Source organism: Eschrichtius robustus, chromosome 15 (assembly GCF_028021215.1).
Source record: "Eschrichtius robustus isolate mEscRob2 chromosome 15, mEscRob2.pri, whole genome shotgun sequence".
Classification (NCBI taxonomy): Eukaryota; Metazoa; Chordata; class Mammalia; order Artiodactyla; family Eschrichtiidae; genus Eschrichtius; species Eschrichtius robustus.
Window position 1 is genome coordinate 82,445,427 of NC_090838.1, and position 71,667 is coordinate 82,517,093.

The 71,667-nt window shown below is 45.2% G+C and overlaps 1 protein-coding gene across 2 annotated transcripts; it reads left to right on the forward strand.

Moving 5' to 3' along the window:
• The first annotated feature begins 633 nt into the window (after window positions 1-633).
• THNSL2 (threonine synthase like 2) lies at window positions 634-18,433 on the forward strand. Of its 2 annotated transcripts, XM_068564063.1 has the most exons (10): window positions 634-702; window positions 1,056-1,261; window positions 3,593-3,827; window positions 5,171-5,365; window positions 6,090-6,242; window positions 9,474-9,704; window positions 12,636-12,784; window positions 12,891-13,016; window positions 15,218-15,369; window positions 15,873-18,433. In XM_068564063.1, the coding sequence occupies exons 3-10, from the start codon at window positions 3,605-3,607 to the stop codon at window positions 16,096-16,098; spliced, it is 1,455 nt and encodes a 484-aa protein (XP_068420164.1). In that variant the 5' UTR covers window positions 634-702; window positions 1,056-1,261; window positions 3,593-3,604; the 3' UTR covers window positions 16,099-18,433. The 2 variants fall into 2 exon arrangements, with proteins under 2 accessions (XP_068420164.1, XP_068420165.1); XM_068564064.1 differs by lacking the exon at window positions 1,056-1,261.
• The last annotated feature ends 53,234 nt before the right edge of the window (window positions 18,434-71,667 follow it).

Below are 71,667 nucleotides of genomic sequence, written 5' to 3' on the forward strand. Positions count from 1 at the left end.
GCAAGTCTAAACCTTATCCGGCATCTGTCACATCCAGTTCCACAAATTTTGCCGTCTAAGTGGGTCGGGTCCCAGGAGCAGGGACGTGAATCCAAGGGCATTTGGCTATATCTGGAAGACATTTTTTCACGTCTTGCTTTTTTTCTTTAAAATAAATTGGGGAGGCATTTTACCCTAGAATATATCTGTGCTTAATAAAAAGTGTTTTCCTACAATACGATGTCATGTATCCCTGTGGATTCTGAATTCCTGACTCACTAGCCCTAGTTTGAGAAACAGTTTGTCAGCCTTCCAGTTTTTGTAGGTGGGAAGCATGAAGCCCAGAGACGATAAGGGCCTTTCTTCTTTCCATCTTGCTCTCAGTTTTCTACCCTGAAACGTGCGACGATGTGGTGCTTCCGGGGCTGCAAGGAAGACTTAAGAGACTGTGAATAAAGCGCTTAGCAAAGTGTCAGAAAAGCATACTAAGTGAGGAATAAATGGTTTCCCTCTCGTTATCATTCCCTGCAGCTCCCTCCGCCACCTCTTCCCGCGCCGCTTTCTTCCGCCCTTAGCCTCGCTGCCGGGCGGCCCGGCTCATCCTCCGACCGGAAGCCTGGCCGCTGCCCCCGCGTCCCGCGCGCACTTCCGGAACCGGGCACTCCCGCCGCGCCCGATCCGCCTCCCGGGCCGCGCCCCGCCACTCCCAGAGCCTGGCACCAGGTAAACGCGCCCGGCCCGGGCCCCCCAGCCCTCCCACCCTCCCGCCCAACCAGCCGATTCCGGGGCGGGAATTGGGATTCCGCCCCCACGCGAGCGGGCGCCCCAGCGGCCGAGCCTCCAGCACGCGCGCGCCGGCCCCGGGTCCCCTCTCCGGGTCCTCTTCCGGCGATCGCGGTGCCCTCTCCGGGGTAATCGGTAGCGAGACTTTTGAGCTCTGGAACTTTCGCTCAACCCGGATTTCAGCGTGGCTGGATCGGCCTCCCTAACCCCTTTCTTCAACCTCTAGTTCGGGCGCTGCGACTTGCAGGAACCTGGGAGGGTTGAAGGTTCACGATGCTTTGCCCCTTTGGCAGGATTTCTGCAGTTCTTGGAGAGTCCCGACACTGAGAAGTCTGCGGGGTTTTCAGAGGCTGGGAGTGGAGCCTTATCCCGAAGACCTTATCAAAACCGTCCTGGCCCAAGACCAGGCCAGCTGGAGGACTGGTGCCCAGTGACCTTGGAGAGGCCGGCGCCTGCCGTGGGCCTGCCGGGGCCTCCACCCCAGGGGCCGCAGTCTGAGGTCAGCGATCGGCTGCCAAGGGTTCGGCCGCAGGGGTTTAAGTCTTCCCCATGGCCTCACCCCTGCTCAGAAATCTCTTCGCCTCCCGGAGGAGCCCTTCTTGAAACGTTTCCTTGTCTTGCGGCGCTCTCTTGTTTCCCTTGCTTTTCATCCAGATTATTGGTCAGTTTTTCTGACCTGTCTCCACTCTGGAATAGGGCCCAGCTGAGTCACAGGGGCAAATTATAAAATCATGTGTCAGAGGTCACTTAGTTCAGTCCCCGTCGGATGCTTGGAGCCCCCATACAGCAGTCCAACCAGAGTGCCTGATTTTTTTTCATCAGCTTCTCCACATCCTGTGGCAGCGGCTTCTACTTCTGGGCTTCTCTATCCAGTTTACCTTACACTGAACCCAGTGGTGTATAGCGCATGTAGCTTTGCCGTGTTGGCCTCAGAAGGCTGCCCCTTGGGGTCTTTGGCTAGAACAGCGGCGGCGGCCCTTCCCGTGCGCTTATCAGTTCACTTCTTCGCACTGACATGTGCAGAGCCCGGCCTCAGGCCCTCTCCTTTGTTCCTGGGCCAGGTGGAGCCGGGAACAGAGACTGGCGCCCCAGGAAAGTGCATTCCGCAGATATTTTCTTTCGCGCTTCTCTGTAGCTCTGACTGCCCTCATGCTTGCCGCAGCTTCTTTGGCAGCCCAGTTGTCTTCTTTCCTTTAATCTGACCCCGGGAAGTGGCCAGGCACGATCGCCCTCCCGTTACTCCAGGGTCTTGGGTAGTATGCATTGGCTTTTACCCTTGCCACAGAGTTACAGAAATTACTCTTTTGCTTGAAGGCACTGCTAGCCCTGTGCCCTCCCACCCTGTTCTGGTTTGTGAGACACTGGGCCTTCTTTGCTTACTCCCTGCAGTTGGCTTTTGGAGTTGCCTGATTTCATTTCTGTGCGGTGCACCCCTATACAAGGTGATATGTCCCAGTTTGCCTGAGACGGTTCTGGCTTACCCCATTGTCCCAGCATAATTATTAATAATGTCCACTTTCACTTTCAAAAGATTCATGATTTGGACAATTCAGCTTGTCTCTGCCTCTCAAAGTTGGATGCATTCGTGTTTGTAGGCTTGGGAGTGGCACAGGGCAGCCCATGTAGGACTTGCTCTGGGCTCAGGTGTGTCAGAGTCACAGTCTAGGGAACCAGAATTCCTCCAGGTCAATGCTAGCTCATTCCCTTTCTCATAGGTGGAAGGCTTCAGGTGGCTTTGTCCCCAGAGGGCAGGGGTTCCCCTCTGGCCCTGGCACAGAAATAAGTCCAAGCTGGTACTGAGAGTTATGTCTAGTCAAATTCATCCCCAGAGGTATTGTGGGGATTTATAATCAGAATCCACAGCCATGATCCAGAGAAAGGTGTTCAGAGCTCAAGCCCAGCTCCTTGACATGGTGCTTGGCTCCTGGGAACCTAACTGATGTGAAGTGTGACCAGAGTTAGGCCTGGGGTGCCCTTGGACCCTATCCCCTTCCATGCTAATCAGAGTTCTGCATGCAGACAGGACCAGTTAGCCGGGCCAGATGATAGTAAGAGTAGCATATCAGCACTTCTAACTATTTTAGGATCAGGCTGAGAGGTAGGGCACTGGCTTTCACCTGGGATGACTAACCGTACTAGTTTGCCTGGGACTGAGGGGTTTCCTGGGACTTGGGACTTTCAGTTTTAAAACTAGGAAAGTCCCGGGCAAACTGGGCTGGGTTGGCCACCCTATTCTTCATCCTTGCTGTATATTAGACCCACCCAAGGAGCCTCATGTAGAGATTTCAATTTAATTGATCCAGGTAGAGTCCCAAGTAGGGGTATTTTTTTTAAACACTCCCAAGCTGATTGCAACAAACTACCAGAGTGGAGAACCATTAGGTTATAGGCAGCATTACTAAAAATCCATTGAAGGTGATTGTTTTTTTAGCAGAAGTAGATACAGCTCTCAAAAGGGCATATAATCAAGTGTGTCATCCTCTCCTTATCAAGAGGGGTATCAAAATGGCACTTGCCTTATTATTGTTATTGCTTTTCCCCACCCCAAGGACTTCTTCCTCATCAGTGAGGACCAGGTGTTCTCCTTTCCCAGCATGCTCCAGCACCCCCTCTCCGGTGGTAGTAGGTCAGTAGAATCACCTCATTTTGATTGGAGAGGTCAGGATTTGCGCAGTCTCAGGTGAAGCTGGCCTGAGATTTCACAGAGCTCCAGCCTCCCAGTCTGGATGATGGCCCAGGGGCCAGCCGAAGGGGCTGGGTGTACTTCAGCGTCGTCCCATGGGGTACTGAGCTTGGAGATCAAGTGTCTCTGGGACTGTTCCCTCTGCAGGCCTCCAGGATCATGTGGTACGTCAGTACTCGGGGGATGGCCCCACGGGTTGACTTTGAAGGGGCCCTTTTCTCTGGCTATGCTCCGGATGGGGGCCTCTACATGCCCGAGGAGCTCCCTCAGCTGGACAGAGAGACCCTGCGTCAGTGGAGTGTGGTCTCCTACCCCAGCCTGGTGAAGGAGCTGTGTAGCCTCTTCATTGGGCCCGAGCTCATTCCAAGAGATGACTTAAATGGTGAGCAGACCCTGCCTTTCTACTCTCCCATCTCACACTTCTGCCAGCCCAGCCCACCATGGAGTTGCAAATCCATCATTTAACCCCTAGGAGGTCCCTAGCCACATTTCTGAAACTTTGGAGTTTTTTCCAGACTCTGGAATCCCAGAATTGGAAATATCCCCAAAGGGTTAATTCATTCCAGCTCCCACCTCCAGTGAGATGAATGCCAAAGTGATCTGCGGAGAATTTTTTTTTTTTTTTTTAGTTTTTTTTTTTTTTTAATTCAAACAGAAAGTCACAAAAATTATAATCATCCTCATCAGTTCACTCAGTCCCAGGAGAATTTTTTTTTTTTTGGCTTATTTTTTAAAAACCCTTTCAAGGTATTTCGCTATTACCCTGAGATGCTTGAATGTAGGGTATTTCCTTCCTGCGTATAAAACACCCAGACCCTCAGATTGCTGTTTTATCTCCTTTAATGGTAATTCCAGAAGGGACTTTGAGAGTGTTCTGGACCAGCTCATTTCAGACTGTTATGTGCCTACAGATTCTCTGGGGGAATATCTTTAAAATGCAGATTCTGATTCAGTAGGTCTAGGGTGGGCCTGAGAATTCTACATTCCTATCAAATGTCCAGATGGTACTAGTGCTGCTGGTCTGTGGACCACATGTAATGGTGAGAGTTTGGGCCTGAGAAGAAGAGGACTCAAAATGTAGTTCGATGACCAGCACTGATGGTGTTGCCTGGGTACATATTAGAATTCTCAGACTTCTCGGACCTACCGATCCAAAACCTGCATTTTAAGATCCCAGGTGATTGGTTTGCTAATTAAAGTTTGAGAAACACTACTCTAGATGACCTTAGCCTTAGGTAGGATTCTAAGTATCCTTGAGTAACCATCTCAAGGTTCTGGCATCACAGGTGTGAGATTAAGTAATGCAAAAACAAACAAATAAGTCTGTCTTTAGGAAGGAAAATTAGAAGAGATGAGACATTTGATTCGTTTCTTACACAGCTGTTTAATTGAATCTCATTGGCATACATGCACACAAGAAATCCAAATAATGAAGAAATTTATAAAGTAAAAAATGAAAGTCTTACAGCACCAGTTCTGGTCTCTGGGGCCATCACTATGAGGAATCCATGAACAGTTTAGTTCATGCCTTTTCAGACATTTTTCCTAGGATTAAACAATTATATTCATACACAGTATCCTTTATGATAAAAACTTCTGGTCTTTTTATTTGGTAGCAAGAGATAGAAACTTCAAATGTAAAAGTGTAAAGAGACTGAGAGTGAACTTGAGGGACAAGAGAATAGCCTTTAATCACCGTCCAACCTCCCCTCTCTCCCCTCGCAGATCTGATCGACCGAGCCTTCAGCAGATTCCGACACAAAGAGGTGGTCCATCTATCCAGGTTGAGGAATGGGCTGAACGTGCTGGAGCTGTGGCATGGGGTCACCTATGCGTTTAAGGACCTGTCCCTGTGCTGTGCTGCACGGTTCCTGCAGTACTTCCTGGAGAAGAGGAAGAAGCACATCACCGTGGTTGTAGGTGTGCATCGTGGGCGTGCGCCCTGGAGCCCTGCAGTGCCCCAGCTTGCCAGTGTCCACCCACAGGATGCCCTCCACTGATGTCTCTCGGGGACTGTGTTACCGGTCCTTCTAGAGCAGGGTTCTTTTTCTTTTTTTTTGTAAATTGAAGTACGGTTGATTTACAGTACCGTGTGTGTGTATGTGTGTGTGTGTGTGTGTGTGTGTGTGTGTGTGTGTACAGCACAGTGATTCAGTTATACATTATCTATCTATCTATCTACCTATCTATCTATCTATCTATCTATTCTTTTTCAGATTCTTTTCCCTTATAGGTTATTACAAAATACTGAGTACAGGTCCCTGTGCTCTACAGTAGGTCCTTGTTGGTTATCTATTTTATGTATAATAATGTGTATATGATAATCCCAACCTCGTAATTTATAGAGCACGGTTCTTAAACTTTTCTTGTGCCACAGACCCTTTTGACAGTCTGGTGGAGGCTGTGGAACCTTCTTAGAATAATATTTTAAATACATAAAACACACAGAAGATATGGCGCCAAGCTCACAGATGCCCTGATTTCTATCCGTGGATCCCTTGGAGGTTCAAGGACCCCAGATTAAGTACTGGGTTCCTACCCTCCAGGATATTGCCTCACTTGGCGACAGTGCTTTAGGGGCCATTTCTTTCCTTTTGCATCTCCCTCGTCCTAAAGAGGAGGGTTCCTCCTTCTTCCCATCCAGGAACTTCTGGGGACACAGGAAGTGCTGCCATCGAGAGTGTTCAGGGGGCAGAGAACGTGGACCTCATTGTTCTGCTGCCCAAAGGTCGCTGCACAAAGATTCAGGAGCTCCAGATGATGACAGTGCTGAGAGAGAATGTCCACGTGTTTGGAGGTGAGTGTTGGGACAGAGGCTCCGGGGACAGCATGGCTTTGCCTCAAGTGGTCTGTTTTGGGAGATGGGCTGGAACAAAACTAGGCAATTGACTAGCTGACCATCCTTCCTCCTCCCCTTTCTCTCTCCTTCCCTTCCTTCATCAGTCATGTTTAGAGGTTGGTGTATGCCTTGGCTTAGCTCTGAGCAGGCTTGTGGCTACACAGTCTCAGAAAGTACTGGAGGTGACAGGTGCATAAACCAATACTGACAGTACAACCGAGGAAGCACAGGTTTAAAACCATACCCCAAAGAATGCCACTTCCCTGCACGTTCACCCTGCTGGTGCCATATCTACAGGCAGCTACCCAGAGTCATAGCCTGAGCCAAGTGACTTGGGTTCTGTCCCAGGGCCCTGAAGTTCAGATGGCAAAAACACATTTAATAATTATTTTAAGAGAATGTGCCATTGCATGTTGGCAGCTCATGCCCTCCCTTGCCGTGTTGAATCAACTAAGCTATGCACTTGGTTAGCAGGTCTAAGTATTTAAAATAAGAAGCTACTCAGTGGGACCCATCGCTAGTGACCCCTCTTCCTGAGCCACATCATGAATCGTAGCGTTTTGTGTTTGCAGAAAGGCAAAAAGCCATCTCCTTAATGTCTGGCCATCTATTCTGAGTGCATTTAATCATTACGGAGCTCACGAGTGTAGGAAGGTGGGATGAGTTTGAGTGGAGCCATACTTTTTATTTTTTATTTCTACCTCTGACACCCTACTACACCCCAGGTAGCCCCAAGGAAGGGGTTAGAATATGAGCAATAGGGGTCTTGCTGAGGTTTTGTGCACTGTGGCCTTGGGCAAGCTGTCCAGGTGGCCTGGCTTGGTTTGGTCACTCACCTGGCAGGACAGCAGATGTGGTGACAGAAAACCTTCCTTCTATAACTGGCCTGGCCTCCTGTTATAATCCCATAGATGATGTTTTTATATGACACCAATTTTGTCAAGGACCAAAAGAACAGTGAAAACGAACCTTACCCATGGGAGTAACATGAATATTCTTTGTCCATTTGTTCAAGAGCAAACAAAAAGCCCCTTCTACTCTTTTCTTTAGCAAGCACATACGCATTCCACTGAAAAGTTTATGGTTTAGCTAAGGTGGGTGTTGGCAAAAATCTTACACATTAGCCTTGGTAATGAATTACCCATATCTGGCTGCATTTTCCTGCAGTCATGGCAAGATTTTAATGTACAATATTCAGGTTCCTGAGTGTCCCTGTTACACCCTAAGCACCAAAATTGCTATTTATGAATCTAGGACTGTCTTTGCCTAGAATCAAAGCAGAGAATAGCTTTTTGTACCTCTATTCTGCACCTACGCCCTTCTCTCCTTGTACACAGATATTGGAAGGCTTTGACCTAAGGGCATGTATAGAAGCACCATTCCTGACCATGGGGTGGAGAATGGTGCACCTTTGAAAAATAGTGGCGGGGACTTCCCTGGTGGTCCAGTGGTTAAGACTCCACGCTTCCAGCACAGGTGGCATGGGTTCGACCCTTGTTGGGGAACTAAGATCCTGCATGCTCTGTGGCATGGCCAAAAAATTTTAAAAAGAAGAAAGAAAGAAAAGAAATATAGTGGCAGACATGTGGATGGTGATGAATGCAGTATGTCATAAATGTGCTATTGCCTGAGCCAAAGGGCATTTCTGTTTCATACACGTTCTGAGCTTCAAGAAAATAAGGCAGGAACCTTTAAAGGAATCAGTTTTTGTTTCTAAAACAGGACTGTTCAAATTCTTCCTTTCCTTTCTGGAATCTTCTGATTTGGTTTCCAGGAGGACGTGTGTTAGTTCGGGAGCTAACGGTGGGTGTTTTCCGTTTGGCTGTTGAGCTCAGGGAGTAGAGATGGGCCACCTGGATTGTTGTGTGTTGGACACTGATATTTTCTAAAGTCATGAATTTCCATATACATTGTATACTTGGTTCTTCTTAAGCACAGAATAATCAGCAAGTGCCAGTTATATATTATTTGGGATGTTTTTGGTTGGAAGTAACAGAAAATCTAACTCAGACTGGCTTGAACAGGGATATTTTTCAGCTCATGTACCTGGAAGTCTAGAGGCGGGATAGGCTCCCGATTGGCCGGTTCACTGCCTTCAGGGAGCCAGGTTCTCTGCTCCATCTTCCCTTCAGCCTCATTCCTCTTGTGGCATATGATGGTTACTGAAGGTAACCAAGTCTCTCTTCCTGTGGCTCTCTCTTAAAAACAGTGAATCTTTTCCTAGCACCCCAGCAAATATCCCCCTTGTACATGGATCTGGAGTCAGTCCTGCAGCCTCATTACTGCTACACGATGAAGGGTGGAATGAATAGTAACCTCAGTGCCGGGCTTCCCTGGTGGCGCAGTGGTTAAGAATCCGCCTGCCAGTGCAGGGAACACGGGTTCGAGCCCTGGTCCCGGAAGATCCCACATGCTGTAGAGCAACTAAGCCCGTGCACCACAACCACTGAGCCTGCGCTCTAGAGCCCGCAAGCCACAACTACTGAGCCCACATGCCACAACTGCTGAAGCCCGAGCACCTAGAGCCCGTGCTCCACAGCAAGAGAAGCCACCATAATGAGAAGCCTGCACGCCGCAACGAAGAGTAGCCCCCTACTCGCCGCAACTAGAGAAAGCCCGCGCACAGCAACAAAGACCCAACTCAGCCATAAATAAGTAAATAAATAACCTCAGTGCCTACTCTGGCATTTCCCCTGATAATCTTCCCCTGCTGTCCTCCCACTTTGGACCCAGTGGAGACACAGACCCAGGTTTCAGATAAGAGAACAATATTGCCTCGGTTGCTGGTTGGGCTGGGTTGACGAGTACAACTTGGAGTAGGAACCCACGTGGGAAGAGCGACTCTTTCCCTCCAGCCCCTGATGGAGGACGGTGAAGTAAAGCTCAGCCTCTCACCATCTCACAACATGATAAACCATCCCTCCTTGTTCCCAGAGACTGGGGAAGTGGGCATGGAATACAGAGAGGAATTCTTCCCCCAATATCCCAGAAAGCTGACATTTTATATCTAGTTTTAGATAATGGTAGAAACATTGGAAATGTGACCACAAGGATATGAGACATGGTTTGAGGGAAGGTCCCAGCAGGATGGGCTCAGCCTAGGAGCACGTGCTGACCTTATGGGCACATGCTGGCCCCCTGAGGGTTCTTCGTGCTCCCGATAACTCCCTCTCCTCTCTCCTCTGACAGTGGAGGGGAACAGCGATGAGCTGGACGAGCCCATCAAGGCCGTGTTTGCCGATGTGGCCTTTGTCAAGGAGCACAACCTGATGAGTCTGAATTCAGTCAACTGGTCCCGCGTCCTCGTGCAAATGGCCCACCACTTCTTCGCTTATTTCCGGTGTGCACCAGCCTTAGACTTGCACCCACTGCCCCCCGTGGAGGTGGTTGTACCATCGGGGGCTGCCGGTAACCTTGCAGGTAAGGAGACCCCTGGGCTTTCCAGAAAAACGCCTGTGGTCCCCGTCCTCCCAGCTGCACTTTGGTGTAACCATGAGGAGAAAGGTTGGGTCCTAAGTGATGGGAAACTACACACAATAAGCTTCCAGAAAACTTCCCCCAACTCCCTGGGGGGACATCCTGGCCTCTTGCCGCAGGGGAAGAATGATGGGTTAAGCCCGAGGTGCTCCGGCTGCCTGATCTGATGTGTTTGCTCAGCAGAGTGTGGGGAGACTGGGTCAAGGTTCAGCCGCTGGCCCGGCTGGCAGTGCCCTCTGCCAGGAACGTGGACTTTCCTCCCAGCTCCTGCCAGCTGCCCGCTCTGAAGATAAGGGCTCGCCTGGCACAGCGTGTTTTCCCTGGAGACCGTGTGATGTGGAAAGAGTCCTGGACTTAGGCTTCTGGGCCCAGTTCTGTCCTTTACCAGCTAAACGTCTTGTCCCTTAGACTCAGCAACTCAACTATCAAAGGGAGATTGGAACACTTATCATATCTCTCAGGATGACCACGAGGCGCAAATAAGATTCTTTATGCGTGTATGTGAACTTTGTGAGGGTCAAGAGCTATAGAGCTACGCGGCATTAAAATCATTTCCTATAATAATACTTAACATTTATCAAGCACTGACTATGCATCGGGCACTGCTCTAAATGCTTCTCTCGTATTCACTCCTTAAATCCTCACACGCGCCTATGAGGGGGACGATACTATTATTTCCATTTTATAACAAGGAAGCTGAGGCACAGAGAAGTCGGTCAGCCTGCCCCTGGTTACACAGCAGTCAGTCCCAGAGCCAGGATGGCAGCCCAGGCAGGCTGGCTCCAGAGCCTGCATCCTCACAAGCATGCAAGGCTGCCTCCTGATTGGCATAACTTTTTTCTGATGGTTCTGTTAGTGGCATCGCTTCTGATGGGCGTCCAGGATGGCTGGAGGTGAGACCATGAAAGTATCTTAGCGGTCAGGAGTCTTCCTGACTGCAGCTAACACAGGGATGGAAAGAATGGCAAGCTGGCTGTTAGACAAGGATGGCTCAGCCTTCTTCCCCATCCATGGGGTGAAGCCCACCACACTGCGCATTTCCATCACCCTCCAGGGAGTGATGCCACCTGCACATGTCCCAGTGTCTGCCACAGTGCCTGGCACAAAAGCAATGTTTGCAGAGGGAACTCCGATCTAGCCCTGCTCCATCAGGAACTAGCTGCTTGACCTTAAGCCCCTGGACCTCTTCAGCCTCCGTTGCTCCTCTGTCATACAAGGATATCATGATGCTTACTGAGGACCACGTGAAATAAGACTGTGAATGTGCTTTGCAAAATTAAGAGTGATATTGGGTGGTGCGGTTATCCTTAACTCCTTTTACCTACTCATCAGAGATAAACCATTCATGGCAGTAGGAACCTTCCCAAAAACTACGTTGCCTTTCTGGGCTTTCCATCTTTCAGGGTGAGGAATTCCTTGTTTGTTCCATGCAAACAGACACTGCTATTAGGGTAGACTGAGGCTGCTACTCTGTCCCCCCTCAGTCCCTTTGCAGGGGATGCAGTCTGAGGGCGCTGGTTCTAGGAGACTGAGTCACGGGACTCAGCATGTGCTCTAGACTTAGACAGACCTAGTTCAAGTCCTTAGTCTGCCACTTAGCAGGCTTTGGATGGGTCATTTCAGCTTCTCAGAATCTCCATTTTCTCTTCTGCAAATGGTGGCAAGTACATGTCAGTACCTGCTTGGGGGCAGGGCTTGGCACGGGAACAGTGTCAGGGCGCAGTAAACTTCTCCTCCTACTCTTTCCTTCTTTTTTTCGTAACAGCTTCATTGCTCTGTGATTCCCATATCATACACTTCACCCACTTAAAGTATACAACTTAATAGTTTTTAGTGTACACAGATTTGTGCAGCCATCACCATAATCAGTTTTAGAACATTTTCATCACCCTAAAAGGAAGTCCTGTTCCTTTAGCAGTCATTCCCCATTTCCCCTCATCCCTCCCAGCTTTAGGCAGCCACTAATCTATTTCGTCTCTATAGATTTTCCTATTCTGGACATTTTATATAAATAGAATCATCCAATATGCGGCCTTCTTTCACTTAGTGTAATGTTTTCAAGGCTCATCTGTGTTGTAGCATATATCAGTACTTTATTCCTTTTTATGGCTGAATACTATTCTATTGTATAGATATACCACATTTTGTTTATCCATTTATCAGTTAATGCACATTTGGATTGTTTCAGTTTTTTAGTTGTTATGAATAATGCTGCTATGAACATTCGTGCGTAGGTTTTTTGTGTGGACCTGCTCTCAGTTATCTTGAGTATATATAAACTAGGAGTGGATTTCTGGGTCATACTGGAACTCTGTGCTTAACTTTTTGAGAAACTGCTGGACTGTTTTCTGAAGTGGCTGTATCATTTTACATTCCAACCAACAGTGTATGGGGGGGTTCCAGTTTCTCCACATCCTGACTAAGACTTGTTATTATCTATCATTTTGATTCTAGCCATCCTAGTGGGTATGAAGTGGTATGTCATTGTGATTTTGGTTTGTGTTTTCCTGATGACTAATGATGTTGAGTATCTTTTCATGTGTTCATTGGCTATTTGTATATCTTCTTTGGAGAAATATGTACTCAAGTCCTTTGCCTATTTTTTAATTGGGTTATTTGTATTTTTATTGTTGAGTTGTAAGAAATCTTTATATATTCTGGCTTCAAGTCCTATATCAGACATATGATTTGCAAATAGTTTTTCCTATTCTGTGGGTTGTCTTTTCATTTTCTTGATAGTCTCCTTTGAAGCACAAAAGCTTCAAAAAGCACAAAATCTTCTTAATTTTGATGAAGTCCAATTTATCTACTTTTTTTGTTGTTGTTTGTGCTTTTGGTGTTGTGTCTAAGAAACCATTGTTCTCCTCTCTTAAGCTGGGTTCATCGCTCAGAAGATGGGCCTGCCCATCCACCTGGTCGTGGCAGTGAACTACAATGACATCATCCACAGGACCGTCCAGCGGGGAGACTTCTCTCTGTCTGAGGCCGTCAAACCAACCTTGGCATCAGCTATGGACATTCAGGTGGGGCCTGTGAGGCGATGTGCAGGTCTGACCCAGGTTTTGGTCGGGTGGAGGTGGACAAGGGCTGAGGTCAGCGTGACCCTCGGGACCCTGCCTTTCTGCCCAGGTGCCGTACAACATGGAGAGGATCTTCTGGCTGCTAGCTGGCTCTGACAGCCAGGTGACAAGAGCCCTCATGGAGCAGTTTGAAAGGACCGGAAGTGTGAGTCTACCCAAGGAATTGCACAGCAAGGTCAGTTACCACCCACACACCATGGAGAAAGGAAAGGGTGCAGCCACAAGACCAGACTTGGGGTTTGAAAATCTGTTCAAGGAAAGGGGATGCTTGTTTCTTGAGTCCCTACTATGAGCCTGGCACTTCTACAGTCACTTCATGTGGATTTCTTTGTTGAATGAGGAGAGGCAGTAGAGGTTATTGGTTTAGAGTCAGGTGGGGCTTAACTCCAAGCCAGCTGTGAGACCTTGGACCAGTTTCTTAAATTCCGTGCTTCAATTTCCTCATCTATAAAATGGGGATAAAGAGAATGCCTGCCTCATAGCATTGTTGAATTTTAAGTCAAATAATACCCATGAAGCACTTTGTATACTGCCTGGCAATATAGGGCTTAATATATTAGCTGTTGTTTTTATTTATTATTGTTGATTTCCAATAATAACTGGAAGCCACTTTTCCCATCCAGTATGAGCAGAGACTATTGTTCTATTATTAGCTTTTTTTTTTTTAAAAAGGAAGGAGAAATTTTATCTCCACAGATGGGTAGGAGTCTAGGGAGGGATTGCTTTTATTTTAAGGTAACCTGCTGATGAAAACTTGTTTAATATAAAAAAAGAATTTCATATGTTGAATTTGCTTTTAATTTTCTCTGCCGCATTCCCACCAAATCGTCATCCAGACTGTGTATATCTTCAGTGCCTAGGACCTCACTACCTCACATCAGCTCTAATCATTATGAAGTTCTTTATGTCAAGCTAGAACCTGTTACTTCTTAGCTTGTGCACTGGTGAGCCATCTGATTCCCATACTTGTAGAGAATCTTCGTTTACCTGCTAAGCCTTCCTGGTTCCTTTAGCTTTCCCTTACATGACGTAATTTTGAGTGGTCAATGTGCATCTTAAAGGGTTGTCTCCAGAACTAGATACACCCACACAGACTGGAGTGGAATTTCTGTCTTCTGGAATCTATGCTTCTTTTGATGAAACCTGTCTTAATTAGTTTGGACTGCTATAACAAAGTACCACAGACTGGTGGCTTAGAAACAACACAAATGTACTTCTCACAGTTCTGGAGACCGGAGGACTGAGGTCAGGGTGCCATGGTTGAGTTCTGGTGAGGGCCCTCTTCTGGGTTGCAGTTGGTTGCCTTCTCATATGTGGAAGGAGATTTAGCTAGCCCTCTGGCCTCTTCTTATAAAGACGCTAATCCCATTCATGAGGGCTCCACCCTCATGACCTAATTACCTCCTAACGGCCCCACCTTCAAATACCATCATATTGGGATTAGGGCTTCAACATATAAATTTGGGAGGGACACAAACATTCAGACTGTAACACAGCCGAAGTTCAACTTATTTAATGGTTTGTATTGACATCCCCAATCCTTCTCCTCATGTAAATGAGGTGCTCCATGAAGACAGACACCATATTCCCCAATTCTTCATTCTCTCCCCCACTGTACACGTAGAAGATACTCCAACTGCTGGAACAGCATTCATTCATTCATTCATTCACTCATTCATATTGCATATTGACCATGAGTCAGGAGCCATGCTTGGTGCTGGAGATACAAAGATAAATAAAACACATGCATTGTCTTCTGTGAACTCTAATGGGTCAGGAAGGTATCTAAACAATTTATAATACCCTATGGTCTCTATTGGTCGCAGTTGAGTATATGCAGGGTTTTTGGCACATTGTAAGCATGCAGTGCATTTTCAGAGAATGATCAAATAAACCATCTACACCAAGGGAGCACTGAGAAGGGAGTCTTCCTCTGTCTGAAGGTAGTGGGGAGTTTTCCTAAAGGAGGTGCCACAAGAGCTGGGTGGGAACTGACGGGAAGCTATTCTCACATCCACAGGAAGGGGGCGTGCCAACAGCAAAGCAGCAGGAATGCTTGAGTGCCCTTACCCTGTGTTCTGTCCCATTGTTGAACAAGACTATACACTAATTTGCTGATTCATGAGCCAAATTCTAACTAAATGTGTTGACCTGAAACTCAAAGGTATCCTTCCCCTAACTTGAGGGAATCCATTTAAAACTGGGAAATGTGGGAAACCAGATTTTTCTCTGAGCTGAATCTCAGCCATTCAATCTGAACGTTTCATTCGAGTTTCTGGTGTGTATCGGGCTATGTTATGTGGTGGGAATTTTCTCCCCTTTTCCCCACGTCCCCTCAGCCCTGATTCCCACCCCTCTGACCCTGAAACCTGTCAGCTTTCAGAGGCAGTAACGTCTCAGTCAGTGTCAGACGAGGCCATCATCCAGACCATGGGCCGCTGCTGGGAAGAGAACCAGTACTTGCTGTGCCCTCACTCGGCCGTGGCCGTGAGCTACCATTACCAGCAGGCGGACAGGCGGCAGCCCAGGTACAGGTGGTGGGCGCCTGTGTGTCGGGGGAACCCCTTGGCTTTCAGGGGTCCTCCTCTTCCCCAAGCAGGGGACAGAGGAATGGGAACAAATGGCCTTTTTTTTTTTTGGTTGCCCCTTGCTGCATGCGGGATCTTAGTTCCCTGACCAGGGGTGGAACCCATGCCCCCCTGCAGTGGAAGCACAGAGTCTTAACCACTGGACCGCCAGGGAAGTCCCACAAATGGCTTTTATGAGCACGATGGGTGCTGCGTGGAACTGTGTCCTGAGACTGTGATCCTGGAAGAGGGAGCTGGGCCTCCAACAAGGAGGAGCAATTTGCTTGCAGAGTCATTGCAGAGATAAGTTCAAGGGACCAAACATGTCTTTTTCTCTCTCTCTTTCTCTCCACCCTACCTCTAACCTTCCCCTCTTCCTTCTTCTCCCTCCTGGCCTTCGTTCTGCACCTGTCCCTCTGTCTTCTGTCTTCCGCCCCCTGTTCCCACCTGCCCTGCCTCCGCAGCCCTCCCCGCTCTTGTCTGGCTCCTGCCTCTGCAGCCAAGTTCCCGGAGGCCGTGCTGGCTGCCGGGCTGACCCCGGAGACTCCGGCGGAGATCCTCGCCCTGGAGCACAAGGAGGCGCGCTGTACCCCGATGCGGAAGGGTGACGACTGGACGCGGATGCTTCGGGGCCTGATTGAGGACCTGAGCCGGCAGCGGCAGGGGCGCTTCCGGAAAGCGCCGGCGTAGCCAGGCTGGAGCTGGCTTCCTTTAGGCTTCGGACCCTGGGAGGTGTCCCCTCTGAGCTGCCTTGTGCACCTTCTCTCCATGCTTCGGACCCTGGGAGGTGTCCCCTCTGAGCTGCCTTGTGCACCTTCTCTCCATGCAGGTGCCTTGCGCACCTTCTCTCCATGCTTCGGACCCTGGGAGGTGTCCCCTCTGAGCTGCCTTGTGCACCTTCTCTCCATGCAGGTGCCTTGCGCACCTTCTCTCCATGCAGGTGCCTTGCGCACCTTCTCTCCATGCTTCGGACCCTGGGAGGTGTCCCCTCTGAGCTGCCTTGTGCACCTTCTCTCCATGCAGGTGCAGGAGTTTCTCAGGGTCTGGAGCCAGCGGGCTGTGCTGTTCCCTGGCTGCTCGGTGCTCTCACTGTGGCTGGCTGGCCGTGCTGGGCCTGGTCACCGGGGGGCGGGGAGGGAGTCGGGGATGATTGCTGGGGGTGCACCCCCAGGGCCAGAAAGTGCAGGAACATCACTGCTTCCTGTGAAACTCTCAGGGCCTGCAAATGAAAAGTCTGGGGCTCAGGGGCAACCTTGGCTCCAAGATTTTGGACCCCCAGATCCTAAAACCTGTGCAGGTGGGGCCCGCTCCCTCTATTACCACAGGTCTGGCTCTGAGCCTTCATTTATCTGGTCCCCAGGTCAGATCCAGAGGTCTTGGCCACAGGGCTTCCACCCTGTCAAACGTTGGGCATCCCTGGAATAAAAGTGCAGGTCCAGGGTGATGGTGACTCTGCGTGCCCTGTGGGCAGAGCCCGGTGCCTGTCAGGTGGTGATGGTGGTGCCATGGTGTCCCGCATCCATCTGCTGCCCCAGGTTGGCAGCGGGGCAGGTGGCACAGGAGTCGGGGTTCAGCATCACCAGATCCAGGCCATGTAGGAAAGCAGGGGCCTCAAACTAGGTCAAGTTGCCCTGTTGCTCATGTACCAGGTTCACCATCCTGATTAAACCAAGTCATGGTCGTAGCAGCGAGAAGCAATGATCCTTCTTTAAACACTAAATAAAGTCCAAATGCCTACATTTCCATAGGTACCTCCATAATCACGCTGCTCCAGAGAAGTCAAGTTGTTCTTTCCACTGAAGACACGACTCACGCTCTCCCCGCTCCATGCCTTTGACCCTGCACTTGCCTCTGGGAGACTGTCCTTCTTTGATGAACCCACAAGTCCCATCTCACAGGCTATTTGTCTTGGTTCCTGGTACTTGTTTACTGTGTCTTTTTACTCATCAGCCCAGCTGGAAGTAAGGACTCCTGTTTCCAAACTCTGGCAGAACTCCAACTGTAGCTTTCTTAAGGTGTGTATTCCCTTCTGCCCTGTTTTATGGTTATCCGCTTGAGACATTATCTCTCTGTCTCTAAGCTCCTTGAAGATAGGAACAATTGTTTAACGCAAGGGCTAAAACTTTTTGGATTTGCCCCTATTGATTAAAAAACTTTTAATATGTTCTCCCAACATACGTGTACTAAATTATGTGTAAACTACACAAACCGTGTGCTAAAATAGACATGAAGGAATAATAACAACACCTATATTTATCTTTTCTCCCCATTCTCCGATGGATTGCCTGTGGGCCTATCTTTGGCAGTCCTGGTTGAACACAGTGCCTGGTACATTCCAGAACCAGCAGGAACCAGGGGCATAGCTCCCCTGTGATTGCACATCTGCCAGATACTGTGCGATAACTCTCAAAGTGTGGTCCTTCGGTTTATCCAAAATACACTCTCCTGGCCCCTACCCCAGACCTTCAGAGACAAATCTGTGGGCGTGGGTGCGCCATCTTCAGTCCTTACAAATGCCCCAAGTAAGTTTCTGCCCTCTCATTCGGGGAACCTTGGCCAGAGACTTTAAGTTTATAAATAATTTTCTTCCACAGGGAGATAGGCTTTGTTTTCACAAGGGCATACTTTCTTCCTGCTACTATTTTCATGCTCTAGCCTGCATTGTCCAGTTCAGGAGCCACTAACCATATGTGACTGTTGAGCCCTTGCAATGTGAATAGTCTGACTAAGGAACTGAATTTTAAATTTTATTTAAGTTTAACTTACATTTAAATTTCAAAACTATTACTTGATTCAGTCATTGGAAAGCTTCTAGGTATGATTGGAAAAATGCAGGTATGTGAATCTACTTTTTCAGCTGTGAAATTTATGAAGTACATAAAATACAGATAAGTATTTCCAATGAAAATTCAATGTTCTGATTGACATGTGTCACAAATGTAAACTACATATTGGATTTCAAAGACTTCCAATGAAAAAAATCTAAAATATCTCATTAATAATTTTATACGGATGACCTGTTGAAAGGATGATATTTTGATGTATTGAGTTAAATAAAACATGTTATCAAAATTAATTCCATCTTTTTCCTTTTCCTTTTCCAGGGACATTTAAAGTTATATATGTGGTTCGCCTTTGTCTCACATTGTATTTCTACGGACAGCAGTGATCTAGGCTTTGGGTACACACGAACACACGGCAGATAGTTGTGGATTTAGTTATATTACTGGGTTCAAATCTCATGTAGATTGAGGGAAGGGGTTAGACAAACACAAACGTGGACATCAACACAAGCCTGAGGCTCTGGTCTCTGGGGGCCCCTCTGGAAGGCAGGTGAGGCAGGCACAGCGTGGAGGTATTTTTGGCCACTAGAGGGCACTGTTACCACCACTCTGAGGGCCGCTGTGAAAGGAGCCAGTGGGCATCTGGCCTCCAAACCTGCCTTTCCCGGCCCCCGAAGTCTAAAGGAGCTTCTGGGTCACCCAGCTTGATCTCTGCCTGCTACCTCCACAACAGAACCACTAGCCCCGCACCTACTAGGTGCCTAGGGGCTGAAAGGAGAGGCCAGAGGGCATCCTCTTACTGGAAAACTTGACATTGAAGCATGGCATTCAGCACGTAGAGAGAGGGCAGGAATGCTTTACGCACAGGAGGATGGGCGAGCACTCCTAAGGGAATGACCATGACCCTTACAGCCATCAGCACCTGACAGCTTCCGAGACACTTTAATATCCACAAGAGCGTACCTGGTGGAGCCCCCAGGACCCATTTATCCATTAGGCAAGACCAGCCTGATACTTCGGGGTCATGAGATATTTAGAGGCCCATGAAAATATTTTTATTTCTATTAAAAAAAAAATGAATACAATCCGGCTTGGATTGTATTCATCTTTATGCCAACAGAGTAGTAAAAAAGAACTTTAAATATTTTTTGTAGAAGAACCCCTTGAAAGCAAAAGTGCCTGGAGCCCACGAAAGTCATAATGCGGCCCTCATAGGACCTGCTCTACGCCAGGTAATACTTCACCAGAATCAACTAATTTAATCCTGACAGCAAGCCGTGAAACAGGTGTTACTACCATCTATGTTTTAGAGATGAGGTAACCTGTCAGGGTGGTACCACGAGGGAGAAGAGGGGCTGGGACTTGAACCCAGGCATGTGGCTTGAAGTTTGATGTGTATTTTCATCTTATCATGTTGTATGGAGCTGGTCCATTCTGCTGTGGTCCGCCGCTCTCCTTCCTGCCCCTGTCCGTGGCCCTTCCGCGGGGTCCTCCTCCACCCTCCCTTTCATGGGGGGACTTGGGAGCGTGGCCACGCTGCTCCAGGAGGCCCACCAGGGGCTGCTGCAGACCTGCTTCCCAGGTCTCTGCACGGGTCCTGGCACCCAGGACCTGCTGCATGCGGCCAGAGCCAGTGGTTCCTTATTCTTTGCTGCTGCATTTCTGAGGGTCTCAGGGCAGTGCTGGGGGTTACAGGGGGTCACAAAACTCTTCACCTTCTGGATGCTTCAGAGTGATATCCAACTCTGAGAGGCCACTGCACCTGTGAGAGGACACCCAGAATAAAGCCATTGGACACGGCACAAACAGACATGAAACATGAACTACAAGATATTCTGGCCACAGGGAATCTTAGGGCTGAATGGAGGAGAGGACAGGAGTGAGATGAAGTCTGAAGAAACATCCACCCCTGTGAACATATACACAGGCACACAAACACAGACAGACAGACAGACACACACATACATATACGTACCTACATACACACTCATCCCCCTCAATGGAAAAAGCAAAGATCCTGGTGCCAATTGAAATTAGAATCAGGTTGAAGTTGTCCTTCTGAGTTGTCCGCTAACTGGCGGTGTGACCACACACAAGCCATTTCATCTCTGTGAGCCTCAGTTTCCTCATCTGCTAATTATAACACTTACCTCGCTAGTTTATTTTGAGGATTGAGAGCATGTATTTCCAATTCCTCGGTAAATGCTAAAACGCCATACAAGTGCTTCTTATTAGCATAATTTAGTCTGCAGTGAACAGTTTAGTACTTTTAAGCTATCTTGTGTTTTTTACTAATTGCTTCCTGAATTCGTCTTATCTTGCCTCTCCCTGAAGGATAATGTTCCTTCGCGGTCCTGCGGTGCTGGGACAGCTCTGGGTGCAGGGTTGATTGCCCTGGCCTGCTCAGTGCACCCAGCGACAAGCTCTGTGGGGGTCATTTGGGGGTTGAATGTCATGGATTAGTCAGTAGGGGCTCTGCTGGGCAGTTAACGAGCCTCATTAATTTGCAGTGATGAGGATGGTGGGATGATTCCCTTTCCTGAGCACTCATGATGGGCTGAGCCCTTTGTAAAGCACGTTCCAGACACTGGCTCCTTCAGCCCTCACAAGGACTGTATGAGAAAGTACCATTAGGGGCTCCATTCTAGAGATGAGGAAATGAAGCTCAGAGAGGTTAAGTAAGTCGCCCAAGGCCACCCAGCCAGTGAGTCCTGGAGGAAGGATGGGAGGCTGAGTTAACTTCAGAGCTAGACTAGGAGAGGAGCTTTGGGCCCGATGGCTTCCAAGTTTTCTTCAATCAGAGTCTGCGAGCTAGATGGGGAGAGGGCTGTGTCTGAGGGTGGAGGAGAAGAGAAGAGGGCCCATCACTAGGAGAAGGGCCATCTGGGGAGAGGGGCACAGAGCCAGTGCCTTTGCAGGGAGCTCTCCTCTGGCTCAGGCTCCCGCTTGGAGCTGGGTTCCTGTCGGGGATGCAGGGAGCTGGTGTCCGCTGAGTGGATTGGGTATGGTTACGGGACAAGAGGGAGGTGAGAGTAATTCTGTGGGATTGTCAGCTGCTGGCAGGGAGGCCCAGCCTGGTGGTTCCCACTGGAAAGACTCAGACTTAGATGGATGAAGTCGGGGAGGCTTTGTTGGGTTTTCTGTGTCCCCCAAATAAATAAAGGGTGAGCACCACAGGAAAGGCTGGGCTATTAGCCTCCTGGAAAGAGGAGAGGGCCAACTTCTCTGTCCTGCTCACTGCCTTTGTCCAAAAAAAGCATCTCCCCAGAACTCCCTTTCAGGCCCGACCCATCAGTTTACCCATTCCACAACCTGGGCATCTCCCAGGTGCCAGCTGGGCAAATGCTGAGGGCCACTGTGCTGACTTCCTACCAAGTGCTGGGGAGAGAGAAAAAGTAGGAAAAGATGGGGCTGGGGTTGACTTAGGCAGAAGGATAAAAGTTTGTGGCAGCACCCAGGGGGCTGTCCCAAGGCTGTGAGGGACTGGTTACTGGTTCTCCAGAGCAGGAGCCCAGGCAGTCCCCCTGCGGCCTCCTCTTCCCCCTCCCCCTCCCGCACTGACCCTCAGCGTTGCAGTGATTGGTTTAGAGCCTGCTTCCCCGCTACTTAAACAGTCCTTAAAGGCTGCTGTCAAATACCCCATAAGCCAGGACCTGGCGTCCACACCTAGCCTTCACTGAGTACAGCCTCAGTGAATGGTGGATGGAACAGAACAGGCAGGAGACGCTGCAGGGCCCAGAGGAGGAAAGATGACTGGGCAGGAGAGGGTGGGGCTGGAGTGAAGAAGGCTGGGCTGGGTCTCCAAGGGTCTGCTAGGTACCAAGGGGATGTTCCTCGATTCAGGACTGTTCCCTTCTCCTCCTCAATGGTTTAGCCATCACAAAGGTCTGTTATAAGAAGGCAAGGGACCTCCTGTTGCAGCAGAAGTGTCTGTGCACTTGCTCCTTGGGGAGGGGTCCTTCTTTTCTCTGAATGAATGCGCAGGGCCTAAGTCACCAAGGCCAAGGTCCTGTAACAGGTGCAGAGCCAAGAACTGAGGCAGGGCTCTGCATGGGTCAGGCCAGGGTGAAGCCCCTGGAGCCTCCCCTTGGTTTGGCTGCTGGGGGGACCTATTGAGTGTCACCTCTCCAGCCTCCCCTTGGTCTCCTAAGTCGCTGGAATCACTGGCTTCCACCATCCCTGATCCAGGCCTCATCCCCAAGCAGGGACAGCGCTTGTTTGTAAAACGGATGCAATTTAGGTCTCGAGGGTTCAGAACGGTCAGGGCACAGCTCTGGGCAACACTCCTGCAAATAAACATCCCTTCGAGCTGCATTCTTGCCCTCTCTCCCCGCCCACCTCAACCTCTGCACAAAAGCGCCCTCCAAATTCTTCTTCAAGCCCGGAATGGGCAGCAGAGGGCAGCAGAACACACCCAAAGTCCCTCTCCCTCCAAAGGTGACTGACCGCACCCCACAGGCGTGCAGGTCTGACCTTGTTCTCTAGGAATTAGAGCCCCTGAAGGTCAGAAAGGGGGGTGGGCCCCAGAGAGATTTTTCTTTTTTCTTAGCTCATTGTTTCTCAAATTTAATATTGGGAACTCCCTCCTTTAAAGCTTAAAAAAAAAAAGGTGTATATATATATATATATATATATATATATATATATATACTCACATATATATATATACTCACAAAGTGTATATCACATATAATTCCAGTGTTGTCTTAAACAGTTTTTGCTTTGTAATAATGCTACTCCAACATGTACTAACATAAAACTACCTACGAACCCCTTATACTGATATCTCCCAAACAAGGAGAAACAAACATTCAAATTAAATGAGAACAAATCTACAAACAAAATCAGCAAAATTCAAAGTAATCTCATTAATGTGTATAATCCATCGTGCACTGCACTCAAATTTCTGGTGCCCTGTGACAGTGGCACTGCACTCCTCAGACAGGATTTTCGTTGTTGTTGCTTGTTTAGCGTATTTACTTTCCTTTTGTGGTGGAATAACTTCGCTCCTTCATCACTTTTCATACATTAACCACCGAGAAATATCCCAAGCACAGCACGTTGTGATGTCATATAACCTTTACATGGCACCAGCTCATCATATATTTGTCACATCTGTCTGCCTCTCCTTACTGGCTTGTGACACTTGAGATGGTATTGTTGCTTGCAATTGTAAATACAGGTACAAATGCAGACACTGAAATTATGTGATGACTTCCTTTTAAGGTGGCTGGCAGATGATGCAGAAAATGTCTTAAAAAAATTATCAAATGAAATCACACACACAGATACACCATTGATTAAGAATTCTTAAACAGCAAGAGTACTTACTGTATGACATTACTTATATGTGGAATCTAAAAACTAATACAAACTAATGAATAAGCAAAACAGAAACAGACTCACAGACATAGAGAACAAACTAGTGGTTACCAAAGGGGAGAGGGAAGGGGGGAGGAGGAAGTTAGGGGTATGGGATTAAGAGATACAAACTACTATGTATAAAATAGATGCACGATAAGGATAAATTGTATAGCACAGGGAATTATAGTCATTATCTTATAATAACTTTTAATGGAGTATAATCTGTAAAAATACTGAATCACTATGCTGTGTACTTAAAACTAATATAATATTGGTAAATCAACTATATGTCAATTAAAAAAATAAATAAAATTAATAAAAGAATACATGTCTGGAGCCCTGTTTGACAAACATCATCTCCCCCAACCCTTGCTTTTTACAGATGAATGAACAGGCTCAGAGAGGAGAGAGTTGACTTAGCCAAGGTCACACAGCTAATCAGATGGGGCAGCTTGAGGACTCTGAGACTCTCTCATTTTGCACAGTAATACTTCCCATTACAGGCTTGACCCAAGGAAAGGAGTTTTAGGGATTCTCTTAGGAATTAACCATTGCAGTCTGGGTAATTTCCTGTACATTTCAAGCAGCCATCTTTCCAAGCTTGGAACAGGAAAGAAATTAGATATACACAGCCACTGCCACAGACAGGAAGAACTTGTCTAAAGCCCTTCCAGACTCCAGGGTCTGAAAAGAAAGCCCAGTCTGCACTTTTCTGTATGTTCTCATTTTCTGATATATATACATGTATATATGTATGTGTGTGTATATATATATATATGTATGAAAGTTTATAGAGAGAACAACATATATACTTATTAAGTCTTTACGATATTGAGGCCTTATTGGATACTACTTTTACGGCTTGGGGAAAATAGACTATCTCTTCCCCAACTCCAGGGGCAGGTTTTTAATTTGAGGTCTATTAACTCCCAAAGGTCCATGGATAGAATTCTGGGGGTTTGAGAACCAGATGGGAAAAAACTGCATCTTTATTTTCCCTAGCCTGTACCCGAAATTTAGCACTTCTTTAAAATATAAATGTTGGCAACAAACCAATTAACACTAATAGCACCTGGGACTTTGTGGAAGATAAAAATCACAGACATTTTCACATGGCGTTATAGTAGCAGTTGTAGGTGTCTTGAAATATCATTAACACTCATCACTACTTTAAAATAATATTAGATCTGACACTATATTATGTTATTTAATTATTATTAAAGAGTGTATATTTCTATATTACATATATTTAAAAGTATTTCGGTAACTGTCTTTCAATCTAATTAGTTTCCTTTCTTATCCCATGTATTTTATTTTGTGCATTTGAAAATATTCCTCCAGGCTACTGAAGAACACACAAGAAAAGTACTCTTCATTTGGGGAAAACAAATCTGTAAAGTTACCATTTCTTGTGCATCAATTATAAATTGCGCACATCCTGGGTTCTATATGGTACATTATTGCTAAATCTTATAACACTGAGCTGGACATGATTATCCCCTTTTATACATGAGGAAACCGAGGCTCAGAGAGGTGCCTAATATCACACACTCCACAAAACATAATAAATATGTCCAGTACTGTAATAGAAATAGGGACAAAATGAGGGTAACAGTGTCTGTTTTTGTTCACTACTGTATCCCCCATGCCTGGCACTTCTAAGATGCTCAGTAGATGTTTGTTGAGTGACTAGATGAGAAGACATCATGTAGCCCTGCCAGAGGTGGGATAGGAAATATTTCAAAGGAAAAGGAGAGTTGGGATGAGCCTTGGGACTTGGGGAAATACAAGCTGATATAAAGCAATCATGGTACTCCATTCCCCATGCCAGTTTCAGAAAGGGTTGGTCACCTGGCTTTGGCCCATGAGATGCAAGGGAAAGCTCATCCAGGACGGGCTCTACCTCTTGACATTAGAATGGGAGGTGGGGACATGTGGAGCTGCTGCAGCCACTTTGCCCCCATGAGGATGTCGGAACAGAGATCAGGGCAAGGCCCTCAGCCCTCAGGGATGCTGCAAACCTCTGAGCTGAGCAGCTCTGCAGCCTCCCACCTCTGGACTTCTAGTTAGAGGAGATAACAAGGCTGGTTATATTTAAATCCATTTTAGTTGAGTTTTCTGTACTTTGTGGCTAAAGGCATCCTAGTGAAAGGGTGTGTATGAAGAGAGAGGTGGGGCCATATTAGGAAAGACTTCCATGCTCTTCTAAGAAGTTTGTGGTTTATCCTCAGAGGTGATGATGGGGGTGGGTGGGGTGAAGGATTACGTGATTGGAGGAAGGGACTGAAATGGTGTGATTTATGCTCTAGAAAGCATACTTTAGAGGAGGTGTGGAGGATGGGATTGTGCAAAATGGTTAATAAAATGGTAGAATAGTGCAAAGATGGTAAATAAGCAAACTGGGGTGGGACCTTGTTCTGCTCTGAGCTCGAGGAAAAAAAGAAATAAAGTAAACATGTTGAAATTGGAAATTTACTGTAGAACTCAACTTCCAGGGGACCCACCATGGAGTGGATCCAATCTCACAGACGTCAGAGAGGACAGGCTGCTGAGAGGGTGCTCCGAACGGTGACCTGAGATCCTGCCAGCACCAGGGCCGTCATCAAATAAAGGGTCACTCTGGGAATTCCCTGGAGGTCCAGTGGGAAGGACTCCAGGCTTTCACTGCCGTGGCCCATGTTCAGTCCCTGGTCGAGGAACTAAGATCCCACAAGCTGCGCCCCACGGCCAAAAAAAACTAGAAAGGGTAGGTCTGCCCGGTGCTATTTAGTACCAGAAATCTTCCCTTCTAGTTTATACAATTCTTTGAAAACTGATAATCTTCCTATGATTTAAGTGGTTACTCTCAATGAGCCAGAATACTCCCCCGCCCCGCCTTTTTTTCTAGGTAAAAGAAAGCTTGCTATGTTTGGGTGTGTGGATCTGTGTGTAATCAGCTCAGGGGGCTGGGACAGAGCATTCTAGTCATCTAGACCTGTCTTGGGGACAGAAGTGGTGCTTGTGGTGGACAAGGGAGGGGCTTGGGAGTCAGGAGAACTGATTCCTGCTTCTGCTTCTGCCACTGTCGGGCTGCGGTCTCAGACGTGCCTCATCCGCTCTCAGCGCTGTGGATTGGGTGTTGGCTGCACATTCTCTGCGTTCCTTCCCAGTCCCTGTGGCCCTGGACTCTGACAACCTTCCATTGGCTGCGTCGTTTGCTTGCATTGGTCCTTCAGAGGGAGGAGATGGGTTTCCAACGTTTCCAATGAAACCGTTGTTCTCAGTGTCAAATAAAACGTTGGTATCAGTGGCCAGCTGAACATTCAGCATTTATAAAAACCCCTACTATGTGCTCGGTACCATGCAAGGCATGAGGAGGCATCTTGAAGAATAAGGAAGCTCCTGCTCTCCAGTAGTTGCCAGAAGACCTGTATACACCCACCCACAAACACACACGCACAGACACACACACACGCACACACACAAACGTGAAGTGGTGGGAGCCCTGGGTAATTTCCTGTGGTGGTTCTGAGAATGGGGGAAATCACTGGTGCAGTGTCGGGCAGTTAGTAAAAGCTTCTAGAGGGAGTGAGTCAAGTGTATTTTGGGTTTGGGCTAAGGGAATTCTTATCAGCTGTTATGGACTGAATTGTGCCCTCCAGATGTTCATACGTTGAAGTCCTAAACCTCAGTACCTGAGAATGTAACTGTATCTGAAGACAGAGTTTTAAAAGAGGTAATTAAGTTAAAGTGAGGTCATTAGGGTGGGCCCTAATCCAACATGATTGGTGTCTTTATAAAAAGAGGAGATTAGGACACAGCACCTACAGAGGGAAGACGATGTGAAGACACAGGGAAAAACCATCTTCAAGTCAAAGAGACAGATCCTCCCCTCATGGCCCTCAGAAGGAACCAACCCTGCCGACACCTTGATCTCAGACTCCTAGCCTCCAGAATTATGAGACCATAAATTTCTCTTGTTTAAGCCACCCAGTTTGTGGTCCTTAGTTATGGCAGCCCCAGGAAACTAACATATACCTTAAAATACCTTTTATTTTTAAAATAAATAAAATGGCATGCCCCCCATCTTCAAATAAAATGTATGTTCCTTATGTTCCTGTACGATACCCATGCTTAGTCTGTGGCCTAACTCTACCCACTTGGAAAGTCATGGGCTTGCATTCATTCATTCATTCATCCAATAAATTTTTAGGGCGTGCCGGCTATACGCTAGACATGGTTTTAGGTGCGGGGATATAACAGATAAAGTACCTGCTCCTCTGGAGCTTTCATTCTGGGGAGGGAGGGGGGCAGGCAATAAAGGAATAAATAAATAAGCAAGATAATTCCAGACTGTGATAAAGGTGTGAAGGAAAATAAACAGAGGGGTGAAGATGTGATGGACATCAGAGGGGTAGGGCCAGCTTTCGGTGGGTGGTCAGGAGACGATCTCTAGGAGTTGACACCCCAACTGTGAGGACTGGGTAGCCCAGCATGAGAACATTCCAGGGGGAAGTCACAGCCAGAGCAGGGGCTTAAGGGTGGTGCATGCTTGGGTGTCTGAGAATCCCCAAGAAGGTAAGTGTGTTTGTGGCAGGGTCCATAAGGGGAAAATGGGATGAAATGAGCTCCTGAGCCCGGCAGGGAGCCCATCATGCAGACCTTTTCAGGCCCAAGAGAGGCTTAGGACAAAAATGGTTTAACTTGCATAATTAAAAGATCAGTCCGTACCATGTGATTCAGCAGTTCTACTTCTGGGTATATAGCCCAAAGAACTGAAAGCAGGGACTTCATCAAATATTTGTACACCCGTGTTCATAGCAGCATTATTCACAATAGCCAAGACAAGGAAACAACCCAAGTGTCCATCAAGAGATGAATGGGTAAACAAGTGGTATACCCCTACAGTGGAGTATTATCCGGCCTTAAAAAGGCAAGAAATTTTGACACCTGCTACAACATGGACGAACCTTGAAGATATTATGCTGAGTGAAAGAGCCAGACACCAAAGGACAAGTATCATATGATTCTACTGAGATGAGGTACCTAGAATAGGCATTTTCATCGAAACAGAGAGACAGTGGTTGCAGGGGAGAGCGAATGGGAAGTTAGTGTTTAACAGGTGCAGAGTTTCACTTTGGGATATGAAAATGCTCTGGAGGTGGATGGTGGTGACAGTTGCACAATACGGTAAACGTACTTAATGCCACTGAACTGGACACTTTCAAATGGTTAAAGTGGCACATTTTCTCTTCCGTGTATTTTGCCACAAATTTAAAAAACTCAGTCTGGTTGCAGGTCAAGAGCAGAGGGGAGGAGCAGACCGGAAGAAAGGGGGCAGTCCAGGCCACCTCCCCATTGCTCCGCACCCTATCAGGCTGGCTCTAGGATTTCCACCCAAGGACTTTCCCAGGTCCCAGGGCCATGGATGTTGAGCCTCGGTCCAAGGCTCCCCACGTAGGAAGCGCACTGTGACCTTGCCTTTGGTATCACACTGCTGTTGAGGTGGGAGGTTGGGAGGTGGCGGCCTGCGCCCCCAGCTGCTGCCCTGACCCCTTGCAGCCTCCCCGGAATGGAGCAGCCTGATTGGCCGGCATCAGACAATTCCTGCAGCCTCCTTCTTGCACCGGCCCCTGGTGCTGCCTGGGCAGGCCTGCACGGGGGAATAACCCTGCCCCGAAAAAAAAAAAAAAAAAAAAGGCGAGAGAGGGAGAAAAGCAGCACAATTAAAATCTTAGTGTATGAATAATTACATTTTTAAAATCCCAACATTTTTTTTTTTACGTCAAAAGGAATTCTATAATCAGAGGTTTAATTTGCAGATTTAGTGGCATTTGGCGGGTTAAAAGTAGGTGCTGTGAAGTGAGTAAGCGTGGGATTTGGGGCTGGAAGCAAAGAATGGGGGAATCTGCTGGGCCAGAAATCCCGGCTTTGGGCTGCCTCGGAGCTCTGTGGCCTTATTTCCTCTGCCCACAAGCCACCCTGGACGACGCTGCTCTCGGGGAAAGAAAGCAGGGAATAGAGAGGGAGAAGAATTAAGTCCTCCAGTCCTCCTGCTTCAAAATAGCTTTCTTGTTGTTGTTTTTTTCCTGATTATTTGCTCATTGCAAAAAAAAAAAAAAAATCCTGAAAATATACAAAAGCAAAAAAAAAAAGCAAAGATCACCTGAAATTTCACTGCTTGAAGGTAGTAGGAGTACCTTTTTCTCTTCTCTAAGACAATGTGGATAAAAAGTCCTTTGGCCAACTGGACTGAGCTTCACAACAGGCAGGTTTATTATCCTTACCTCTCTCTTATTTTCCTTTCCCTCTTCTTTTCTGGAAGTCTCCCTCTTTTTTCTTCCCCACGAAAAACAAAAAACAGGAACCTTGACATACGAAGGTCGGGAAGGGAGATTATGGTCCAAGAACCTTTCCAAAAGTGGTGCTGGCTGGCAGAGCAGCCTCAAGGAAGGGGCCCAGAGCTGGCAATCCTGGTTGAGGGAGGGGTGCAGCTGGGTGGATAACAGAGAAGGGTTATTCTAGGGTGGCCCTTTCAGAGGAAGGGAAGGGAAAGAAGCAGGCATGGGCAGTGTTTATCTCCCAAATCAACTAGTCACTGGTGGCAGGCTAGCACCAGGAAGGGGGCCCTTGGTGAGGTGACTCCCCTGCACTGAGACAATTTCTGCATAGGGTTAGGGCTCAGGGCTCTCTGTAGCGGTGCTCCCAACAGCTGGGGTGTGGGGTGTATGCCCTTGTATGCCCTTCGGTCCTAAAAGGGGTGTGTGTGTGTGTGTGTGTGTGTGTGTGTGTGTGACAGGGAGAGAGAGAGAGACAGACAGACAGACAGGGAGACAGACAGGATTGCTGGAGCTCACCAAGGTCCAAATCTAAAACCAGTAGAAGGCAGCTGCCCCTGGACAAACTTTACCAGTGGCCTCTGTAAAGGCAAACGCAAGAAGGAGACACCAGCTCACGCAGATAGGAGCAAAGCCATGGGACAATCCGGCAGTTTGCGGGAACAGGACAGGCAGTTTTAGGAGACGTGAAGGGAAAACGCAGAGCGGTAACAAAACAAGCTCTTCCTGAGGAAGCCAAATCTGCCGGCCCTGCAGCGCCTTCCTCAGCACTTGTGGGTGGAATATTCTTCTCACAGACTCTGCAGATATCTGGCAAATATTAATGGCTACCACTACTTTAACATGGCTGTCTCATCCCCCAAAATACTGGGGTTCTGCCCTTGTACTAAAGGCAGAAAACAAAGCCTAAGAGAAGATGAGGAACTTGCCCCGGGCTCCCAGGTAGGAAATGGCAGGGAAAGAGGTTCAAATCCAGGTCTCTCTGTCTCCAAGGCCCTACACACATCCACCAGCCCTTGTGACCATGTTTCTCCGACTTATATCGTCATGAAATACTTTTTAAAAGCGTAATGGACTGAGGAGACCCCAAGATGATTAAAAGGCAATAATGTGCTTGGATCACACCAGGCAGAACGTGGTCTCGCAGATTAACTAATCGTAGCAAGAAATTATGGAAAGGAGATTTGTATTTTTCATTTAGAAGAGAAGTTCCAAATTCTGTAAATTAAACCAACTTAATTTTGTTAATAATTAAATAGAACACACCTTTAAATATGTATTTTTTATACTTTTATTATAATGTATGACCCCCACAAACATTTTTTTAATCGAAATAATCCTTTTTGATTTACTGATTTATTGATTTAGTTGGCTGTGCCATGTGGCTTGTGGGATCCTAATTCCCTAACCAGGGATCGAACTTGGGTCCGGCAGTGAGAGCGTGGCGTCTTAACCACTGGACCGCCAGGGGATTCCCTTGAATTATTTAAAAACTACCCTTTCACTTAGGAGCAAGGATGTGGGTTTGGATCTTTGTTATCAGTTTTAACATCAAGTCCATTTCTGTTACCACTACAGTGTAGCAAAGGCTAAAACATCAAGAACCCGATTTGCCATATTTGTGTTGTGTTTTATTGTAGTTATTGTTAGTAGTATTGGCAATTAATTACTTCCTTTTCAAGAGCTCTTCTCCCAACTTTTTAGAAACTCTCTTCATTTGGAGGCTGCTTAATTTCGTGATTGTATGATTCAAGCCCAGCTTGGAAGCACACGATTCTGCTTTTTATTTAAGACTTCCTTCTTCTGGATCCATGAAGATTGATACGGGACAGCAGATATGTTTAGGATACAGGAAACATTGAAGCACATCATGAATACATTTGGATCTTATAAGTCTGAACATACAATACAGGCTGATGATGATCTCATGTCAGGAGCTGTTTTTTGCAACAATGGCACATCGTTCTCTGCTGCAAATGCCTCTACCCTGTTCCTGAACCCTAAGAGTTGTGTTGTCACACAACATAAGGGTCAATTGTTAGACACCATACATCAATGGAGGCTGTTTTGGATGTCGCATGTGTATGATTAGGTAATGCTTTCCTCCATTCTTCAATAAGGCTCATCATTTTGGAAAAGCAGATTATCACATAATAATATCAATGGCACCTATATAAATGTGTCCAGTATTTTTCTTAAGCAGATATTTTATAGGTTAATTCTTTTTTTTTTTTTTTTGCATTCTGATTTTTCTTTTTTTTTTTTTCACACACACACACTGTATTTTATTTTTACAAGAGATAAATAGACTGACACCAAGCATTGTACATGGATGACCACAACAAAAGCAACAATGATTGCAATTACCAAACATGAAACACACTCATACTATGTCGTAATATTGACATTCAGTCCAGTAATCCTCCACTGTAACAGCTCCTTTACTTTGCAGTGAAAATTGGTTTGTATATTCTTTGCCTCTGAGTCCTTGTGGGATTTTTTTTTTTTTTAATTCAGACAGAAAGTCACAAAAATTATACTCATCCTCATCAGTTCACTCAGTCCCATGTAATTAATTTTTTTTTTCATCTTGATCTTTTTGTTAGCACTTTTATGAGTTCATCAGTTTTTCATTAGAGTTCTGAAAATGCTTATTCATTCAGTTCAGCAGTACAGTCAGTTACCAGAAAACTGTACTTGTCAGAGTCTTTTCCATGAATTTCTTGAAGATGAAACCCTTTTATAGGAACATATTTGCAAAATCATCAGAGTACACCCAGAACTGTCTGTAAATGACAAAAGACTTAAAAATGACCACGGTTAAAGATTTGATGAAAGTTCATAATAATGCAGTTGACAAGAAAATTAGTTATTTCTGAGATATACATTTTAAAGTAATAACTAGGATTATGACTTATAACATTATACCAGAACATATAAGATTTTTAGAAATTTCATGTAATGTCTGAAACATTTATATTAACATATTTCCATACATATTTCCATACAAATACAAATATAAGATTTTTAGAAATTTCATGTAATGTCTGAAACATTTATATTAACATATTTCCATACATATTTCCATACAAATACAAATATAAGATTTTTAGAAATTTCATGTAATGTCTGAAACATTTATATTAACACATTTCCATACAAATAACCCAATGAAAGTTTAGTATTAGTTGTTTTGTTTGTTTTTTTATACTGCAGGTTCTTATTAGGCATCAATTTTATACACATCAGTGTATACATGTCAATCCCAATCGCCCAATTCAGCACACCACCATCCCCACCTCACCGCAGTTTTCCCCCCTTGGTGTCCATATGTCCATTCTCTACATCTGTGTCTCAACTTCTGCCCTGCAAACTGGCTCATCTGTACCATTTTTCTAGGTTCCACATACATGCATTAATATACGATATTTGTTTTTCTCTTTCTGACTTACTTCACTCTGTATGACAGTCTCTAGATCCATCCACGTCTCAACAAATGACTCAATTTCGTTCCTTTTTATGGCTGAGTAATATTCCATTGTATATATGTACCACATCTTCTTTATCCATTCGTCTGCTGATGGGCATTTAGGTTGCTTCCAAGACCTGGCTATTGTAAATAGTGCTGCAATGAACATTCGGGTGCATGTGTCTTTTTGAATTACGGTTTTCTCTGGGTATATGCCCAGTAGTGGGATTGCTGGGTCATATGGTAATTCTATTTTCAGTTTTTTAAGGAACCTCCATATTGTTCTCCATAGTGGCTGTATCAATTTACATTCCCACCAACAGTGCAAGAGGGTTCCCTTTTCTCCACACCCTCTCCAGCATTTGTTGTTTGTAGATTTTCTGATGATGCCCATTCTAACAGGAGTGAGGTGATACCTCATTGTAGTTTTGATTTGCATTTCTCTAATAATTAGTGATGTTGAGCATCTTTTCATTTGCTTCGTGGCCGTCTGTATGTCTTCTTTGGAGAAATGTCTATTTAGGTCTTCTGCCCATTTTTGGATTGGGGTATTTGTTTCTTTGATATTGAGCTGAATGAGCTGTTTATATATTTTGGAGATTAATCCTTTGTCCGTTGATTCATTTGCAAATATTTTCTCCCATTCTGAGGGTTGTCTTTTCGTCTTGTTTATGGTTTCCTTTGCTGTGCAAAAGCTTTGAAGTTTCATTAGGTCCCACTTGTTTATTTTTGTTTTTATTTCCATTACTCTAGGAGGTGGATCAAAAAAGATCTTGCTGTGATTTATGTCAAAGTGTGTTCTTCCTATGTTTTCCTCTAAGAGTTTTATAGTGTCCAGTCTTATATTTAGGTCTCTAATCCATTTTGAGTTTATTTTTGTGTATGGTGTTAGGGAGTATTCTAATTTCATTCTTTTACATGTAGCTGTCCAGTTTTCCCAGCACCACTTATTGAAGAGACTGTCTTTTCTCCATTGTATATCTTTGCCTCCTTTGTCATAGATTAGTTGACCATAGGTGCGTGGGTTAATCTCTGGGCTTTCTATCTTGTTCCATTGATCTATGTTTCTGTTTTTGTGCCAGTACCATATTGTCTTGATTACTGTAGCTTTGTAGTATAGTCTGAAGTCAGGGAGTCTGATTCCTCCAGCTCCATTTTTTCCCCTCAAGACTGCTTTGGCTATCGGGGTCTTTTGTGTCTCCGTACAAATTTTAAGATGATTTGTTCTAGCTCCGTAAAAAATGCCATTGGTAATTTGATAGGGATTGCATTGAATCTGTAGATTGCTTTGGGTAGTATACTCATTTTCACAATGTTGATTCTTCCAAGCCAAGAACATGGTATATCTCTCCATCTGTTGGTATCATCTTTAATTTCTTTCATCAGTGTCTTTACAGGTCTTTTGTCTCCCTAGGTAGGTTTATTCCTAGGTATTTTATTCTTTTTGTTGCAATGGTAAATGGGAGTGTTTCCATAATTTCTCTTTCAGATTTTTCATCATTATTGTATAGGAATGCAAGAGATTTCTGTGCATTAATTTTGTATCCTGCAACTTTACCATATTCATTAATTAGCTCTAGCAGTTTTCTGGTGGCAGTTTTAGGATTCTCTATGTATAGTATCATGTCATCTGCAAACAGTGACAGTTTTACTTCTTCTTTTCCAATTTGTATTCCTTTTATTTCTTTTTCTTCTCTGATTGCCGTGGCTAGGACTTCCAGAACTATGTTGAATAATAGTGGTGAGAGTGGACATCCTTGTCTCGTTCCTGATCTTAGAGGAAATGCTTTCAGTTTTTCACCATTGAGAATGATGTTTGCTGTGGGTTTGTCATATATGGCCTTTATTATGTTGAGGTAGGTTCCCTCTATGCCCACTTTCTGGAGAGTTTTTATCAGAAATGGGTGTTGAATTTTGTCAAAAGCTTTTTCTGCATCTATTGAGATGATCATATGGTTTTTATTCTTCAATTTGTTAATATGGTGTATCACATTGATTGATTTGCGTATATTGAAGAATCCTTGCATCCCTGGGATAAATCCCACTTGATCGTGGTGTATGATCCTTTTAATGTGTTGTTGGATTCTGTTTGCTAGTATTTTGTTGAGGATTTTTGCATCTATATTCATCAGTGATATTGGTCTGTAATTTTCTTTTTTTGTAGTGTCTTTGTCTGGTTTTGGTATCAGGGTGATGGTGGCCTCATAGAATGAGTTTGGGAGTGTTCCTTCCTCTGCAATTTTTTGGAAGAGTTTGAGAAGGATGGGTGTTAGCTCTTCTCTAAATGTTTGATAGAATTCACCTGTGAAGCCATCTGGTCCTGGACTTTTGTTTGTTGGAAGATTTTTAATCACAGTTTCAATTTCATTACTTGTGATTGGTCTGTTCATATTTTCTGTTTCTTCCTGATTCAGTCTTGGAAGGTTATACCTTTCTAAGAATTTGTCCATTTCTTCCAGGTTGTCCATTTTATTGGCATAAAGTTGCTTGTAGTAGTCTCTTAGGATGCTTTGTATTTCTGCGGTGTCTGTTGTAACTTCTCCTTTTTCATTTCTGATTTTATTGATTTGAGTCCTCTCCCTCTTTTTCTTGATGAGTCTGGCTAATGGCTTATCAATTTTGTTTATCTTCTCAAAGAACCAACTTTTAGTTTTATTGATCTTTGCTATTGTTTTCTTTGTTTCTATTTCATTTATTTCTGCTCTGATCTTTATGATTTCTTTCCTTCTGCTAACTTTGGGTTTTGTTTGTTCTTCTTTCTCTAGTTTCTTTAGGTGTAAGGTTAGATTGTTTACTTGAGATTTTTCTTGTTTCTTTAGGTAGGCTTGTATAGCTATAAACTTCCCTCTTAGAACCGCTTTTGCTGCATCCCATAGGTTTTGGGTCGTCGTGTTTTCATTGTCATTTGTCTCTAGGTATTTTTTAATTTCCTCTTTGATTTCTTCAGTGATCTCTTGGTTATTTAGTAACGTATTGTTTAGCCTCCATGTGTTTGTCTTTTTTACGTTTTTTTCCCTGTAATTCATTTCTAATCTCATCGCGTTGTGGTCAGAAAAGATGCTTGATATGATTTCAATTTTCTTAAATTTACTGAGGCTTGATTTGTGACCCAAGATGTGATCTATCCTGGAGAATGTTCCGTGTGCACTTGAGAAGAACGTGTAATCTGCTGTTTTTGGATGGAATGTCCTATATATATCAATTAAATCTATCTGGTCTATTGTGTCATTTAAAGCTTCTGTTTCCTTATTTATTTTCATTTTGGATGATCTGTCCATTGGTGTAAGTGAGGTGTTAAAGTCCCCCACTATTATTGTGTTACTGTCGATTTCCTCTTTTATAGCTGTTAGCAGTTGCCTTATGTATTGAGGTGCTCCTATGTTGGGTGCATATATATTTATAATTGTTATATCTTCTTCTTGGATCGATCCCTGGATCATTATGTAGTGTCCTTCCTTGTCTCTTGTAACATTCTTTATTTTAAAGTCTATTTTATCTGATATGAGTATAGCTACTCCAGCTTTCTTTTGATTTCCATTTGCATGGAATATCTTTTTCCATCCCCTCACTTTCAGTCTGTATGTGTCCCTAGTCTAAAGTGGGTCTCTTGTAGACAGCATATATATGGGTCTTGTTTTTGTATCCATTCAGGCAGTCTATGTCTTTTGGTTGGGGCATTTAATCCATTCACGTTTAAGGTAATTATCGATATGTATGTTCCTATGACCATTTTCTTAATTGTTTTGGGTTTGTTTTTGTAGGTCCTTTTCTTCTCTTGTGTTTCCCACTTAGAGAAGTTCCTCTAGCATTTGTTGTAGAGCTGGTTTGGTGGTGCTGAATTCTCTTAGCTTTTGCTTGTCTGTAAAGCTTTTGATTTCTCCATCAAATCTAAATGAGATCCTTGCCGGGTAGAGTAATCTTGGTTGTAGGTTCTTCCCTTTCATCACTTTAAGTATATCATGCCACTCCCTTCTGGCTTGCAGAGTTTCTGCTGAGAAATCAGCTGTTAACCTTATGGGAGTTCCCTTGTATGTTATTTGTCGTTTTTCCCTTGCTGCTTTCAATAATTTTTCTTTGTCTTTAATTTTTGCCACTTTGATTACTATGTGTCTCGGCGTGTTTCTCCTTGGGTTTATTCTGTATGGGACTCTCTGCGCTTCCTGGACTTGGGTGGCTATTTCCTTTCCCATGTTAGGGAAGTTTTCGACTATAATCTCTTCAAATATTTTCTCTGGTCCTTTCTCTCTCTCTTCTCCTTCTGGGACCCCTATAATGCGAATGTTGTTGCATTTAATGTTGTCCCAGAGGTCTCTTAGGCTGTCTTCATTTCTTTTCATTCTTTTTTCTTTATTCTGTTCCGCAGCAGTGAATTCCACCATTCTGTCTTCCAGGTCACTTATCCGTTCTTCTGCCTCAGTTATTCTGCTATTGATTCCTTCTAGTGTAGTTTTCATTTCAGTTATTGTATTGGTCATCTCTGTTTGTTTGTTCTTTAATTCTTCTAGGTCTTTGTTAATCATTTCTTGCATCTTCTCAATCTTTGCCTCCATTCTTATTCCGATGTCCTGGATCATCTTCACTATCATTATTCTGAATTCTTTTTCTGGAAGGTTGCCTATCTCCACTTCATTTAGTTGTTTTTCTGGGGTTTTTTCTTGTTCCTTCATCTGGTACATAGCCCTCTGCCTTTTCATCTTCTCTATCTTTCTGTAACTGTGGTTTTTGGTCCACAGGCTGCAGGATTGTAGTTTTTCTTGCTTCTGTTGTCTGCCCTCTGGTGGTTGAGGCTATCTAAGAGGCTTGATGGGAGGCTCTGGTGGTGGGTAGAGCTGACTGTTGCTGTGGCGGTCAGAGCTCAGTAAAACCTTAATCCACTTGACTGTTGATGGGTGGGGCTGGGTTCCCTCCCTGTTGCTGTGGCGGTCAGAGCTCAGTAAAACCTTATTCCACTTGACTGTTGATGGGTGGGGCTGGGTTCCCTCCCTGTTGGTTGTTTTGCCTGAGGCAACCCAACACTGGAGCCTACCCGTGCTCTTTGGTGGGGTTAATGGCAGACTCTGGGAGGGCTCACGCCAAGGAGAACTTCCCAGAACCTCTGCTGCCAGTGTCCTTATCCCCACGGTGAAACAGAACCACCACTCACCTCTGCAGGAGACCCCCCAACACCAGCAGGTAGGCCTGGTTCAGTCTCCCCCAGGGTCACTGCTCCTTCCCCTGGGTCCCGATGCACACATTACTTTGTGTGTGCCCTCCAAGAGTGGGGTCTCTGTTTCCCCCAGTCCTGTCAAAGTCCTGCACTCAATTCCCACTAGGCTTCAAAGTCTGAATTCCTCCTCCCGTAGCCGGACCCCCAGGTTGGGAAGCCTGACGTGGGGCTCAGAACCTTCACTCCAGTGGGTGGACTTCTGTGGTATAAGTGCTCGCAAGTCTGTGAGCCACCCACCCAGCAGTTATGGGATTTGATTTTACTCTGATTGAGCCCCTCCTACTGTCTCACTGTGGCTTCTCCTCTGTCCTTGGACGTGGGGTATCCTCCTTGGTGAAGTCCAGGGTCTTCCTGTCAATGATTGTCCAGCAGCCAGTTGCGATTCTGGTGCTCTCGCAAGAGGGAGTGAGAGCACGTCCTTCTACTCCGCCATCTTGGTTCAAGCAGATATTTTAAACATTTTTTAGAGGAAAAATATGGCTACTAGAGCTTTGAGCTTTTTTTTGGTGAAACACCTATTAACATCCCACAGCACACAGGCTGAACCTTAGCCCCCATGAGAAATTGGTCAAATCATGCTAATTTGATCCAGTGTGCAAAAAAGTAGCAAATACGTGGTAAAAGACATGCCCTCTAGACATGCATTCTAGAGAAAAAACATAAAAGATTCAGGGAACTGCTCTATTGATAAAGTTATTAAGGGGTCAGTGATTTGAGCCATGGTCAGGCTAACTCTCCAAAGCAAAGGACAACTTACTGCATCTTAAACTCCTACTACTGAGAAAGAAACACAGTGCTTGGCAGACCTCTTGGGGTTCTGAATGTTATATATTCCATACTTGGGAATCCTGTTATGATGCATTTATCAGGTGACGCAGAAGGCTGCTAGTTTTGAGCGGGGTCTGGAGCAAAAGCAGGTTCTACAGCAGTTCCAGACTATAGTACAAGCAGCCCTGCTTCTTGGCTTGTACGACCTGGGAGATCACACAGGGTAGAGAAAGATGCCAGGCAGAACTTCTGCACAGACCAATAAGAGAGCGACAACACAACTCTTAAGTTTCAGAAACAGGGTAGAGGCATTTGCGGCAGAGAACTTTGCACCATTATTGAAAAAAAGCTCCTGACACGTTACTGGGTTCTTGTAGAAATTTAACCTCTGACCAGGGGAGGCCAAGAGGCCACAAGGCCATGAGCTGGATACTGTGAGAGCCAGTAAGTCATAGGCTGGGGGTGGGGGGGAGGCAGCAGAAATCTATGACAAAATGAAAGTGATACATTGGGGATTGGGCGGGTCCAGGGGGACAAGTGAGCTGAAAGTGGATGGCCTGGACACACACGCCACTTACCGCTACTGCACCAAACATACCTCCCTCGGCTCACACCTGTGGTCTTATACAGGGAGGAGGTGCTCCTTATGACCAGCTGACAAACAAAGCAGAAAAAGAGCCCCATATGGATCATAGATGGGTCAGCTCGGTGGTAGCTATGAGCCCAAAGAGGACTGCTGATACACTATGACCTCTCTCAAGGGTGGCCCTGAAAGGTAGTGGTAAGGAGACCTCCAAGGGACCCTCGATCATCCTCTGTGAGACAGAGGAAAGAGTCAACGCAGACTCCTGGGCTGTGGTCAAGGGCTGGCTGATTTGTCAGGGCCCTGGAAGGAGCAAAATTGGAAGATGAAGGACAAGAAAGTTTCGAGAAGAGGCCTGTGGATAGACCTTGGGGGTGGTGTGCCAAGTGTGAGAATCTTTGCATTGACCCATGAATGCCCGTCAGACACCATCCCCTGCAGAAGTGGGGAATAGACAACTGAGTGATTAGGACTTCAGCCAATAGTTGTCAGCCCACTTCTGTTCTCAGCCACTCCCGGGTTTGCACACTGGCTCATGAGCAGAGTGACCCTGGTGGCAGGGAGGAAGTCATGCATGGGCCCAACAGCATGGACTCCAGCACACCTCGTTGCTCCCTACTTTCCATACATAGCTTTGTGATCTAAATCCGATCCAGCCTCTAGATCCAAATACTAGGTTACAGGGAATACAGAAGAAGGAGGAAAGAAAAACACTTTAAATCACGCCTGAGAGATGCAATCAAGAAACCCAAACTATGGGGAACTCCATAGGAAAAAATGCCTGAATTACTTCAACAAATAAATTGCAAGATGAGAGAGAGCATAGATTAAAAGATTATTTTAAAATTTAACAAATTGTAAAGTGAGGTCCTTACTTGGATTATGATTTTTTTTAATGGAAATAATTCTGACATTTACCAAATTATTGGAAATGTGAAAACCTGAGAGCTATTTGATGATTCTAAAGAATTATATTTAATTTTTAAAATATTATAATGGTATTGTGGTTATGTGTTAAAGAGAGAGAGAAAAGAATCCTAAGCTTTTAAAGATATACACTGAGGGACTTCCGTGGTGGCGCAGTGGTTAGGAATCCGCCTGACAATGCAGGCGCCACGGTTTCGAACCCTGGTCCGGGAAGATTCCACATGCCTCGGAGCAACTAAGCCCCCGTGTGCCACAACTACTGAGCCCACGTGCCACAACTACTGAAGCCCGTGCAGGTAGAGCCCGTCCTCTACAATGAGAAGCCACCGCAATGAGAAGCCCGTGCACCGCAGTGAAGAGTAGCCCCTGCTCACCACAACTAGAGAAAGCCCGTGCACAGCAACGAAGACCAAACGCAGCCAAAAATTAATTAATTAATTAATTAATTATTTTTAAAAAGATATACACTGAAATATTTGTGGATGAAATGGTATGATGGCTGGGGTTTGCTCCAAGTAAAACCAGAAAGAGGACATAGATGAGGTATAGATAAGGTCAAACTGGCCAGGGCTTGATGGTTATTGGGGTTGGATAATGGATACTTGGGGGTTCATCACACCTTTCTGTTCACTTTTTGTGTTTTTGTTTTTGTTTTGTTTTGGTCACACCACATGGCATGCGGGATCTTAGTTCCATGAGCAGGGATCAAACACCCCTGCAGTGGAAGCAGGGAGTCTTAACCACTGGACCGCCAGGGAAGTCCCGGACTTTCTGTATGTTAGAAATTCTCCACTTAAAAAAAAAGTTGTGTGATTGAGACGTGTTACCTTACCTATAAAATAAAAAGAGAAATCCTTCAACCTCCCTCAAGAAATGTTATGAGAGTAAACTAAGTTAATAGATATGGGAAAAAGATTGAAAAGTTAAAATTACTAAGCAAATTAAAATGGAATAATATCACAGATGAAATTGTAAGTGGGGCTTGACTTGAGCCCGTGTGTCAAGATGGGAAGAACTCTCCCTAATCCCAGGACTCGAAGGATGTTCTAGGATTTTTCAGGCTGGGCTCCATGACTCTCTAGGGGTCCTCAGAGCCCCTGCAGGGGCCTCAGTGGGAGGCCTGTGGGGAGGGGCTCCTGGCTCTTACTTCTGCTGTCTCTAAAGCAGCTCTGCTTTGATCTGTTTGTTATAATGAGCTCAGGACCAGATTAAGACTTTAAAGGCCCTGAATACTGAGAAGATTGTGATGCCTCCATGCCTACATACAACTGGATTTTAATCACTGACATTAAAGTAGCTCATTTCTAGTTTTGCTGATGGAAACATTCTAGCTGTGTTTATTCAAGTGGAACTTTTCTCTCTCCCTCCTCCTACCTTACCGGTGTTCTGAGCATATGCTTAGTATGCCTTTTGGGTAATCACAGCATTGACTGGGGTTTCACAGTACGTTTCATTTAAAAGGGAAGTTTCATTTGTATAAACTTTCGATCGAATCTAATGTCTATTTAAATCCTCTCTCCAGTAGCTCACCAAGTATTTCTCCACCTTTGGCTTAAACACCTCCTATACAGGAGATTTACTATCCACTAAATGACCCTGGCAGATTTTCAGATTATTATTAGAAAGTCTTATGTGGAGGCCAAACATGTCACCTTCGAGCTTCCACCATTGGTTGGTCCTCTGCCCTCAGGGCCACGCTGAGCAAGTTTAATCCTTCTTCCACTGTCTGCCTCTGCTCAGCCAGGCACTCAGGCCCAGTTCTTGGAGTCAGCCTGTCTCCTCTATCTCTCCAATCCTGCCTCCGCAAATAGTCTTCCCAGGCAGTAATAGTAATAACCATAACAATAATAGCGGGACTTCCCTGCTGGTGCAGTGGTTAAGAATCCGCCTGCCAATGCAGGGGACACTGGTTCGATCCCTGGTCCAGGAAGATCCCACATGCCACGGAGCAACGAAGCCTGGGCACCACAGCTACTGAGCCTGCGCTCTAGAGCCCACGTGCCGCAACTACTGAAGCCCGCACGCCTCAACTACTGAAGCCCGCGTGCCTAGGGCCCGTACTCCGCAACAAGAGAAGCCACAGCAACGAGAAGCCCACGCACCGCAACGAATGCAACCAGAGAAAGCCCGCGTGCAGCCATGAAGACCCAACACAGCCAAAAATAAATAAATAAATTGATTAAAACAAAACAAAACAATAAGAGCCGCAATTAACTGAACTCACCAGAGTCACACAGCTGGAGGATTTTAGAACCAAATGCTAGTTTGTCTGATTCTGGGGTCTACATTTTTAGCCTCTGCGTTTTGCTTTTAAACTCCCTTCTAATATGAAACAAACTCAAAGTTTCACCTCTTCAGAACATTCAGAAACCATTGGTGTAAGAAAAAAATGTCAAGTGGCCTCCAGCTTTTGACAGGGAGCATTATCTAGAGCCTGAAATATTGAATCAAGGAGTCTTCCCTGGTCAATCGAAGGCCGCGCCCCTGAGTTGGATGGCCGTGGCGCGTCTGCTCTGCTCCTCCTTTACTGAGGCAACTCTTAGGTGCGGAGGCTGGACTGTAGCTTGCGATGATGGCCTTTCGGCAGCGGGGTTGGATCCGCTGTCTGCTCTCTAGATCGTCACTGATATCTGCAGAGGTGTCCTGCCCACCTGGGTGATTTGTGCCCTGTCGGAAGTTCATGGCCGAGGTATGAGATAGTATCATTGGCACCTCATTAAAGCCAAGGAAGTTGGGGGCTTCTAGTTGGCTAGCTTGGGTCCCATGCCAGTGCTCTGGCTGTAAGAAGGGCTGGGCAAACAATTTCATGAGTTTCTGCTTCCTTACTGTGAGGTGGGCTCTTCTCACCAAGATTCATAAGGAGGGGAATTCCTCCAACATAGGAAGAGAGAATAGATGTGATGACCTGAAAAATGACCACACCTCCATAGTTATAGTTATGAAATTCCCCAGGTCTTTTCATTTAATGAATCAACACGTATTTATCAAATCCAAGGTCCCTGTAAGGCACAGCGAGTGGAAAGGGAATTGTCACATTTAGCTGAAACCTCCAAAGAGCCTGAGGTCTTTCAGCTCCTGCTTACACCAAGCCTTAATTGGGCTCTTTATTTACAGGACCAGAGGTCAAATTGGGGGGTGGAGGAAAGATGAAAGTGACTTGCCTTATCCTCTCAGACTTAGAATGCCCAGCTAAAATCCCCAAACTCTCACCCTACAGCCAGGGCTTACACAGGATTGTCAAGGTGGTATTCCTAAAACATAGGCAAAATTGTGCCACCTCCACAGCTCAGAAATCCTTGATTAATCTCCATTACTCAGACACTAACCCATTCATTCGCTCAAAGGGTATCGGTGCCTATTATGTGCCAGGTACAGTGCTAGACACTTGGAATATAAAGGTGAAAGCCATGGGCCCGGCCCCCAGGGAGCTCAGGGTGTAGCCAAGGAGAAGGATAAGAACACAATTTCATGCAGGGAGATGGAACACACGCGGCCGAGTGTCCTTGGTGCCTCTTGCTGAAATGCCCTCCCCGGAACAGCAACCCTCATACTTGTATCCTGTAAATCCCGTGCTTCCTTCAAATCAAATCTAGACTCCTGCCTGGGAGATCTTAGATGGTTCTCTGTGAGTTGTGAATGCTGGAATCCCCCAGAGAGCTCTCTGGGGAGGGGCAGGGTGGGGGCTATGGCATCTTTACTGTGTGTTTCCTGCGATGCCCTGCAGAATATACTGAGTGGCTAATAGGATGACCCCTCTGATTTCTCTTCCAAAAAAAATGAACACATGTCTGGTAATGCCTTTCAGGAAGATGAAAACCCATTTTCATTTTTTAGTACCCGAATGTGATGGCGCTGCTCCCAAGGTCATATTTGCCATGTGCCCTGCACCTAGAAGGCACCCAGTGACGGTCCTTGGGGTTTGTTTGGAGGATCATCTTCCGTCCCAATCAGGCCTGCGTGGGGCTGGGTTCCCTAAGTGGGGGGCTCCCTAAGCTGACTGGGGGCTTAGAGAGAGCTTTGCTGCTGGGGGAATGTTCCACCTCCATCAGTTTTAAGCGAGGAATCTGAGCCCAGAAGATAAAATGGTTTTCTGCCTGATGGAACTTGCCACTTCTCAGATTGGCCAGCGAGTTTTGGTCTCCGGCCAAGTGCACGGTGGGCTTCCCTGCTTTGATGTGGTTTTGCAAGGAAAACATCTGCAAATGAGCAACAAGTAACACAATTTTCTTTTCTCTGTTAGTCCACCTTGAGTTTTTAAAAAGCAGTGCTTATTAGCCTCTTGGAGCTGGTTGAGTCTGGGAGGCCACCGCCCTCTAGAGGAGAGAGTGGATATAGGTTTCAGAGTCTGAATATCAGCATAGATTTAGATTAATTTAGGATTTCCAAGCAGTTATTCAAATGTATGTCATTGGTGGAAAAGGAGGAGAGGGGAAATTTGGAATCAGAAGAACTAGGTCCTGAATCAGTCATGCTCTACCTCTTAGTTAAGGTGCATAATTTTTATGTCTGAGCCTTGGTTTTCTCATCCATAAAATGGAGATATCAAAGTACCACCTCAGCACTGATAGTCTCCAATGAAATGATGCCTGTGGAAGCCTGTGTGATCTGTAAAGCACAGATTTTTTTAAAAAAATTTATTTATTTATGGCTGTGTTGGGTCTTCGTTTCTGTGCGAGGGCTTTCTCTAGTTGTGGCAAGCGGGGGCCACTCTTCATCACGGTGCGCGGGCCTCTCACCATCGCGGCCTCTCTTGTTGCGGAGCACAGGCTCCAGACGCGCAGGCTCAGTAGTTATGGCTCACGGGCCTAGTCGCTCCGCGGCATGTGGGATCTTCCCAGACCAGGGCTCGAACCCATGTCCCCTGCATTGGCAGGCAGACTCTCAACCACTGCGCCACCAGGGAAGCCCAAGCACAGATATTAATCAGGGAGGAATACCAATCCCCAAAGAATTGTTCATTGATATTAGAGGCAAAACACATTGATCACTTATTTTTGGAAGAGGCTTTTAGTTGAATTAGATATGGTTTATATTGCAATGGCCTATAGAATAATATTGCCTATAGAAATAGATTTAATATTAAAAATGTTTCAGCTTGTCTTTTTTTTTTTTTTTTGATTGTGGGAAACATTTCTTATTTTGAGACAATTGTGGATTCACAGGAGGTTGGGAAAAAAATGAATAGGGAGGTCTATGCACCCTTCACCCAGCTTTCCCCAAAGTGAACGTCTTGCATTCCTCTAGTACAGTATCAAAACCAGCAAATTGGGAATTCTCTGGTGGTCCAGTGGTTAGGACTCCACACTTCCATTGCAGGGGGCACAGGTTCAATCCCTGGTCGGGGAACTAAGATCCCGCATGCTACATGGTGCAGCCAATAAAAACCCCAAAACAAAAAACTCCCAGCAAATTGACATTGGTATAATGCACAGAGCTTGTTCAGATTTCACCAGTTTTACAAGCCCTCATTTGTATATGTGTGTACATAGTTCTGTGCAATTTTATCCCCCATGTAGCTTTGTGTAACCACCTCCCCAATCAAGATGCAGAACTGTTCCATCACCACAGGTGTCCCCCATGCTGCAAGATTCACACTCTCCCCCGTCCAGTCCCCAACCCCTGGAAACCGCTAATCTGTTCTCTATCACTATAATTTTGATATTTCAAAAATGTTATATAAATGGAATCATACAGTATGTAACCTTTTGAAATTGGCTTTATTCACCCAGTTTAGTTCCCCTAAGGTCCCATGCAAGTTGTTGTATGTGTATCGACAGTGTGTGCCAGGACTTCCCTGGTGGTTCAGTGGCTAAGACTCCACGCTCCCAATGCAGGGGTCTCGGGTTCGATCTCTGGTCAGGGAGCTAGATCCCACATGCCACAACTAAAATATCCCGCATGCTGCAACAAAGATCCCAAGTGCAGCAACTAAGACCTGGTGCAGCCAAATAAATAAATATTAAAAAAAACCCCGAAAACCAGTGTGTACCCTTTCTTTGTTGAGTAGTATTGATGGTGTGGATGTACCATGGTTTGTTTAAGCATTCACCCACTGAAGGACATTTGCATTGCAATTATTCCTGATGAGAGGAGGAATAAATGTTTCCTTTATTGGTTCATTCAATAAATATTTAGGGAGTTGCCCCACGTGCCAGGTTCTACGGTAAGTACTGGTGATGCAGCAGTAAATTAGAGAAAGATGATAAACCCCGTAAATAAAGAGGATGATTGCAGGAGTGATAAAGGATGGGAAAGAAATAAACAGACTAACAGGCAGAGTGCGTGTGGCTCCTTTAGAATGGAGGTTGGCGGTCGCCCCTCGGAGGAAGCAGCATTTAAATCTAGACCTGAATGGGGGGAATCAATAATTCAAAAGCCCCAGTAAAGAGCCTACGAGGCAGCAGGCAGAGGGAGCAGCAAGTGCAAATACCCTGAGTTGGGCAAGTGCGTGGTCGCTGGAGGAACAAAGAAGAAGCCAGGGAGGCTGCAGCAAAGGTGGAGGCCCGGGAAGGAGTGGTGGGAGAAGCAGGTAGAGCCCGTGCGCTGCAGGGACGACTTTGGATTTTATTCTAAGCCTGTCAGGCAAGGGGAAGGCACGATGCCCTTAACGTTTTAAAAGATCACTCTAGAGTCTAGAGACAAATTCTCTTTTAAGCCCCCGGGGGGAATTTCACTGAGTAACTACTCATTTATTATTCACAAACCCCCGAACAAGAATTGAGTGCTAACAGCCTTTGCTGCCGCTTGCCATCGTGGGACTATCCACCCCCCAGTCGAATGGGAAGGTAGACAGGGTAAAACATTTTTCTGCAGCTTCAAAGCCAGCGGCTCAGCAAGGACAGATTCATACAGAAGCAGAATCTGCAAATGCTTTCTTTATAGATACCCCTTTGGCCTTCACGTGAGCTCCATGAGAACTTGCTGCACTCCTCCCCCATCCCGCTGTGCACCTGGCTCCCACCCCCTATTCCCCAGTTAGTGGTGGAGGTGAGAGGACGAGGGAGCATGCGCAGACGGAAGAGAGGGGAGATACTCTAGCAGGTCTCAGGGAGCTCCAGGTCGGCCTGAGGGATGGGTGGCTGGGTTGGGACAGAGAGAGAGAGACAACAAGAAAAGACCAGCGTGGGCTGATGTGGGAGACAGGCAGGTGACGGACCGGGAGGTAGGGCACGGAGCGTCCAATCGCAGCCTCGGTAGTGGGGAGCGGTCACTTTGTCCCTCTGGACCTGGGATCCTCACCAGAGGCCTGTATGTTCTGGTCAAAGGGTACTTTCCAGCCTGGGGACAAATCAGTTCAGGACAAATAAGCATTTCTCCATGTCTGACTTCCCTGAGTGAAAGTGAGGAGGGAATTGTGGTTCCACAAATGCAGGGACTATTTCCTTCCTTCAAAATAGTCTGGGAAAGAGTCTCTAAACTGAACTATCTCTAAAACTCAACAGCAGAAGTTGACCACGTGCAGAGAGGCTGCCCGAAAGCCTCTGACTCTGGAGTAACTCACCTTAAGAAAACTTGATACGCTGGGAATTCCCTGGCAGTCCAGGGGTAAGGATCAATGCTTTCACTGCCTTGGGCCCGGTTCGACCACAAGTTGCACAATGCGGCCAAAAAAAACAAAAAAACTTCGTATGCAAAACTTTAATTTGTCTAACTGATAAATGAGGACGAGTTTGGCAAACTAGAGCTCACAGGCCAAATCTGGCCCACAGCCTGTTTTTTTCTTTTTAATTAATTAATTTTATTTATTTATTTTTGGCTGTGTTGGGTCTTCATTGCTGTGCAAGGGCTTTCTCTAGTTGCAGCGAGCGGGGGCTACTCTTCCTTGCAGTGCGCGGGCTTCTCTTGTTGTGGAGCACGAGCTCTAGGCGCATGGGCTTCAGTAGTTGTGGCACACAGGCTCAGTAGTTGTGGCGCATGGGCTTAGTTGCTCTGCAGCATTGGGATCTTCCCGGACCAGGGCTCGAACCCGTGTTCCCTGCATTGGCAGGCGGATTCTTAACCACTGCGCCACCAGGGAAGTCCCCCACAACCTGTTTTTGTATGGCCTGTAAGCTAAAAACGGTTTTTACATTTTTAAATAGATGGGGGGAAAATCAAAAGATGAATATTTTATGACATATAAAAGTTATCTGAAACTCAAATTCCACTGTCCATAAATAAAGTTCTATTGGAACATGTTCATTTGTTTACATCCTGTCTATGGCTGACTTTGTGCTACGATGGCAGAGATGGGTAGTTGTGATGGAAATGTGTACTCTCTAGTGTTTTTTTTTTTAAATAGATCTTTATTGGAGTATAATTGCTTCACAGTACTGTGTTAGTTTCTCTTGTACACCAAAGTGAATCAGCCATATGCATACATATGTCCCTCCCATCCTCCCTATCCCACCCCTCTAGGTCATGGCAAAGCACTGAGCTGATCTCCCTGTGCAATGCTGCTGCTTCCCACTCCACTAGCTATTTTACATTTGGTAGTGTATATATGTTGACGCTGCTCTCACTTTGTCCCAGCTTCCGCCTCCCACCCCGTGTCCTCAAGTCCATTCTCTATGTCTACATCTTTATGCCTGCCCTGCAACTAGGTTCATCAGTACCTTTTTTTTTTTAGATTCCATATATATGTGTTAGCATACGGTATTTGCTTTTCTCTTTCTGACTTACTTCACTCTGTATGACAGACTCTAGGTCCATCCACCTCATTACAAATAACTCAATTTCATTTCTTTTTATAGCTGAGTAATATTCCATTGTATATATGTGCCACATCTTCTTTATCCATTCATCTGCTGATGGACATTTTGGTTGCTTCCATGACCTGGCTACTGTAAATAGTGCTGCAATGAACATTGTGGTACATGTCTCTTTTTGAATTATGGTTATCTCAGGGTATATGCCCAGTAGTGGGATTGCTAGGTCATATGGTAGTTCTATTTTTAGTTTTTTAAGGAACCTCCATACTGTTTTCCATAGTGGTTGTATCAATTTACATTCCCACCAACAGTGCAAGAGGGTTCCCTTTTCACCACAGCCTTTCCAGCATTTATTGTTTCTATATATTTTGTTAATGGCCATTCTGACTGGCGTGAGGTTATACCTTATTGTAGTTTTGATTTGCACCTCTCTAATAATTAGTGATGTTGAGCATCTTTTAATGTGCCTCTTGTCCATCTGTATGTCTTCCTTTGTGAAATGTCTATTTAGGCATTTTGGGATTGGGTTGTTTGTTTTTTTGATATTGAGCTGCATGAGCTGCTTGTAAATTTGGGAGAGTAATCCTTTGTCAGTTGCTTCCTTTGCAAATATTTTCCCCCATTCTGAGGGTTGTCTTTTCATCTTGCTTAGGTTTTCCTTTGCTGTGCAAAAGCTTTTAAGTTTCATTAGGTCCCATTTGTTTATTTTTCTTTTTATTTCCATTTTTCTAGGAGGTGGGTCAAAAAGGCTCTTGCTGTGATTTATATCATAGAGTGTTCTGCCTATGTTTTCCTCTAAGAGTTTTATAGTATCTGGCCTTACATTTAGGTCTTTAATCCATTTTGAGTTTATTTTTGTGTATGGTGTTAGGGAGTGTTCTAATTTCATTCTTTTACATGTAGCTGTCCGGTTTTCCCAGCACCACTTATTGAAGAGGCTGTCTTTTCTCCATTATATATTCTTACCTCCTTTGTCATAAATTAGGTGACCATATGTGCATGGGTTTATCTCTGGGCATTCTATCCTGTACCATTGTTCTATATTTCTGTTTTTGTGCCAGTACCATACTGTTTTGATTACTGTAGCTTTGTGGTATAGTTTGAAGTCAGGGATCCTGATTCCTCCAACTCTGTTTTTCTTTCTCAAGATTGTTTTGGCTACTCAGGGTCTTTTGTGTTTCCATACGAATTGTAAAAATTCTGTGAAGAATGCGATTGCTAGTTTGATAGGGATTGCATTGAATCTGTAGATTGCTTTCAGTGATATAGTCATTTTCACAATATTGATTCTTCTAATCCAAGAACATGGTATATTTCTCCATCTGTTTATGTCATCTTTGATTTCTTTCCTCAGTGTTTTATAGTTTTCTGAGTACAAGTCTTTCATCTCCTTAGGCAGGTTTATTCCTAGGTATTTTGTTCTTTTTGTTGCAATGGTAAATGGGATTGTTTCCTCAATTTCTCTTTCTGATTTTTCGTTGTTGATGTATAGGAATGCTAGAGATTTCTGTGCATTAATTTTGTAATCTGCAACTTTACCAAATTCATTAATTAGTTCTAGTAATTTTCTGGTGGCATCTTTAGGATTTTCTACGTATAGTATCATGTCATCTGCAAACAGTGACAGTTTTACTTCTTCTTTTCCAATTTGTATTCCTTTTATTTCTTTTTCTTCTCTGATTTCCATGGCTAGGACTTCCAAAACTATGTTGAATAAGAGTGGCAAGAGTGGACATCCTCGTCTTTTTCCTGATCTTAGTGGAAATGCTTTCAGTTTTTCACCATTGAGTATGATGCTTGCTGTGCATTTGTCATCTATGGCATTTATTACGTTGAGTAGATTCCCTCTATGCCCATTTTCTGGATAGTTTTTATCATAAATGGGTGCTGAGTTTTGTCAAAAGCTTTTTCTGCATCTATTGAGATGATCATATGGTTTTTATTCCTTAATTTGTTAATGTGGTATATCACATTGATTGATTTGTATATATTGAAGAATCCTTGCATCCCTGGGATAAATCCCACTTGATCATGGTGTATGATCCTTTTAATGTGTTGTTGGATTCTATTTGCTAGTATTTTGTTCAGGATTTTTGCATCTATGTTCATCAGTGATATTGGTCTATAGTTTTCTTTTTTTGTGATATCTTTTTCTGGTTTTGGTATCAGGGTAATGGTGGCTTCATAGGATGAATTTGGGAGTGTTTCTCCCTCTGCAATTTTTCAGAAGAGTTTGAGAAGGATTGGTGTTAGCTCTTCTCTAAATGTTTGATAGAATTCACCTGTGAAGCCATCTGGTCTGGACTTTTGTTTGTTGGAAGATTTTTAATTATGGTTTCAGTCTCATTACTTGTGATAGGTCTGTTTATATTTTCTAATTCTTCCTGGTTCAGTCTTGGAAAATTGTGCCTTTCCAAGAATTTGCCCATTTCTTCATGGTTGTCCATTTTATTGGCATATAGTTGTTTGTATTAGTCTCTTATAATCCTTTGTATTTCTGCAGTGTCAGTTATGATTTCTCCATTTTCATTTCTAATTTTATTGATTTGCATCCTCTCCCTTTTTTTCTTGATGAGTCTGGCTAAGGGTTTATCAATTTTCTTTATCTTCTCAAAGAACCAGCTTTTAGTTTTATGGATGTTTGCTATTGTTTCCTTCATTTCTATTTCATTTATTTCTGCTCTGATCTTTATGATTTCTTTCTTTCTACTGAGTTTGGGTTTTCTTTGTTCTTCTTTCTCTAGTTGTTTTAAGTATAAGGTTAGATTGTTTATTTGAGATTTTTCTTGTTTCTTGAGGTGAGATTGAATTGCTATAAACTTCCCTCTTTGAACTGCTTTTGCTGCATCCCATAGCTTTTGGGTCATCGTGTTTTTGTTGTCATTTGTTTCTATGTATTTTTTAATTTCTTCTTTGATTTCCTCAGTGATCTCTGGGTTATTTAGTAGCACGCTGTTTAGCCTCCATGTATTTGTGTTTTTTACAGTTTTTTTCCTGTAATTGATTTCCAATCTCAGAGCGCTGTGGTCAGAAAAGATTCTTGATGTGATTTCAATTTTCTTAAATTTTCTGAGGCTTGGTTTGTGACCCAAGATGTGATCCATCCTGGAGAATGTTCCATGTGCACTTGAGAAGAAAGTGTATTCTGCCACTTTTGGGTGGGATGTTCTATAAATATCAATTAAATCTATCTGGTCTATTGTGTCATTTAAAGCTTGTGTTTCCTTATTTATTTTCTGTTTGGATGATCTGTCCATTGGTGTAAGTGGGGTGTTAAAGTCCCCTACTATTATTGTGTTACTGTCCATTTCTCCTTTCATGGCTGTTAGCATTTGCCTTATGTATTGAGGTGCTCCTAAGTTGGGTGCATAAACATTTATAATTGTTATATCTTCTTCTTGGATTGATCCTTTGATCATTATGTAGTGTCCCTCCTTATCTCTTGTAACAGTCTTTATTTTAAAGTCTATTTTATCTGATATGAGTATTGCTACTCCAGCTTTCTTTTGATTTCCATTTGCATGGAATATCTTTTTCCACCTGCATGAAATATCTTTTTCCATCCCTTCACTTTCAGTCTGTATGTGTCCCTAGGTCTGACATGGATCTCTTGTAGATGGCATATATATGGGTCTTATTTTTTTATCCATTCAGCCAGTCTGTGTCTTTTGGTTGGGGCATTTAATCCATTTACATTCATGGTTATTATCAATATGTATATTCCTATTACCATTCTCTTAATTGTTTTGGGTTTGTTTTTGTGGGTCTTTTTCTTCTCTTGTGTTTCCCACCTAGAGAAGTTTCTTTAGCATTTGTTGTAAAGCTGGTTTGGTGGTGCTGAATTCTCTTAGCTTTTGCTTGTCTGAAAAGCTTTTGATTTCTCCATCAAGCCTGAATGAGATCCTTGCTGGGTAATCTTGGTTGTAGGTTTTTCTCTTTCATCACTTTAAGTATATCCTGCCACTCCCTTCTGGCCTGCAGAGTTTCTGCTGAAAAATCAGCTGATAACCTTATGGGGATTCCTTTGTATTTTTTTTGTTTGTTTTGTTTTTCCCTTGCTGCTTTTAATATTTTTTCTTTGAATTTAATTTTTGTTAGTTTGATTAACATGTGTCTTGGTGTGTTTTTCTTAGGGTTTATCCTGTATGGGACCCTCTGTGCTTCCAGGACTTGGGAGACTTTTTCCTTTCCCATGTTAGGGAAGTTTTTGACTATAATCTCTTCAAATATTTTCTCAGACCCTTTGTTTTTCTCTTCTGCTTCTGGGACTCCTATAATTCAAATGTTGGTGCATTTAATGTTGTCCCAGAGGTCTCTGAGATTGTCTTCAATTCTTTTCATTCTTTTTTCTTTATTCTGTTCCTCAGCAGTTATTTCCACCATTTTGTCTTCCAGGTCACTTATTCGTTCTTCTGCTTCAGTTATTCTGTTATTAATTCCTTCTAGTGTATTTTTCATTTCATTTATTGTGTTGTTCCTCTCTGTTTGTTCTTTAGTTCTTCTAGATGTTTGTTAAACATTTCGTGTATTTTCTCAATCTGTGCCTCCATTCTATTTCCAAGATTCTGGATCATCTTTACTATCATTAGTCTGAATTCTTTTTAAGGTAGATTGCCTATTTCCTCTTCATTTATTTGGTCTTGTAGGTTTTTACCTTGTTCCTTCATGTGTGACATATTTTTTTGCTGTCTCATTTTTTTTTTTTTAATGAGTGGGATTGTGTTCCTGTCTTACTGGTTGTTTGGCCTGAGGCTTCCAACACTGGAGTTTGTAGGCTGTTGTGTAGAGCTGGGTCTTGCTGCTGAGATGAGGACCTCCATGGGACCTCACTCCAATGAATATTCCCTGGGGTCTGAGGTTCTCTGTTAGTCCAGTGGTTTGGATTCAGAGCTCCCACCTCAGGAGCTTCGGCCCAACCCCTGGCTAGTGAACCAAGATTCCACAAGCCATGTAGCATGGCAAAAAAAAAAAAAAGAGAGGGAGAATAATAACAAAGTAAAAAAAAATTAGACTGTGAAACTAACAATATGTTAGAAAGAATATAAAAATAAAAATATAGATAAATCAACAACCGGAAGGTACAACAGTACCACAATAGTAAAAAAGAGGAGGGAAAAGAAAAAAAAAAGTGAGGGAAGGGCTTGGCTGTGGAGGGTGGGGCCTAAGCAAGGGCGAGGTTTGGACGGTGGGTGGGGCCAATGCTCAGGACCCACAGGGCTGGAAAAGGCCCTGGGGGCTGTGGGGGGTGGGGCTTAAGCTCAACAGAACAGAAGGGGCCAAGGCGTTCCCCCCACCCCTGGTCTCAGAGGGCAGGGCACTCACCTGGGAGCCCAGCAGGCTTCCTGGGCTCGAGTGGGTGGGGCAAACACCCTCGTCTCCTCTCCTGCTCCTCCAGTTCTGGAGGACCCTTCCCGCTTGCCTCTCCTGTTCTCCCCTGGCCTCCCTCCTATGCCCCCAGGACCCATGCGGCCTGCAGGGGGCTTTGGAGGACAGGGTACCAGCCTGGGAACTCAGCAGTCTCCCCGGTCCGAGTGGGCAGGGCAAATGCCCTCTGCTCCTCTCCCGTTCCTCTGGGACGGCCCCTCCTACCTGCCTCTCCTGATCAACCCGGTCTCAGGGACGCCGATCCTGTCTGGCCTCCACTTCTCCTCCCCCCTCAGTTCCCCCCACATCCTACTGGTTCACTTGGGGGTTCCTCCCATCTCCTTGGGTGTCAGGGTCTCCCACCAGCGGCCGGCAGTCTCCATAGTTGTGGGGAGATACTAACTTGGTGTCTTCCCACACCACCATCTTGACTCCACCACCCCTCCCCCCAGCATTTTATAGAGGTTTGCTGACCCCTGTGGTGGACAGACTCTAAGAGCCCCCATGCTGCTTGCTTCCTGGCATTCATGCCTCTGTGGAACCCCTCCCTTTGAAGGAGGGTGAACCTGCGACTTACTTCTAACCAACAAATACAGCAAAGGCTGCCACTCCCATGATTACTTTACATAGCACTGTAACTTCCATCTTGCCATCAGACTCTCCCTTTTCTCCTTCGGTGAGGGCAGCTACTGTGTTATGATTTGTTCTCTGGAGAGACGCAAGTGACAAGAAACTGGGGGTGGGCCCTGGACAACAGCCAGGAAGAAACTGAAGCCCTCAGTCCGACAACCTGCAAGGAACTGAATCTTACCAACCACCACATGAGCTTGGAAGTGGGCCCTTCCCACCTGGAGCCTCAGGGAACCCAGCCCTTGCTGACACTTCGCTGACAGCTTCATGAGAGACCCCAAAGTAGAGGGCCCAGCTAAGCTGTGTCCCAACTCCTGACTGAGAGAAACTGTGAAGTAATAAATGTGTGTAGTTTTAATTGCTAAGTTTGTGGTACTGTTTTTTCACAACTATCGATAACTAGGGAACTGGGATTCAGATTTCCTCAAATATGGTTGCCCAGTGGGATTCCCTTCATAGAAACAAGATTTCTACACAGCTCCTTGGGAGCAAAGCAGAGAAGCGAGGCTATGGCAGCATTGGGGTTGTTGGAGGACTGTTATCATCATTATATTATAGTCATGGTCTTCAATAACTGCCTTTTCTGTTCTCTCCTTAAAATTCAGCCACCTGTTAGAAAGAGTCCACCATGAACACCATTAACCATCAGGCCTCGTGGGCTCCCACCAGCCATGTAGTAAGATTACTCATGGATATAAGAGAGTCTTCTCTGTAAACTGTAAAGTGCAGTTGCTGAGGATGAGATAGATACTTCGGTGAAGACCAAGTTAGTATACACTTGACTGGAACTCTGAAGTTTTCATATTTGAAATCAAATGAAACCATTTTCTGGTAATGCTTTGGGGTGTGTGTGTGTATATATACATATATATATCAAACAAAAATGTATTTTTATAATAAAACAAAAATCTGTAATGTAAAGAGTGAAAGACTCCTATGATACTTCTAACTTTCTGCATTCATTGTTAATAAAAATGAGAAATCAGGGAAGTAGAGAGAGCAAACCTCCCTTTTACTCTTAAACCCCGACCTTCCCCCCTCCCTACACACAAATAAAAGATCATCCCTGTTGGTAGCTGGTGTGTGTCCTTTCAAGCTTTTATGTACATCTAAACATATATATATATATATATATATCTGAAATAAAAATGGAATATTATACCCACTTTTACAAAAACGTATTTCATCCCAACTCAACACTATTACATGGCTCAGCTAAACAGCATACACATTACTCACATGAATATACATGAGTCACCTACTCTGTTTTAAAAGCTGTGTAGACAGACGTAGAGAACAGACTTGTGGTTGCCAAGGGGGAGGGGTTGTGGCAGAGGGATAGAGTGGGAGGATGGGGTGAGCAGATGCAAACTATTATATATAGAATGGATACACAACAAGGTCTTACTGTAGAGCACAGGGAACAATATTCAATATCCTGTGATAAACCATAACGGAAAAGAATTTTTAAAAAAATGTATGTATGTATAACTGAATCACTCTGCTGTACAGCAGAAACTAACACAACATTGTAAATCAACTATACTTCAATAAAAAATAAAACAAAATAAAAACTGTGTAGAATTCCATTAATGGCTGTTCCACAGTTTTTAATTCTCCATCACTGAACAATCAGATTGCAAAGAATCATTTGCCAACACTGTTGCAGTCATCACGTTTGTACAGATGTGTGCATTCTTTTATGAATATTCCTGTAGGGTAAATACTTAGAAGTGGCTTGTTTTTGAACCTGGCAGTCGTTCTGATAATGGGCTGTAGCAGAAAGAATGCTACCCATGGATCAGGAGTCCCCACGATAACAACAATTCCCACCACTCACTCATGGATAAGTCACTCAACATCTCTGAGCCTCAGTTTCCTCACCAGGAAATGAAGATAGTAATCTCCATTGGCCTATGTCATGGGATGCTGCAGAGATCAATTGAAATAAAAAGTGCAGGGATGCTTTGAAGGAAATGCGCTAAACAGATGCAGGCATGGGTTGGGGACGGGGTGTTATTACTCTTCCCCCTTAGGTGTGCAAGCATAGGAGAGGTTATGAAATTCCTTACTTAAATTTAATTAACTTTAATTTTTAAGCTATGCCAGAACATTTGGGGAGTAAGATAGTTATAGGTGCCAGGGCTGTGGACTCAAAACAAACATGAGACTTTGCTGGCAGAGACTCCAGAACTTGTCTGCAAAAGCCCAGAGGGCTCCTGGCCTAGACTTACCCTGGGACCTTGGAGGCCAAGTGAGACCAAAGACTCCCAGTGCCACGTGGCTGGATCTGATGTGCTCTATGGAAGAGTTTTGCAGTAATCGGAGCCATCCGACTTGCAAGAGTTTATCCTAAGAGGGGAGCTCCCGTCACTGGAAGTACCCAAGGAAAGGCAGATGAACCCCTGTAGGGATCACACAGAGAGGTTTTCCATGGGAAAATCTCCACCAGGAGTCCGTGCTGGATCTTCTTCTCTGAGAAGCCAACAGTCTTAGTCCAAAGGTGGCTGAGGGCTCTGCCACCAACCTGGTCATCACTGGGAGTCCTTTGCGATTTGTCCCCTACTCTGTGGCTCTATTCCTCAAAGACTTTGCCTACCACCAAATAAACCACTTTTACTATGAAACAGTGAGGCTCCATTCATTTTAATTTATCAAATCAGAGACAATCAGAGCTTCCTTTCCCTATAGAATAACCAGGGGTTGCCTCTCCCAGCTTACATGGTTACAGCCTTGAACAACGACGTTTAATTCAGAGGAGTTTGTTGATTTGTCGAAGGACACACAGCAGGAAAGTTGCTGAGCTGAGCCGAGCCAGGGCCACCTGAACCTGCATCCTCCCTCCTGAAGCAGAGGGCTGGACCCGTCAGAGGCCCTTTGGGATGGCCTCCCTCCAGCAACTCTGGCTTTATAGCCCCCCGAGCCAGGATCCCTAGTTCTAGAATAAAGCACACTACACTTGTCGTTGGAAGACAGGGGTTCAAATCCCAGCCCTGCTGCTTTCTAGCTGTACAAGCATCTGGAAAACAGGAGCAATGACACTGTGTTCTCAGAGCTGCTTTGAGGAACAAATGAGACAGAAAACTCTCTACAATTACACAAATGGGTGAGCGTGAAAGGAAGCAGCATGTGAGGGGGTAGAAACCTTCACGCACATTCGGGGTTAGCAAGACTGCCTTTTCCTGGAGCAGGGGAACTGCTGTTCGTGAGGGGTGGTCTCTGCAGTCGGAGGACCAGCTTCCCCACCCTGGAGCCGGATCTGTCCAGGAGGAAGTGATGCGGAGCCTGACACTTCCAGCTGCCTCACGAAAAACACTGGCTGCACAGCGAGAGCAAGTAAACGACCCAGCGCCAAGGAAGCTGCGCTTCCTCACTTTGGAAATTCACTTTTTTTTTTTAAATAAATTTATTTATTTATTTATTTATTTATTTATTTTTGGCTGCATTGGGTCTTCGTTGCTGTGCACGGGCTTTCTCTAGTTGCGGCGAGCGAGGGCTACTCTTTTTTTTTTTTTTTTTAATAAATTTATTTATTATTTATTTATTTATTTTTGGCTGCGTTGGGTCTTCGTTTCTGTGCGAGGGCTTTCTCTAGTTGCGGCGAGCGGGGGCCACTCTTCATCGCGGTTTGCGGGCCTTTCACTGTCGCGGCCTCTCTTATTGTGGGGCACAGGCTCCAGACGCGCAGGTTCAGTAGTTGTGGCTCACGGGCTTAGTTGCTCCGCGGCATGTGGGATCTTCCCAGACCAGGGATCGAACCCGTGTCCCCTGCATTGGCAGGCAGTTTCTCAACCACTGTGCCACCAGGGAAGCCCGGAAATTCACATTTTAATGTCTCTGAAATGTTACAATCAACAAGGGCATTTGGTGTAGTCTTTCTTCTACGTTGTACCGTCTGTGGAATAATCTGTCTCCATCAGTGCCCCCAACAGCTCTCGCAGCCCCTCTCCACCCAGAGCCCAGGGAGTCCTCGAATCAAGTGGATAAACTCTGAGCACATCTCGCCCCTTCTCTTTACAGGAAACCGAGGTCCAGAGAAGGTGAGTGATGAGTCCAGCATCATGGAGGCAGAGTAGGCACGAGCAGGGCCTCGGAGCCCCGGGTCCTCTCCAGGATTCTTGAGGGTGCGATGCTCTCCTCGCTGTAAGCAGAGGGAAGGCTGCCGGCCACTGCTCCTTCCAGCGTTCTTGGCGGGGGTCAGGCCTCAGGCACTTAGAGAGGTGGCCTGGGCTAGTCTTCAGAGCCCTGACCAAGCACAGCAGTAATATCTGCCAGCTCGCTATGTGCCAGGCACGGCCCTGAGCTCCTGGCACTCAACTCTCGGAGGTGGAGGCACAGTCATCTTATCTTACAGATAAGGAACAGAAGGCTCAGATCAGGAATGTGACTTGGCCAAGGTCACACCGCCAGGAAGTGGTGGAGTTGGGATTTGAACCCAGTGCTTGTCAGAAAATGTCATCAGAAACAAGAGGGCGATGATATGCATCCTTGTGGTTGGTCTGAGGGTGAAGTAGCTGAGGTCAGGACAGGTGCTTTGTGAATGAGAGGGGCCATCCCACCCTGGTCCGTGTCCTGCCGCTGGGCCTACACTCAGCCCTTCCAACCTGGGAGTCTCCACTCAGCCAGGGCACCCCAGCCCAGACCTAGAGGGTCACAGACCCTAGACTCGTGGGTCTCAAACCTGAGCACGCATCAGAACAGCCTGCAGGACTTGTTAACGCAGGGATGCCTGGGCCCCACCCCCCGGTTTCTGGTTCAGGAGGTCTGGGGTGGGCCTGAGAATCTGCATTTCTAACAAGGTTCCAGGTGATGCTGAGGCTGCTGATTGGACCTCACTTTGAAAGCCGCTGTAACACATCATGTTTTTCTCCCCCTCACCCATACCCCAGCCCCATCTGGGTTAAGAGAGGGGGATTTAACCAGCAGCAGCCTCAGGGAGTAAGATGAGAAAGGACTTTCAAGTTTTTAGTCTCTGTGTGACCCTTTGTTAACCTCCCTAACTCCTCTGTGCCTCCGAGAACTCTCTAGAAAATGCAGATGCTAAGACCAGCTTCATAGAGCTGCTGAGATTGTAACTATAAACCCACTTGGTATATAGTCGTAGCTCAGCTAATAACAGTTACCGTGTGTCTGGCACATAGCAGTTTCTCTTTGATTTCTGCGTCTCCACCAGGCCTCTGGCCTCCTGGGCTGGGATGCTCAAAATTCCGGGGGGCTGACTGCGTTCTTTATTTTTATTTATTTATTTGGCTGCATTGGGTCTTCGTTGCAGTGCGCGGGCTTCTCATCGCAGTGGCTTCTCTCGTTGCAGAGCACAGGCTCTAGGTACGCGGGATTCAGTAGTTGTGGTGCACGGGCTTCAGTAGTTGTGGTGCGTGGGCTCAGTAGCTGTGGCTGGCAGGCTCTAGAGCCCAGGCTTGGTAGTTGTGACGTACGGGCTTAGCTGCTCCGCGGCATGTGGGATCTTCCCAGACCAGGGCTCGAACCCATGTCCCCTGCATTGGCAGGCGGATTCTCAACCACGGAGCCACCAGGGAGGTCCCTGATTGTGTTCTTTAAAAATGAATCCTAAAGGCAGCATCAGCCTGATGAAGAGGGCTGCACTCCAGCGGCTGCTGCAATCCCAGAGCCTCCAGTGGACCACACAGCCAGGGAAAGCAGGGAGGCAGCAGACAAAAAGGCAGAGGAGATGGGCTCAGGGGACAGAGGAGGGAAACTGCCTGGAGTTTAACCCATTAGTGACCCAGGGCAGTGCACCCTAATCCCTGACAGATGTAGGCTCCGGGCTCCGTCACGTGGGAGGAAGCAGCTGGCTCCTGGGTCCCTACCTGTCACAGCAAGGCCGGGCTGCCTGGAGCACAGGTGTTAGGGCTGGAGGTTTTGATCTTACATGGAGCCTGGCAGCTTGCAGGTGGGGCCGCTGGCATCTGCTCAACGGACTGGGTGCATGCCTGGCCCCATCTGCTCACCTCACCTCTGCCTATGTTCCTTCTTTCCTGGGGGCTGCTGCAGTGTCCCCAGTGGCAGACTGGCTCCCTCCCACCCAAGCTCAGAGAGAGATGCACGGGCGTGTCCCAATGTGCCACATCCTTGGCCGGTGCTTGTCCTTTAATGCAGTTCAGGTTTTCGGCCCTCCAGGGGCCACCCCATAGGCCTGTTCAAGAACCTCCCCTCCTGTATGGGTCAGGCTTCAGTCAGAGAATCAGAACCCTGGGGTTCGTGACAGGTGGTGACAGTATGGAATTACAGGAGCTGCTTCAGCAGTCTCTGGAGGTCTTGTCTTCTCTGATGCTGGAGCTTGAGGCTGGCAGAGCAGACAGTTGGGAAAGAAAGATAGACACAAGGTAGGGAATGTCAAGGGCAGGCTGGATGCCACATGTATGAGCTGGAACCCACATCGGGCCCTATATAGTTTGCTACAGCTGCCCTCACAAAATACCACAGACTGGGTGACTTAAACAACAGAAATTAATTTTCTCACAGCTCTGGAAGCTGGAAGTCCAAGATCAAGATGTTGGAAGGTTTGGTTTCTCCTGAGGCCTCTCTCCATGGCTTGCAGACGGCCGCCTCTGGCTGTGTCCTCACATGACCTTTCCTCCATGCACATGGATCCCTGGTGTTTCTTCCTCCTCTTATAAGGACACCAGTCATGTGGGATTAGGGCTCCACTTTTATGACCTCACACAGATTAGGATATTAATTACCTCTTTAAAGTCCCTGTGTCTAAACACAATAACATTGGAAGTTAGGGCTTCAACACATGAACTTGGGTGGGGACACAGTTCAGTCCATAACAGGCCCTCACTGCCCCCCATGGCCATGATGGTGGGTGTCCTGCAGGAGAAGCTGGTGCCCTTTATCATGAAGCTGAACACCATCCGCTCCGGAGCTGGAGCACCTGCGGGCCTGGCTGCTGGCCATGTCAACAAAGTCAGCCAGCAGACACGGGACATGTGTGGGCTGCAGCGATGTTTGGGCCCCTGCAGCTCACACACACCTCATGGCTGCTACTTCACTTTCACCCGCCAAAAACCATGCATAATCTTTCTTGGGGTCCACCCTAACTGAAAACACAGGAAAGGGAATTTGCAGAAACATAGTTCATCCCAGCCAAGTTGACGTACAGTGAGTCCCCTACATATGCACCTTCAAGTCGCGAACTTCCAAAACTGCGAACGTGCGTGCCAGACCCTGTATGCCAGCTGTTGTACTGTACTACTGTACTTTTCAAGGTACGTACCATAAGATTAAAAACGTTTTCCTTATTTTTTGTGTTTGTTTTTTATGTACATAGTATTTGTGTGAAAAGTATTATAAACCTATTACAGTACAGTACTATATAGCCGATTGTGTTAGTTGGGTACCTAGGCTAACTTTGTTGGACTTACGAACAAATTGGACTTAACGAACGTGCACTCGGAACGGAACTCTTTCGTATGTAGGGGACTTATTGTATTACAAAGCCACCGTGGTCCACCCATTGTCAACTTAGCGCTCATCTATACCACTTTAAACCACACTTAGCAAATAAAGGCAATAGCCAAGTCACTTTCATGTAGCATGATACCGCTATGCCACATAACTGATGACATGCTAAACTCTTTCCCCAAAGGAGGATACAGAGTCCCTTTCCTGTCTTTGGATGCTGTTCATTCTTCTAGCTCAATCACACTTCCCCTTTGATATCCTGTAACAAATACTGAGCTATAAGGTTAACTGTTGTTAACACATCTCATGTTAGATGGTAGGGGGATGGGAGAAGAGTAAAAAAAATTAGTTAATATATACACAAACATATTTATATCAAAAAGGAGGAAGAAATACAAATATTAAAGTCCTTGTTTCTGCAACTGGTCTTGTGATAGCTGGTATTTATAATTCTTTCCTTCCTCTGCCCTTTCCACACTCTCTGCCCTGGGCAAACACCTTGGCTGGTCCAGGTTCCTTGCCTGGGAGGCTGACCCAAATCTTTCTTCTTGAAGGGCCTGGACCAATAGCAGACCTGCCTGCATTGGGCTGTTGTAGTTTGCCACTGAATTTTATCACAGCCTTCGAGAGTCCTAAGAGGACCCCAGGGAAGCCCCTGCATTCCAGACATATTCCTCGTCATCTCTGTTGTATGGCTGCAGCCTGATTTTCTCTGGAGAGTCAGGATCAATCACCCCAAACAGTACAGTGACCTCTCTGCCTGTTGATTCACTGGAGTGAAGAGGCAACGTGGCCAGATGGCCGTCCCAGCTTCCTCTTCAGTGGACCCCGTGCTGTGTCCCCTGTGGGAGATCCCCACCCCCTTGGGGACTAAGACGTCTTCACCATCACAGCTCGGAGTTGCGGAAGCAGGAAACCAAATGCTGGCTGTGGATCAGCAAGGCTAACAGTGAGAGGGGCCACTCCCATCCCTGCCCTGTGGTCCCCTGACTGCAGATGCTGAGGAACAGCAGCGTATGTGGGTCACTGATTTACTGCACACAACGCACCCCGAGGACATCGCCACAGCTACAGGATTTGACAACCAGCCCATCCTCTGCCTTTCGTCTCCAGGCTCTCTGGAAGGGGGAGCTCTCTCCTGTCTGCCTGTCTGTCCCTCTCTCTGGATGGGCATCTTCGTTACTCAAATACTGGGTGAGGCTCCAGGGGCACAGCGACGTCCCCTCACACCTGAGAACCACTTTCCAACCTCAGTTTACCCTCACAGTCGCCCCGTGATAGGGGAAGGGAAGGAAACTCCGTCCTGTTTTCCCTTTTGTTTTTTTATTTGTTACTTTGTTTTATAAACAAAAGAGAACTCAAACAACAGGTTCACTGATGTGCCTCAGGTCACCTAGCCAGCTGCGGGAGGGGGAGAATCTTGCCTGCAGGGCTTCTGACCCCTAATTTGGCAGTACCTTTCTGGACAGCAAAGAATTTCACTGCTTCTGGAACTTTCACCACCAATAATGATAATGATATTTGCTGACAGTATGTGGTTCCGGACCCCATAACTTCTTGTCATGTGACTTTGCACTACCAGGCGTCTCCTCTTCCTGATTCCTCCCTCAGCTGATGAGTCATGAACGGGATTTTCTTTTTTTAATATATTTATTTATTTATTTTTGGCTGCATTGGGTCTTCGTTTCGGTGCACAGGCTTCTCTTTTGCGGAGCACGGGCTCTAGGCGCGTGGGCTTCAATAGTTGTGGCACACAGGCTTCAGTGGTTGTGGCTTGCATGCTCTAGAGCGCAGGCTCAGTAGCTGTGGCGCATGGGCTTAGTTGCTCCGCGGCATGTGGGATCTTCCCGGACCAGGGCTTGAACCCACGTCCCCTGCACTGGCAGGTGGATTCTTAACCACTGTGCCACCAGGGAAGCCCCATGAACTGGATTTTGTTCCCAGCCTGGCCTGTGGTGCAGTTGGAGGAGCGAGGGATTTGGAGTCAGATCCCCCTAAACTTACCATGGGGAAACTTTGGGGGAATGCTTTGCCTCTCTGAGACTGGATTTTTGTCTATAGATATGGCAGAGGTGGTACCTTCTACATGAAAGGGATCTGGAAAAAATGAAGGGCTGTGGTATATATGAGATGGTTTTGTAAAATTCTAAGTCTTTTGTTATCAGAATGACTGCTTATCATCAGCATGAAACACTTGTGTTGTGAGGAACAAGAATGTCTGTCCTGGGCTGCGTTGGGGGGGGCGGGGCGGGATTGCAGAACGGAGTCGTGTTGGCTGCCAGCCTCCTGGAAAGGGGCCTCCTTGGTGACGTGATGGTCAAGTTGTATGGGGCCAATGGGCTATAAGTTCATGTGTGCTGCTAACAATGGGAGGAAAGGGCAGAGGGAATATTTATGGAACACCCAAGGTGTACCAGGCCCTTTCTGTAGTTTCTAATATTTTTCTCATAACATCTCCCATTCAGATGTTCCTTCAGCAAGATGTGGTTTTGTTGGGCACCTGTTCCAGGTGGGGGTCAGAGCCAGTTCAAATACATCACAGATGCTGGGAACAAAATGACAAGCTCCACAGACACCATCCCAAGTCCCAAGGAATGTAGACCTTAATGAGGAAGATGGGCATTACACAGAGCATGGCTGGCTTCATTCAGGTCTCTCGTGCTGCTTTCCATGGCCACCTATTGTAAGGGCATACCTCAAGCCTTCCCCCTCACCTCTCCCTTCTCCAGGACCCGTCCTTCTCTTACTTGCCCATTACTTTCCCGCCCTTGCCCATTACTTTCCTCCATAAACTTGTCATTATCTGAAATGATTTTATTTATTTGATTAATGTGTTTAGAAGCTCTTGTTTGTCTCCCCTGACCCACTGGAACCCAAGCTCCCTGAAGGTAGGGGTATTGTTTGTCTTGTTCAGTGATGTATCCTGTGGGCCTAGAACAATGCTTGGCCAGAAACAGGTGATCAGAAACTAGTTTTGGAAGGAATGAATGGAAGAAGAAAGGAAGGCATGTTCCCTGCCCTCACAAAGCCTCTGCTCTATCTCCTGCAGAAGTGCCACCCCTTGACTAGCGGAGGAGACAGATAGGTGAGTGCTGGGAGGAGGCATGCACAGGTGATGCATGGTTATGCTGGGCAAGGTGGTGCAGGGGAAGGCTTCCTGGGGGGAGTTGTGTGCTTAGCTCTGAAGGAGGAGGCGTATTAGTTTCCTGTGGTTGCTGTAACCAAGTACCACAAACTGGGTGGCTCAAAACAAGAGAACTACATTCTCTTACAGTTCCGGAGGCTAGAAGTTTAAATCAAGGTTTCAGCAGGGCCCTGCTTTTGATTAAGGTTTGCATGGTATTTTGGGGGTATCATTTTTTTTTTTTTTTTTTGGCCACACTGCATGGCTTATGGGATCATTGTTCCCTGACCAGGGATCGAACCCGCATCCTCGGCAGTGAAAGCACAGAGTCCTAACCCTGGACCGCCCGGGAATTCCTGGGCTATCGTTTTATATTCAACCTATCTATATCATTATATTTTTGAAGTGAGTTTCTTGTAGACAGCATACAGTTGGGTCATATATTTTTTTTAATCCACTGGGCCAAATATCTCTTTTAACTGGTGTATTTAGACCACTTACATTTAATGTAATTATTGATATATTAGGGCTTACTAATCATTTTTTATTTGTTTTTTGTTTATTCCCTCTGTTTTCCATTCTTCTGTTTCCTTTTTCCTGTCTCTCTGTGGATTATGTGAACATTTTTTAGAATTTTATTTTCATATACCAGTAGTGTTTTTGTATGTATTTTATGTGTAGTTTTTTTTAGTCGTTGCTCTAGGTATTACATATACATATGTAACATCACAGTCTACTAGTGTAAATGTTTTATTGCTTTGTGTGAAATGTGGAAATCTTAGGTCCATTTAGGTCCCTTTACCTCCTTGCATTTATAATTGTTTTAAATATTTACTATACATACTTTGAGAAATAGATCACATAATGTTATAATTTTGCTTCAACCATGAAACAATTTAGAAAACTCAAGGGGAGAAGGAAAGTCTTTTGTATTTACTCACATTTTACTTTTTCCATATTCTTTCTTCTTTCTTGATGTTCTAAAAGTCCCTCTTTTATAATTCCCTTTCTTTTTAAAGAACATCTTTTAGCTATTCTCATAGGGCAGATCTGCTGGTGACAAATTCTCTTAGTTTTCCTTCATCTGAGAATGTCTTGATTTCCCTTTTATTTATTTATTTACTTAGAATATTTCTCTATATTTCAATTTTTGTTATTTTTAAATTAAAAAAATTTTTTTCTGGCCGCACAGCTTGTGGGATCTTAGTTCCCCGACAAGGGTTTGAACCTGGATACCTGCAGTTAAAGCACTGAGTCCTAACCGCTGGACTGCCAGGGAATTTCCTCCCGTTTATTATTGAGTGACATTTTTGTGGACATAGAATTTTGAGTTGACAGTTCTTTTCTTTCAGCACTTGAAAAATGCTGTGTCACATCCTTCTGGATTCCATGGTTTTGGATGAGAAATCTGCTGTCATTCAATTTTTCCCCTTGTAAGTAAGGTGTCATTTCTCACTTGATACTTTCAATATTTTTCTTTGATTTTAGTTTTCAAAAGTTTAATTATGATGGGTCTTGGCATAAACTTCTTTGGGTTTATACTGTTTGGGGTTTAATCAGTTTCTTGAATCTGTTTATGTCTTTTGCCAAACATGGGACAATTTCAGCCATTATTTTGTAGAATATTTTTCAGCTCCAGATTCTTTCTCTTCTCTTTGTGGTACTCCAATGACATTAATGTTAAATCTTTTATTATTGGCTTAGAGATCCCTGAAACTCTGTTCTTTTTTAGTCTATTTTCTCTGTGTTGTTCACATTGGATAATTTATTTTGACTCATCTTCAAGTTTACTGATTCTTTCTTCTGTCACAGCCTTATGCAATTGAGTCCAACTAGTGATTTTTTTCTTTTAGTTATTATATTTTCAGTTTTTAAATTTCCATTTGGTTCTTCTTTTTTTTTTTTTTTTAAAGGACACACAAAGAGGGGGTGCCTCAGGGAGCAGTTTTTTTTTTTTTTTTTTAAGAATTTTAAGTCATTACAACAGTCGCCTCTTTTATTTATTTATTTATTTATTTATTTATTTATTTATTTATTTATTTATTTATTTTAGGCTGTGTTGGGTCTTCGTTTCTGTGTGAGGACTTTCTCTAGCTGCGGCGAGCGGGGGCCACTCTTCATTGCGGTGCGCAGGTCTCTCACCATCGCGGCCTCTCCCGCTGAGAAGCACAGGCTCCAGACACGCAGGCTCAGTAATTGTGGCTCACGGGCCCAGTTGCTCCGCGGCATGTGGAATCTTCCCAGACCAGGGCTCGAACCCGTGTCCCCTGCATTAGCAGGCAGATTCTCAACCACTGCGCCACCAGGGAAGCCCCATTTGGTTCTTCTTTATGTCCTCTATTTCTTTGCTGAGCTTTTTTCATTTGCTTCAAGTGTGCTTATAATTGCTTGTTAGAGCACTTTTATGATAGCTGCTTTAAAATCTTCATCAGATTATTCCAACATCTGTGTTATCTGTATTGGTGACTTTTGAGTTTTGTTTTTCAAATTGAGATATTCCTGATCCTTGGTATAAGACGTGTTTTTGTAATGTATCCTAGATATGTAGGGTATTGTGTTATAAGACTCTGGATATTATTTAAATATTCTATTCTAGCAGGCCTCTACTGCAGGGGAAATGGGGTTGCCATCTCATTACTACCATGTAATGCAGAAATCCAGAATTCTCATTTAGTCTCTGCTGACACTGCAGGTGGTGGAAAGAGGAAGAAGAGGAACCTGATTATGACTGGGCATAGATGAAAGCCTTGGCTACCACTTGATCTCAGCTGTAGACAGTTGTCTTGTTTTTTCCCATGATGTTTGGTTAGAATATTTCCGAAAGGTGTTTGATTTTCTAAGCTGCCCCTTTGGTAATTCTTTGGCTAGAGATTTTCTTGGAGATTATTTTTTCTACACTTTTTGGTGTTTCCAGATGGAGGGAAGCCATAATAGATATAAGAGTAAATGAGAAAATCTCGGAACTCATCACTTTGTCCTCAAATCCTGAGATTCCTACTAAGTTCTCCTTTTTTCCACATTTCAGAGTCTTCTTATATTTGTCTTATGTATTAAGTCCAGGGTTTTTACCTGTTCTTAAGAGAAAGAGGAAGAAATGTGTCTATAGCACCTCTTCTGGAACCAGAAATCTCTACCCCATAATATTAAGGAATTATTGTTAGTTTTTTCCCAGTTTTATTGAGATATAATTGACATATATTAGTTTTTATTAAATGTAATAATGAGACTTTTAAAAAAATAGTCCTTTTACTGAAATATTTACATATGAAGTAATATGTTATTTGGAATTTATTGCTAAACAGTTCAGTGGGGGTGGAGGTTGGTAGGGGTATAGAGGAAACAATAGTGTTCAGAAATTGGTAATTGTTGAAGCTGAGTGATTTATTCTACATCATCTTGATTCAACAGAAGTTTAATGTGAGCCATATACATAATTTAAAATATTTTAGCCACATTAAAAGAGGAATGAAATGTGTATTATTAGTTATAACAATGCTAGTTTATTTGCTCCACCATACCAAAAATAGTTAATATAAAAATTACTAATGAGATATTTTACATTTTTTTAATATTAAGTCTTTGAAGTTGGTGGGTATTTTACACTTTTAGCACATCTCATTTCAGACTAGTCTTTTTTCAAGTGCTCAATAGCCACGGAATTAAACAACACAGTTTTATATTCTTTTCTTTTGCTAATATTTGGAATTTTCATAATAAAAAGTATTTTTTAAAAAAATCTAGGTCTGGACTTCCCTGATGGCGCAGTGGTTAAGAATCCACCTGCCAATGCAGGGGACATGGGTTCGATCCCTGGTCCGGGAAGATCCCACATGCTGCGGAGCAACTAAGCCCGTGTGCCACAACTACTGAGCTTGCGCTGTAGAGTCCACGAGCCACAGCTACTGAGCCCACATGCCACAACTACTGAAGCCCGCGTGCCTAGAGCCCATGCTCTGCACCAAGAGAAGCCACCGCATAGAGAAGCCCGCACACCGCAACGAAGAGTAGCCCCCACTCGCCACAACTAGAGAGAAAAGCCTGCACACAGCAACGAAGACACAATGCAGCCAAAAAATAAATAAATAAATAAATAAATATATTTTAAAAAAAATCTAGGTCTGAATTCAAACCTCATGTCCTTAATACCTACTCTCTCCCATTCCTGACAGCCTAGTCCTGTGACTTAGGGGTCTCAGGCACTACCTGGTAAAGGACGACACACATAGACCTTGGGGGAGGCCTCTCCGTCCTCTGGTTTCTCTGTTGCTGCCCCTTGCATGATCCATCATCCAGCTGTATCCCCTGTTGTGTTTCTGAAGTTCAGATAAGGCAGATCCAGGTGCTGGCTCCCCCTCAGCACCTAACACGATACTCAGCACATAGCTCATGTTCCATATATATTTGCTAAGTAAATAAGTGTCAAGAGGTGATAAGAGATCCTACATATTGTAAAGTAAGTGACAGTAGAAGGATACTGAACACTTGGAATGTTTTAGGCACTGTCATATGTGTTGCCTTACTGAACTCTTGCTAAAAATATGTGCCTCAAGTATTATCACCGCCCTGAAGATGAGGAGATAACTGAGTGTCTGGGTTACTAATCATTAAGTGTTAAAGCCAGGCTTCTAATCCAGATCTGCCTGACACCAAAGCCACATCAAACCGTCTCCCAGAAATTTGCCCAACAGCTAGAATGAAATGTAGAAACTGACCAGTTTTCCCTAAGGATGGGCCCTCTTATGCCACACTTTTACTGGCTTGTGGTGGACAGAATAATGGTTCCCAAAGATGTCTGTGTGTTAATCCCCAGAACCTGTGAATATGTTAGGTTAGATGACAAAGAAGAATTAAGATTGCAGAATGAATTAAGGTTGCTAATCAGCTGACCTTAAAATAGGGAGATTATCCTGGATTATCCAAGTGTACCCAATGTAATCAAAAGGGTCCTTAGAAATGGAAGAAGGAATTGGAAGAGAGAACCAGAGCATGGCAGCATAAGAAGGACCCAGCCCAGTGTTACTGAAGGAGGCCGAGGAATGTGGGCAGCCTCTAGAAGCAGGAAAAGGCAAGGAAATGGATTCTCCCCTAGAGCCTCCAAAAGGAACAGGGCCTTGCTGATGCCTGGATTTTAGCCTACTGAGACTCTGGAGGACTTCTGACCTCCAGAAGTGTAAGATAATATATTTTCATTGTTCAAACCACTAAATTTGTTGCAACTGGTTGTAGCAACAATAGGGAACTAATACATAGCCCTTGCCCTGGACTTGCCCTACCTCAGTGTTCAGAGTGGGCTGCTGTTTCTGTTTCCTGCCCTGCTTCTCTTGAACCCTGAATAGGACAGCTGGGCACTGGGTCAGGAACCATGGATGTCTTGGTATTTCTGATACCTGTTCGCTGTTTCCTGGCCCCTCCTGCCCAAAGCTCTAGTGGCTGCTTAGGTGTCACTGGCCCCCTTCAGGTTAGTGGTGTCATGGTGTGGTGAGCCTTGCCTGGTCCCCCAACTTTCTGGTCTGCTTGGCGTTTTGTTCCCATTTGTCGTATATTTCCCCACAGATGGGTCCCATCCTGGCCTGCCCTTGGCAGTGTTCGGTTGGAATTCCCGAAAT

What these genes read in the sequence shown, in the direction of transcription:
- THNSL2 (XM_068564063.1), top strand. Translation starts at nt 3,605, where the DNA reads ATGTGGTACGTCAGTACTCGGGGGATGGCCCCACGGGTTGACTTTGAA. An exon ending in GAATGTCCACGTGTTTGGAG is followed by an intron (nt 6,243 to 9,473) that starts GTGAGTGTTGGG and finishes CTCCTCTGACAG; the next exon opens with TGGAGGGGAACAGCGATGAG. An exon ending in CCAAGGAATTGCACAGCAAG is followed by an intron (nt 13,017 to 15,217) that starts GTCAGTTACCAC and finishes GAAACCTGTCAG; the next exon opens with CTTTCAGAGGCAGTAACGTC.